This window comes from Bufo bufo, chromosome 9 (assembly GCF_905171765.1).
Source record: "Bufo bufo chromosome 9, aBufBuf1.1, whole genome shotgun sequence".
NCBI lineage: Eukaryota > Metazoa > Chordata > Amphibia > Anura > Bufonidae > Bufo > Bufo bufo.
In genome coordinates, this window is record NC_053397.1 from 62,499,513 (window position 1) to 62,550,233 (window position 50,721).

Below are 50,721 nucleotides of genomic sequence, written 5' to 3' on the forward strand. Positions count from 1 at the left end.
TGAGGGGTCAGGGACAGGCCGAGGTCAGGGCAGACAGAGTATGTTCTTTACAATCTCCTAAGTCAGGCAGGCAGTGGAGTGTCAATACAGAGGTCAGGCACAGGTCATATCAGGCAGAGTCAGAAACCAGTAAAGATCCTGGTACACAGACAGACAAGGAGATTGCAGGAACTAGCAAACTAAGAACCTGATTACTCAGGCAACCTTCCACTGATGAAGGTGCACTAAGTATACCAAGGTGGCCAGCCATAGGCTGGAGGGGCAGCAAACATGCGCCCTAAGGGCAGGATAAGGGGCTTGGCTGGCAAACAGTCTGGAGTCAGTAGAGGGACAGAGGTACCCTGGTGGCTGGACCCGCCAGGAGAGTACAGAGATCAGGAGGTGGGACTTGGAGCGCTGGAGCTGGTGATGTCGGCAGCACATTAGCCTATGTAATTAGGGGATATTCTACCAACAATATGTAAAGACAGCAGGAGAACAGCATTCACAATAACAATCGCTTGTCCCTCTTTCCTTTGTGTTGGGCTGTATTAAATGCCCTTTTAAACAAGTGCTAATTGACTTGTATATTATAGAGCAGTGTTTGAGATCTATCTGCAAGAAATATAATCAGTAATGACCGTTCATAGGAACTTTCCTTCAGCTGATCAGTGGCCTGTCTAAACATCACACCAATCAGCCAACTAATAAGCAAACCCTCGCTTGTTGACTGAACGGGTCTTTTATGCAGTCACGAATATCATCATTGGTTGGCAGCGCTTCCCCTTTGTTGGCAGCGCTTCCCTTTGTGTAAACAGGAAGTGCTGCCAACAATACGCACTATATGGGGAATGATCATACTAATGATTGTTTGCCCCAAAAGAGTTTGCATCACCTCATGTAATAGCTCCTTAAACGAGTGCTAATCATGTTTATTTGTGCCATGTAAAATCAGATCGGTCTAATTGGTCAGAAATCTGTGCTTGTAAACCCTGCTTTAGGAGGTTTCTGAGAATTTAAAGAGATCCTGGAAGAAGAGGAGGGGGACTAAAACGTTTGGGAAATGAAGAAAATGCAACTTTGCACCAATACGATAATTTAATGTTTAATGCATCCACACATAATACTAATTCATGCAAAACTTTAATATACAAATCTGGAGTTTTCTGTTTCATACTCTCACTTCTGGATTACTTTTCCTCCTTTGACAGCTGACAATGCAGACAGTAATACTTATAATGATACAGATGGCAATAACAGCTGCGCACACTATCAGTGCAATATGTGTTACGTTCAGTCCATCAGAGCTGTCATTAGAGGGGGTATCAACAGGTTTTGTCAATACTGTAGTCAGTTTGGTTGTAGTGGATTCAGTTGTGGTCAGTTTGGTTGTAGTGGATTCAGTAGTGGTCAGTTTGGTTGTAGTGGATTCAGTAGTGGTCAGTTTGGTTGTAGGAGCTGGCGTTGGGGGGATGAGGAGAGCGGCCTGGGCTATGTTTGATACATCTGATCGTTGAGTGACTTTATCAACAGCAACTAAAGCAAAGAAAAGGACCGTGCCATTTTTTATAACAACATTTTGTGGCACAAAAGAGAATGCTTCTCTGGATCCGGCGGGTAAAGGTGTAAGAGCGGCAATGTTGACCGGTGCTGATTCAGTAAAGTTGGTTCTGAGGTCACTGGGGTTTGTGCTCATTCTTAGGTCATAACTTGAAGCTGCAGAAGTGAAACATATATTAAATGATTGGTCTATATCCATCTGTCTATCCTCTCTCTACACCAAACACATATATATCATACATGTTCTACTACAAAATGAATAAACATATTACTCACCGATCCCCTGGTCCAGATCATCACCAGTGGCAGTCCAAGATAACACAATCGTATCATTATCAATCTTTGCCTCTAAATCAGATATTGTATCAGGTTTATAGAGATCTTGCTGAGGAGGAGGACCACCTGAGGGCACATTAGATACCACAAAAGATCCTCCTGAAGCTGTTCTGCTGAATTCTCCAACATTAAGGTCTTCATCTGCAATTTCAGGGCGTGGAGGGTTCATGACCGCAGTGCCTACGAAGAGATTTCCAGTAAGTATTGTATTATTTTAAATAATAAGGAAGTAAAAGGATCATTGAATTGTTTGGATGAAGACATGTATGTGGATTGTCCCATTTACATTGTTGAGCTAATGACATGTGGACTGAGACAACCATAAGTTAGCTACAACGTAGGGAAAGAGCGCTATGTCCTTATGGCTCCAATCAATTTCTCTTGCCAAAATGTGGCCAACAAAAATCAATGGAACCCTAGTTGTAACAGTTGGTGATAATCTCATTGACTCAATGTAATCAATAAAAACTTTGGCAAGTATTTATATTACACATCACTTGCTCTCTATAACTGGAGGCACATCTTCTTAGTGGTTGCTTGGTGTTGACTGAAAATACTTAAATTGCTGAAAAATTATTCTCTGAGTTGATTTCTATGTTAATAAATTGCCTTCCATAAGTTGACTCACTTCAGCAAATGGCATTTATCATGTACAGAAAGTTAATACAAGGCACTTACTAATGTATTGTGATTGTCCATATTGCTTCCTTTGCTGGCAGGATTCATTTTTCCATCACATTGTACACTGCTTGTTTCCATGGTTACGACCATCCTTCAATCCATAGAAAAAAGTGCTCACATAGGCTTGTGCTCTTTCCTGTAGTGTGCAAGCACAGCCACTGCTGATGGAATGCAGGGTGGTCGTAACCATGGAAACGAGCATTGTACAAAGTGATGGAAAAAGGAATCCAGCCAGCAAAGCAAGCAATATGGACAATCACAACACATTAGTGAATGGCTTATATTAACTTTCTCTACATAATAAATGCTGTTTGCTGACACAGTGATACAACCCCTTTAAATCTCTTCTTACCATTTATTATATATCCTGGAACATAGAGAGCGCGGTTTTTGGGGAGGACCAATCGACTCTTGCCCTTAGCATTGTTTTCCACTCGCACCTTTAAACCATATCTTCCATTTGCTGAGAATTGTGTAAAGTATTTTGAATATATTCCATCATTCTTCATAATATCAGGACCTAAAAAACAGCATTTTATACAGATATTTATTTACATCTGTTTGCATCTTCGTTCTAATGACATATTTGTGTTCCCACTATTACTAATGTAAAAAAGTCTATTTCCATTGAGCTCCCCCTAGTGGTGGCTGTGTAAAAATACAACTTTTCAAACGGCGAAAAAAGAGCACGTTTCGTGCTGACTCTCCCTCCCCTCGGCCCCATATCAGTCGCGTAGTCTGCCATTTTTTGCTGGTACGCCAATAAGTATCCAGTGTGTAAAAAAACAATCACATACTGTACCCCATTTACATGATAGCAGAATGTGCAGTAATACAAATGGAAGAATTATCACCTTTGAAAGAATTTATTTCTAGGAACACTTAAAGGGGTTATCCGATACCTAAAATATCCCCCCCAGACCCCTTGGATGGATTATACTTACCTGCTCCCCGGCACCCGCGTCGCTCCGGATTCCTGCACGGCTGCTGCTGCTGCATCTCCCCATCGCTCGGATCAAAACCAACCAATAACTCTCTTTTTCTTGAGAAAATGGCAAATGATTGGTAGAATTTGGCCGATCCCAGATCATGCCATACATATACAAGTAGGTTCGGCTCACCAAAGCCAAAATTTCCCAACATGGCGGATCACAGATTCACCAGACATAACTCGGCCATAAACCATCATTTGCACACATTTTTTAAATTATGGCCAGCAACATGGCTCTCCCGCTGGGGTTGCTGTGTCCCTCCACGCAGTCTGCAGCCTGCTTGCTGGCAATACCTCTGCTCCTCTTCTGGAAGACTTTGCATGCACTCCTCCAGGTCTTAAAGGGCTAGCTGGCTACTAGGGATGAGCGTATCGACTTCGGATGAAACATCCAAAGTCGATTTGAATAAAACTTTGTTTGAATATTGTACCGAGCGTATCTTGGAACTGAACCCGAGTTTGGTAAATGTTTTTTTACAGTAGAAATTAATTTCTTAAGTTATTCTCGCAAGACTTCGCAAAGTAATAACTTTGGCTCATCTGAGCCAATAGATTCTAATACTGTATGGAGCGTTTGCTCTGTACAGTATTCAAACAAAGTTTTATGCGAATCGACTTCGGATGTTTCATGCGAAGTCGATTCACTCATCCCTACTGGCTACCTTATGGTAGTTTAAGCAATCCCCTGTCAGGTGTGTGAGCAATAGGTTATCTAGGGCACTAGTATCTTGCTGTTTCTTTTTATCTGGCCGTATCCTGACTTTCTGTCCTTTTCCTGGATCCTCCTCTGCCTGACCTGACCTCCGTATTGACTCTTTTTTGCACGCCCTGACCTTGGACCAGTTAACAAACTGCACATCCTGACCTCGCCTGTCCCTGACTCATTGGTTCCCTGTACCAGTGTCTCTCACCCCTGTGGGTAAGCTGTCAATCACAGAGAGTCTACTCCAAGAGGTAGCAGCCTGCTGTTTCCCTTACAGTGAAGTCTAGATCCCTATACAGGGGTTAAATGGTGAATACTAGGGACTGCCAGGTTAACGCCCTTAGGAGTAGCCCAAAGCTAAATCTGTTGTTTGATACAGTGGTTCCACACCCTCTGCCATAACATTGGTCCACTGTAGTACCAGTGAATTCTCCAGGAGGCACCGGTTTTGAAACATGAATGAAGCCCTAATACACAGGCAACAAAGTTCCAGCAGAAGACAATTTAATTTAGAGCTGACTGTTAAGGTCTATTTATTTTGATTTCAAAAGTATCCCAATAGACCTTATGAATAATATGTCGAAGGTATGCAATATTAATAATATGGGTTAAAAGTGCACAGACACATGTTAGTTGTATAGATAAAGTTGGACCCTCAGAATTGTTTCCTTTGGTAGCCCCAGGAAACTTAAGAGAGTGCTTGGAAGATCTAGGTACTCCCATAATATAGAGCTTGTATGGTCATGGTCTAAAAGATGTACCTAGGACCCAGTAAAATTAATTACTGCATAGTGTGAGAAGGTACAAGGAATCATCGTGGATGATAGGTATGTGTCACCGAGGTTCCTGGCCTCGGTGGAGTAAGAGCCAGTTTTCATGTGTCAGCAGCAGTTGCTGTTTGACACCTTGCTATCTAGTATGGCTGTAAATAGCTGATCCGGGACGGCTCTTACTGGGAGTAGTCAAAGCGCTGGGTGGGTGACTACTCCCCACGTTCCAGGCCAGGTTTTGAGAGGCCTATAAAAAACAGCCAGCAGTATCAGGTGGTGGTGATGATCTCTCTCTGACATTGGACCTCTGGCAATCTCTGTGGGATCTGAGCCTTGTGCCAGGCTGGAGGCCTGAATCCGGGAGGACTGCTCTGTCCTGTGCTATGCCGACCGGGTGTGGATTAACACCCAGGATAAATGGTGACTGTTTTTGCTTTTGGAACTGTCTGGGTGTGAACGAACACCAATAATGCAATTCAACATGTTATACTGTGTACTTGCAACAAGCGTGAATAAACACTGAAGTTTTTGAGTTATAAACTGGTCTTTGCCTCTATACTGCGTCCGCTAACCTGCCTATCAGAGCGAACCCCCACAATAGCTATATGAAAATTTGACCTGCTGTCACAGCAGGGGGCAGAAGCAAGATGGTATAAGATGTTTGATTATGGGTATCCCTGCAAAAACTTTGAGAAAGTGGGTTCCGGAGGAAAGAGGACACTGGCTGAGCCGTCTCTGTACCTAGAAGTCGTTTCAGCCAAGCAATGTAAAACTGGGTAGTTTGTTAAAGGGGTAGGTTGTTAAAGAGGATACTGGTGAAGCTGCACTTGTGCAGTGTTCTCTCCATTCACAGCTATTGGAATTCTGAAAACAGCCGAGCGCACTAGCTCGACTATTTTCAGAGCTCCCGTAACACTGAATGGAGAGTGCGCCGAGCATGACAATGTGCTCTGCTTTACCTTGTTCTGGAGATACTAGTGGTTCCCAGAGTTGTGACTTGCACCTATATGACATTGATGGCTTATCCTAATGATATGCCATTAATGTCTGAGATGGGCCAACCCCTTTAAATAGTCTACCAAGTTTTTTTATGGATATAGGCTAGTTGAAAATGTTTGTGGCTCTCAATATACAGGTAGCTGACCATGTCTTCTATGTACAATTACTTATAATCTTATTATGTAAAAACATTTACACAGTTAAGGACAATAGATGTGTCCAACAGACCAGCCTCAGTATTAATGCAGTAATTATAACAGATAACAAAGAGGGGGCCATGATAACAACACCTGGTAAACACATATACTAACCTGCTCCGTTGTCCAGAAGTTCTAGTGTCACTATTGCTCCACTGACAGGTTCAATCATTGCAGTAACCTTTGCTCCAGTGACAGGCATCAGTCCTTGACTTACTGAGGCGTAAATAACCATAGGGTTGGGATACTGGTTTGTGTCTTGGTTCATATGAGCATTTACAACAATGGGAGAAACTTTTGCATCTGAAGCTTTAGAATTCACAACTAAACCTAATGTTTCAACTGAACTACGGGAATTGCAGAGACTGTAATTCCAGGGTCCTCTCTGAAACAGAAGGAAAACCCTTGTCAACAACAAAATATGGAAGATTGCCACAAAACCAACAATTCACATCAATCGTCATCCAAGTAATATATGAACAACCCAAGCTGTCAGTTGTTGGCACTGTAGAGGACATGTGCAACATTTTCCCATCAAGACATTTGATGTTTAAATGGTCATAACCTTTCAAACTTTGCAATAATCAATACAAGGTGAATATAAAAAAAACTTTGTCAAAATCTTAGCAGAGAAAAGTGCCTCTTTCTCCCTCCCCTAAACAAACATTCTCTGCTAAATCCACTTTGGAAGACAAGGCAGCTATCAGCTCACCAAAGGATCAGATTGCAGTCCATAGAGGACAATGGAGAGGGGAGGCGAGGTGGAGTGAGCTGCTAAAAGGAGAAAGAGACATTTTCTTTGATAAGGCATATTACAACTTTTCTTACATGCACCTGTACTATTGATTTGTTGAAAGGCTGGTGAACATTTAAACACATTAACTATCCACCTATATTAGGTGTATTTCTGGCGCAGATTGCAACGCAAAGGTTATTTGTGCCACTATCTGCGACTTTTCCCTGCTCACGCCAGGTCTAAAAAAGTGGGCGTGGAGTGGGGAAGAGGACGAGCCAGGAGGCTCGTCTCATTCCTTATTTTCTATGTCTGTTTAAGCCATAAAAAATAGTTTAAATGTAAGCCAGCAAAGAAGTTGTCTTACATTTAGACTGGTGCAGGATACGCAGAAGTTATGTAGAGGCCGGTGCCAGCTATAGGAGTTATTAGGACTGGCGTCTAAAACGCCCAGTATTTTAGACCTGGTGTGAGTGGGGAAAAGTTGAAGATTAAGGCGCAAAAGACCTTTGCACCGCAATCTGCACCATAAATACGCCTAATATAGCCGTGTTTCTGTTTAATAAATGACCCCCTTAGTCTTAAAGTACTTAATGTATGCATGTTTTTATTATTTAAAATGCAGATATTTATGGCTAAACATAATTTTTGTTTTATTAAAAATGTTTAACCATTTGTCTTCAGCATGCATGTGTTCTAGTACATTGCAGGCTGCTCAGTCCAATAAAGTGTAAAATCTATAAGCTCTCGAGCGCCTCAGTCTGTAGCCCTTATCTCTTCTCCCCTGAACCACTCATCTGAGCTCAAACCTTTATAACTAAATAAAATAAACTTAAAAAGGATGTCTGGGTTATTTAAAAAAAAGTGCCCAAAACCACAAAATGTGATAAAATAAAAAAGGTATAATCACCAGGTACTCTTCTTCTTCGATTTCTAGAGCTGCACCTCTGGTCTCCAAAGCCCGGTGGGGAGGACAGGAGATACAGTGTTGGAAACAGCAATGAAATACCTGGAAAGTATACTTTCTTTTTTTACTTTATTATATATAGTAGTCACATGATGCATGGTGGGAACATCACTGCCGATTCCAACTGCAGGTCCCCAGGCCACCCTGGGGAGTACTGAAAAGCCCCCAGAGGTAAAAACAAAACAAAAACTTTTAAGACAATTGTAGTTGAAATAAAACGTTTAAGTAACAAATGGGAAAGTGTTACCTCTGCTGTTCCTGGGATGGCAAGCCTTGATGATTTAGAAGTGGAGTCACTGACAAACTGTGCCGCCGTATAAATAATCCCTTTTGGATCTTCCAAGTTAATATTCGATACTGCAGTTTGCCAAGTTACCAGAAAGAAAGTATCATTCCCCACCGTGCTGTCAATGAAAACGGTGCCATTCAGACATTTAGCAGGTTGAAGACTTGAGGCAGTGCTTTCCAGCTGTCAAAATAAGAAAATCTCATGTAAAAATGTTTTTTTTTTGTTAAAAAGCTAAATTAATCAGTAGCAGTCATTAATCGTTATCAATTGTAACGTCTATATGATAGACTCCATATAATCTATATAATACAGCAAAAGGGAACATCTACCTGTATAGACTGTTTGGTAATATCTCCATCACTAGCTGAAATTGAACTAAAGGCATCGATTAAACCTGGTGTATCCAATTTATCTGTAGACAAAATCGTTTTTCCACCTGGAAGAAATAAAAATTATAATTTTATAATTTTGAAATATTTCTGTGTGGGCACATTGAAGGAGACTTACTATTCAAAATGTGGCAGAATTCTTGAGAACTAGCTAAAATTTGTATTTACTTTTTATATAATTTTTGCAACTGGTCCTTTCAAAGGGGCTGGTTTATTAAAGAGGGGTGTGGTTTATCAATGAAGGGGTGTGGCTAGATATGCCATCATGCAAAAAAAAAAGCTCCAAAATTGGACATATTTTTTTTTGGTAAACTAAAGTAACAAATAGATAGTGTAAAGATGGACTAGGCAGTATTGAGATGTGCCAGATGTATCCTCCAGCATCTGCTGCTTATAAACTAAGCACAATTTAAGACTAAGTTTGCACTGTCTTACTTTTAGACAGTACCTACCCCAATATTCAGTTAAAGCTAGTAACTTTATAAACTCACTATTCATAAATTAAAGGTGTTTTCCAGGACTTTAAGATTGATGACTTATCCTTATACAATAGAACATCAAGATCTAAAGAGTCTGGCTCCTGGAACCCCCAACAATCAGCTTGAATGGGAGCAGTGCTGCAGTAACCAAGCACAGCCACAATGCAGTTAGGGCTCATGTACACGAGCGTGTGTGCCCCGTGCCCATATTTCGGCCATGGTGATGTACCATGTGATGGACCATGTGATGAGTGCAGTGACGTCATCAAAGGTCCTTTAGCCAGGTACTGAAGAAAGTAGAAAGAAGAGGAGATCCGCTACGCGACCAAGTGGATGGGGTGAGTTAAATTTGTTTATTATTTATAACCCCTCAATGGACATTTTACTTAGCATTCTGTATTAAGAATGCTATTATTTTCCCTTATAACCATGTTATAAGGGAAAATAATAAAATCTACAGAACACCTAACCCAAACCCGAACTCTGTGAAGAAGTCTGGATTCGGGTCTGGGTACCAAACATGCTGATTTTTCTCACGCATTAAAACGCTTTGCACTCGCACGGAAAAATCGTGCATTTTCCCGCAACACACCCGCATCTTGTCTGGCCCTCACACGCGATTCCCGTGTGAAAGAGGCCTTAGTCTTGAAGTGCTACTCCAGTTTTTTTTTTATGCCACACCCTGTTTTGCAACTTTTTGAAGTCAGAATTCTGGAGTACAAGATTTGATACGTTCATTGATTTATTTTTCTATGTTTAAGATAGGATAATGATTCACCAAATTATTGAGAGGCATTCATCTCTTAATAGATTTGGGGTATTTTAATCCAACAGAATTTTGCGGACCAAGGGACGTATTTGTCCCATGTTTTTAATTGCCTGTATCATCTGATTAAGAACTTAAAATACTTTTTTTTTTTTGTTTGAGTCAAAATATAAGTTCTTATCAACAATTGGATCTAGCTTTTTGCCAGTTATTTCATGAAATGGCTTAGTTACAGCAACTGAAGTGTACGGACTTCAGTTGCTGTAACAAAAAAAAATTTGCTTCTTTTGGCTCTCCATTAAAAGTAACCTAAATAGTCACATTTGTCCCGTGTCATAACTCCTCCCCCAAAAATGACATAAGTGTGGAAATGCTTTTATTTATTGTTCAAATACATTCTTAAATGGAAAAAAATATAATAATTTTTATATTGATGATGGTAATCTTATGGTCCTCAAAGGGTTAAGACTGGTGTATAAAATGCCATTCTAAATAAATCTGCCCCGTAAGGTTTTGTGCATGCTCTAGAGCCATTTGCTGGAGGCTGTAAAAAGACAAACGCCATCTCTGTGGCCTAGTACCTGTAGATGCTCCATGTGATGCTTTATTGGGCCTCTTGCACACAAAAGTTTTTGTTTTTTTCAGTTTTTTGCATTCCATTAATTTCAATGGATCCGCAAAAAAAACGGAAGGTATGCCATCCGTTTCCGTATTTCCATTTTTCCGTTCCGTTCAGGGCTCGTTCACACGACCGTATGTCTTTTTCAGTGTTTTGCGGGCCGTTTTTCACGGATCCATTGTTCCGTTTTTTGTTTCCGTTGTGTTTCTGTTTCTGTTTCTGTTCTGTTTTTACGGATGGCATATACAGTATACAGTAATTACATAAAAAAAATTGGGCTGGGCATAAAATTTTCAATAGATGGTTCCGCAAAAACGGAACGGATACGGAATGCATTTCCGTATCTGTTCCTTTTTTTGCGGACTCATTGACTTTAATGGAGCCACGGAACGTGATTTGCGGACAATAATAGGACATGTTCTATGTTTCAACGGAACGGAAAAACAGAAATACGGAAACGGAATGCATACGGAGTACATTCCTTTTTTTGCGGAACCATTGAAATTAATGGTTCCGTATACGGACAGTATACTGAACGCAAAAAATGACCCATATACGGAATGCAAAAAAACGTTTGTGTGAACAAGCCCTCAAGGATAGAACATGTCCTATTATTGTCCGCATAACGGACAAGGATAGTACTGTTCTATCAGGGGCCAGCTGTTCCGTTCCGCAAAAAACGGAATGCACACGGACGTCATCCGTATTTTTTGCAGATCATTTTTTTGTGGACCGCAAAATACTGAAAAAGCCATACGGTTGTGTTTAAGAGGCCTTAGGCCTTCTGCAATTTGTGGAACGGAACGGGCGCCAGCAATATAAATGCCTATACTTGTCCGCAAAGCGCGGACAAGAATAGGACATGTTATATTTTTTTAGCGGGGCCGCGGAACGGAGCCACGGATGCGCAAAGCACACGGAGTGCTGTCGGCATCTTTTGCGGCCCCATTGAAATGAATGGGTCCGCATCCGAGCCACCAAAACGTCGGCTCGCATGCGGACCCAAACAACGGTCGTGTGCAGGAGGCCTTATGCTGTATTACAGAGATGGTGTGTGACAGCCACCCAAAAGTTGATTTTTTTCAACGGTGGTGTCGCCCAAGATCCAGTTCAAATGGACAGTTAAGTTTAAGAAAGGCCTCATGCACACGACCGTTGTTGTGTTCCGTGTCCATTGTTCCGTTTTCCGTGATTTTCTGCGGACCCATTGACTTTCAATGGGTCTGTGGAAAACTCAGATAATGCACCGTTTGTCATCCGCGTCCGTGATCCGTGTTTCCAGTCCGTCAAAAAAATATGACCTGTCCTATTTTTTTCACGGACAACGGTTCGCGGACCCATTCAAGTCAATGGGTCAGTGAAAAAACACGGAGGCACACAAGATTGTCGTCCGCGTCCGTTTTTTTCCTATCATTTGCATGGCAAACTTGACTTAGATTTTTTTTCACTTTCCTTCATGTCTGGTGATCCTCCAAAAATATAGGAAGACACACGGAAACAAAAACGGAAACGGATCACGGAACAACGGAACCCCGTTTTGCGGACCGCAAAAAAATACTGTTGTGTGCATGAGGCCAAAGATGAGTTTATTTCAATGCTGACAATTCATTTCTGTGTGAAAAGCAACCTTCCCTAAGACAACTGTTTAAAAGGAGCTTACGGTTGTTCCTCAACCCACAAGGTTAGTGCAATTTTTTTTTTTTTCTATTCAATTTACTCTTTTTTTTTATTCTTTAACCAGTGAAGCATTGTGTCTACTTTTTTATTTTTATTTTTTCAAGTACTATTTGTACAGCTTCTGTAAAATGGTGTCCGGTGGAGCATTTTGTTCTGACAGATTTATACAAAATCTTCAAGAAAAAAAGACATCCATAACTCTTTATGAAGCTGGAGGCATACAGAGTTGCAGAGTATCTATGGGTGCTGCATATTGGACATATTAGAGGGCTGTTTAGGTGTGCATGAGGCCTAACTTCCACATTTGTGCTCACCTGTAGCTTTTGCAATCTCTTTTAGTTTTGGTTCTTCAGCCCCTCCGAGAAATATGACATGAATTATGGCACCGCTCGCTAAAAGTTGTGGGACGCAAGCGTTGGTATCATAATTGTCTTCGCCATCTGATAGTAATATGACTTCAGTTCCATCAGATGAACCAGACAGTCCTTTATTTACCTGTGCGGTAACATGGGATATAAAGATTATTTTCTGTTTGTGTAAAGATAATGTTCTGTGAGCCAAATCTATGAAAGTGGAGCACAGCACTTTCTTAAATTAAGCACAGGCAAATGATCACATTCTGACTTATTTCCCCTGCCACAGCTATGGCAGGTCAAGACTAGAGTGGACAGAAGCTGAGAGAATTTTTTGAGACAATCCCTATGATATATAAGGCCAAAAACAAATGTGCTCCATAGGAACACCCACAGAATAACTTTGTCCTGTCGCTGACTATAGATAAAAGTACAAGTAAAACAACAGAAACGTCACAATTTAAACCAAAATTAAGACAAAATCATTTTGATGAATCAGGGCCATAGAAAACAATTTTTTTTCATCTTCATTTTACACTTTCAATTTCAGATTCCTTTAGGCCTCTTGGGCACGAACATTTTATTTTTTTAGTTCCGTTTGCAGTCCATGCGCGGAACGATTCACTTCAATGGGTCCGCAAAAACAACGGAAGGTTCTTCGTATGCGTTCCGTTCAAAGATAGAACATGTCCTATTATTGCCCGCAAATTACGTTCCGTGGCTCCATTCAAGTCAATGGGTCCGCAAAAAAAACAGCATGCATCCGGAATGCATCCGTATGTCTTCCGGATCTGTTCCGTTTTTGCGGAACCATCTATTGAAAATTTTATGCCCAGCCCAATTTTTTTATGTACTTACTGTTTAAACATTATTGTATGCTTCAGTTTCCGTTTGCGATCCTCAAAGAATGGATCACAAACGGAAACCAAACGGAAAAACGGAATGGCAAAATGGAAAGGAAGCGGAAACACTACTGAAACAAAAAAACTGAAAAACTGATCCGTTTAAAACGGACCGCAAAATAGAGAAAAAGCCATATGGTCGTGTGCAAGAGGCCTTAAGCTGATGTTCGGAATTATGGAATCCTACACTTTCTGTAATTAAAAAAAACTATTCTTTTACATGCTCCTGTTTGAGTGATACCTAATGTATTCCCATATAAAGCTTCAGAATTTTCTTAGAACAGGTTTTTAAAGTGTGTACCATTTCTTTAATCATCCTGCTTCCTTTCAGGTAAAGCCCCTTTGTCTGGAGGCATGTTAAATTAGGGCACCTAGTAGATATCCATTAAGTTAATTTTGTCAAAGATGTATTGTACATTACCTGAATGCCTGCCACAAGCCCAGAACATATGTTTGTTCCTCCATTCGCTAACCTTGGAAGGAGTTGTTTTAGCTGTTGACGCTGTGCATCACTTTTTATTTGGATTAATGTGGATTTAACCGTGGAAGAAGTTGAAAATGTCACCATTCCAACATAAGCACCCATCTCAATAACCTGAATGATAAAAGCTTCTGCAGCCTGGTACAAACGATCAATACGATTATACTGAAAACAAAGAAAAGCACAAAGACACCTAAATTATATTTTTCATTAGAATTTTACAATCCATACAGGGTTCTGTATTCTGGGTAAAGGGAACCTGTCATCAACTTTATGCTGATCTCACTGAGGGCAGCATAAATTAGTGACAGAAATGCTGATCTCAGCGGTGTGTCAGTCATGAGCTAAAAGTAAGTGGTTGCTGAGAACCAGCGTCATAATCATTGCAGCCCAGGCCTTGAAAAGAGTCAAATCTACCTGAGAAGAGTCCTGGTTATACATAATCTCCTGCTCTCTCGCCCATCTGCTGATGATTGGCAGTTCTCTCCTAGAGAGAAAGGGAGAAAACTAGGTAGAAGACTGTCATCAGCAGGTGGCAGGAATTCATGAATAACCAGAACTCTTCTCAGGTGGCCGGGACTCTTTTCCAGGCCCAGTCTGCAAGGATTGTGATGTTGGTTCTCGGCAACCACTTATTTTTAACTTATAAATGAGAGACCCCTGAAATCAACTCACCGGTCTCTACTTTATTCTGCCGTTAGTATGGGCAGCACAAAGTTGATGACAGGTTCCCTTTAAGTTAGTTGTTAGTTTAACATGATCAAGACAAATTTTCAGCCTCTGGATGTAAACAATAATGTCCTCATCACTGACAGAAAGCAGAGATTTGGGCATATCAGTCAGCAGCAAACATTTACATTCTTCAATGTGCACCAACATCTTCCAACATGGCACAACATGGCCATAAATAATAATGGTCAGATACTATCTCTATCAAGAGATGCCAACAGGAGTAAAGCTAAATGCACACGATCAGGATTGTGTGCAGATTTTCTGCACTGATTTGTGTGATTTTCCGCACTGTAGGCCATGCACATTGTATTCTATCATTTCAAATTCTCATGTACATGATGCTGATTTTCTCTGTGTGGATTTTGACCTGCAGTGCAGATTTTAAAATCCATTACATGTCAATTTATTTTATTTTTCCTGACCGGGTTTTTCTCTATTCACTTCAATGGGGAGAGGAAAATCCACACCAAATCCACACCAATTGATGTGGATTGTCCACACAGATTCCCCTGCGAACAGATGCAGATTTCAGTGCGGATTCTCCGCACATAAATCCTGAATGTCTGCATTTAGCCTAAAAAGGGGTAAGAAAATTTGATGACCAATGCAGCCCCTTTGTTCTATAGATTAATGAAGTTCTCAGCACCAAGAGACCTAGCTTTATTCTGACACGTCTCAATGAATACTGTAGCATCTCTTGATAGATGGTTGGTTTTGCTCTTAGTTATTAAGGAAACCTTCAAGTCTTCAACAAATGGTCTTGACTCAAGGCTAGAGTAGATAAAGCCTAAAAGTTTATGTAGAAGTAAGGGTACAATAAAAAAAATGTAAGAATTTAAAGGAATATGGCCATGGAGACCCCTACTATACCAGCAGATCAGTGGGATCCTATTTCACACGGGTTCTTAAAGGAATTTTTTGGGCAGCTGCCATTAGGCAGTCTCTTCATGTTGTACATTGTATAATTACAAGACATTAGGCGCTCTAGAGGTCACTTACGGCAGCCATGCTTCCAGAGACGTCCAGCACTAAAGTCACCACTCGATCTGTAAACTGCAGGAGTGTGATTGTGGGGACAGGAATACTGAGGCCAGGATTTGTATTTGTGGACTTCATATCATCGGAGCTCATGATCACATCCCATGTGCTACGGGAATTGCACATTTTATTTTGCATGTTTGGAGCTTCGGTGTTGTGGTTACTTCCATCACAGAACTTAGTGATCTAAAAGAGAAATCACAGCGCTCAGATCTTCCAAAAGAAAATGTATTATGCATTGTATGACAGAACGTCAACCTTTACTTATACTTACACTAGGAAGAGCCTGCATGTACATTAATGATTCTGGGACAGACTGAAACTGTTCAGGCACAAAAAGACAACCTACTTCAAAGAGTCCGGTTTTGGGGTCGGGGGCACATGGAGTAACCTTACAGGATGTTCCTTGACATTTCAGAATTTTGTTTTCACCTGAAATGGCAGCAGAGCACCTGGAAAATACAATGTTAGACTTAGTATTCATATTTATTATGCCTGATAACCATTGGGATAGTTGGTTGCATTACCAGCCTTACATTATATGATACCCTGTGTAATATAAGCGCCATGCATTATGATGCTTTAATAACAGCGCTATATAGTGCTGCCACTCCCATAAAGCAAAAGTACTAAGTAGCAGTTATACACATTTCACCATACAGTGCTCAAACCCTAATATTACAAGACCTGATAAAGAGTCAGAGGTTGACTTATAGGATGGCCATCTAACAGGTGGCACTAGAGACCGGGGGACCAGGTTTTGTGGCCCTGGATGAGAGCTTATTTTCCCACTACTAACACACAGTGACACAGTGAGAAGGTGATGCACCATCCATGGTTATTTGCTACTTGAAATGTAAAGTATTAAGTATTATTTGTCGACAGAATCATACTAACAGACTCAACTGTATACTTTTATTTCATTATGTTGGGTTAGGTGGATACAGTCATACTCCCAGCAATTCCGCCATTGTTTTTTGCACTCTTTATTCTGCTGTTTACCATTCTTGTGGTAACAAAATACCAAATAAATATGATTTGTTTTATGTTTTAGTATTTTTACAAATAAATTCACGTTTTATAGAAAAGAGATATTTCAGTGTGGTCCCAGATCAGATTTTGATCGCTGAAGCCATATCAGATCTTATTTTTGACCGCATGGGTTGTAATTTTTATTGTTACCATTTTGGGATATAGTACATATAATTTATAGATTCATTTTTATAAAATGTTTTTGAGGGGGGATGCAAAAGCTTTAGGGGAAATTTTCTTTATGGATATTTTTTAAAGAGGTTTTTTTTTAAAGTGGTTTTCTCACACAAAAAAAAAAACACTTACCCTCTTTCCTTTGTCTGATTGATTAGGGGTCCAGTCATGTTCCCATGTGAGTAGTAATGAACATGCGTGACCACACCTCCATTACCTTCTATGGATAATACTAGGCTATATTTCTGACAGTCCCATAAAAGTAAATAGAACAGGAGTCGAGGCTCACCTGGTCATGGTCTGAGATGGAGGCACGGATAATCGCCAGGAACTCAGCGATAATGAAATGTAGGAAAAAATAGAAAATCCAGCTTCCAAACGACCAATTGAATGCTTTAATGCAAAAACGTGCTAAAATCCGGACATGTACACCTAAAGCATTCAATTGGTCGTTTGGAAGCTGGATTTTCTCTTTTTTCCTACATAAAAGTAAATAGGTCAGTGGTCACACATGCACACTATCACCCCATTCAAATGGACAAATATTCATGGCAGACCTGGGGGCTTTTGTTAGGCCCCATGGGTATATTATTGCACTGCATGTGGAAGCACTGTGTCAACCAGCTGGTTTTACATTGGGATAAACCAAAGGGTGTTATCCTGGCAGTGCCCTGACATTCCCCCTTAAACCCCTGTGCAGGGATCTGGACTTTGCTGCAGGAGAGCCACCAGGTCGCTACCTCTTGGAAAAGTCCCAGTACTGTTGTCAGAGACACTGGTGCAAAGTCTTGAAGGATCAGGAAAAACAGGCCAAGGTCAGGGCAGGCAGAGTTCATGTGAATATGTGAAACAGGTCTGAGGTGAGGTCCGACAGCAGAGGATCACCTCGGGAACCTGTGGTCAGACAGTGGAGGATCAGGATGCAGAAAACAGGCAAAGGTTGGAACACAGGAAAACAATGAGAACAAACACCTTAGCAGGAACTAGCAAGCAAGGAATAAGATTGCTCAGGCAAAGACTGAGAGAAACAGCACAACATATATAGCAGAAGCTAATTAGCAAATTGGAAACAACCTAGCAGCAGCACACAGAGCTATGGGAGATAGTAACCCATGTAGTACTGCACAGGAGATGACGTTCAATAAAGAGACACAAGATGAGTGGAGCAGCACCATCCCAAAATAGCAGGGCAGTGGTAAGCTGCCAATGTAACAGGGTGCCAATAGACTAACAGAGAGTAAGCTTTGAACATGGGTGTCCTACTGACAGTAGCATCTAAGGGGCTTAATGGTTGGGGGTTTCTCTGAACCCTGCCATAGCAGCAGGAGTCTGGTTGTCAAACACTACTGGCCTCCTAACGCACAGTCAGTGTGTTTACCATCTAAAGAAAATACTGTACACTCCACTCACGATGTACATGTATGTCAGTTTGCGTTAAGGTGTTACTACAATTACACTCCTAAATACACGTAGATTGTTAGTCAATAGATGTGTCACAAATTGTTCTGTATTCAACAATGCTCTCCATTTTATGAAACTAAAGTTTTCCCATTTAGTCTAGAACTTGCTGTTAGGACAAATTTCAGAAAATAACTTAGCTAGGAATAGAAAGTACAGTACAATTGAGGTGTTGTCATTGTGGTCCATGAACATACAGAACCAGGGGACATATCAATCATATAAAGCTGTAAAGTGTTGCTTGTAGACCTTCTCTACAGATCCCACGACGCGGTGGTACTCATACTTACTGGATCTCCACCTGCTGGGTTCCAGCTCCATCGCTGCCCTGACAGCTTTGAAGGTCCTGGGTTTCCGCACATCACAATTGGGTTTGACTCTGGGTCACATGATTGCTTCAGTCAATGACTGGCCGCAGTGGTTATACGTCACCCATGTGTCATGTCACTGGGTCAGGTGATACATACATCACACAGGACCACTGCGGCCAGTCATTGGCTGCAGCAGTCAAGTGACCTGGCGTCAACCAAGATATGCCATTGGGAGACTTAGGACCTGCAGAGCAGGAAATAGAGCCAGAATCCAGAAGCTGTGATCAGGTAAGCATGATTGTACTACAGTGTCTATAAAAGAGGTGTGGTAAGGTAATAACCTTCCGAGTTTATCCAACAAGAACATGCTATAAAACCTTATGAGTGAATACTACCGGGTGGTAAAATATAACTTTTTAATAGGGGCCATAAAAATAATGGGTACTAGTCCTATTACTACTAGGCTGCTAAAGCTTCATTTCGAAAGCAGGGAGGAATGATAAGGTTTTCCCCTATCAGCCCTTATTTATTTCCGTTAAATGATAGGTCATCGACCGGGTAAAAGACAGCCTGGTCCATCAACATTAGCCCTCAACTAAATTCCATTGAAGTTCAAGTCCTTGTGTTTCCTCACAAAGGCACGTATTACACCAACAGATTATCTGACCAATATCTGTCCAATCAGACAAATAGTAGGTGTATTTAACAAAAGTTCTGTGAATGTAATTGGCCACCTGACCAATGATTGGTCAGAAAATCTGTCAGATAGATAATCTATTGGTGTAATACTGGCCAAAGCCTTAGCAGTGCTGGACATACCGGGGAAACTATAGCGACATTGTAAGAATGATGCCATCTAGTTGTAAGGACAGGAGGCATGGCTGCAAGCTTAAAAGGGTTGTGTCACGAATCATATTCAACATTTTTCAAACCAGCACCTGGATATGAATACTTTTGAAATAGCTTGTAATTAAAAATTTAGTATAGCCAGCGAGCTATCTAATAAAATGTATCTGTATAGAGCCACCTGCTGTTTGCTCTTTTTTTTAGTTCATGTCCTTCTCACTGAGCTGGTTGTACATAGAAACATAGAAACATAGATGTTTCTATGATTCTCATTTTTTTAAAGAATGTATTAATCAGATGAATAAATATATACTTTATTGACTTATAGGGAAGCAACAACTTACTTAAAGCGGTTGTCTTACTTCAACAAATGGCATTTATCATGTAGAGAAAGTTAATACAAGGCACTTACTAATGTATTGTGATTGTCCATATTGCCTCCTTTGCTGGCTTGAGTAATATTTTACACTACTGTATTTGTTCTTGTTACACTGCTTGTTTTCAGAGGTTATGACCACCCTGAAATTTCCGCGGGCCCCTCCCCCAGGGCCCTTTAAGAGGAAAAAAGGTACTTGTTTTTGTGATGCCGGTTGCGGTGAAGCAACAAGGGCTCAGGGCCCCTTTTATTGATACTGTGGATGGTATCCAGGTGTAGGAATGCCAGAGTAGTGTAGGGTGGCCTTAATGTTGGTTCACGTGTCACGGTGCTCCTACCTGGATACGCTGGACCCTAGGCGTTGGCTCCGAAGCAATGAAAAGGGGGGTTGTATGATGAAGGCGATGGAGAAATAAATTGATTCCAGACCTTGTGATGAAGTTTATAATAGCTTTACTTTCATTGAACATTTCTCCAAACAGTCTCAGGCTTTGTCTTGGTTCCCAGCAGGCGGTAGCTTGTAAACTCTGGCAGGAAAACAAACTCAAATAGAGTCTCTGCTTCTGCAGGATGCTGCAACTTCTCTCTTATAGTCTGACTCTGGGTTAGTCCAGGGAATTATACTTCCTGGCTTCAGAAGCTCCAAGCTTCTGTCTCCATGTCCAGCAAAGCTGAAGGTATTCTAGCTGGCCTGTGCAAGGCACGTCCAGCCGGGACATGGCCCTGCTACCTTCCCCTAGCAGGGGGTAAGCTAAACTGCTTCTAACTGGTCTCACTCTCCACCCTTCCTGCAAGAAATCGGACTCACACACTTCTCCACAGAGGGGGGTAAGAATGGAATGGAAAGCTCCATTCTACCTAACTGTAGCTCTGTCATTTATGCTGCCACCTACTGGTGATCCAGGCATATTACACGTTAACTTAAACAGTTGCAAAATAGGAAATGCACATTATATAGGACTTGGAAATAAATACACAGGATGACACTAGGTTAACCACAGGAGATAGTAGTGAGGTGCAGAAGTGGTAATGCCACTCTGGGGCGTTACACAATCCAGCAGCGGTGGCCACTTTTGCATGCTATAGGAAAAAGCAAAAGCCTCTTGTGACCGGAGCTGCCACTTCATACCTGTATATACCTGTATATTTGGCTGTAAGCACTGGATACGAGCAGTTTAAAAATTAATCCAGCCAGCAAAGGAGGCAATATCGACAATCACAATGCATTAGTAAGTGCTTGGTAATTACTTCCTCTACATCATAAATGCCATTTGGAGAAGTGGAACAGTAACCTGCACAGCTAATTCCTGTGTTGCAAGACTGGGTTTGTGTCTACCACACCTGTCTCTTCCACCCTGGGGTTTGTCTTTAAAAGTTTAGTGTGTTATGTGTAGCTGGCGTTTGGCACTCTATGCAATATATTAATTTAAATGGCTCACCTTGTAGCCTCCACAGCACTATTCCCTGTAATATAGAAAGGATTATCCGAGCTGTACTCATCAAAAACACCCCAACGGAGGTGAGCCCATTCATGGACAAACACTCTGCCTAAAAGTAGAAAAAATTATAAATTTTACATTTTTGTTGCAGAAAGAAAATTATAAAAAAAAATATAAATAAAGATTTATTTTTAGCTTTTTGAAACAAGGTGTTTAATGTTTAACACTAGACATTTAAATAATCTAAATCAGAAGACTCCTTAAAAAAATACTTAAAGGGAACTGTCAGGTCCTACTTATGCTGCCTTCTAGTAGAGAGCAGCTGTCAACAGTGGTTCTTGATCTCAAAGCCACATTTTACCTCAGTCACAATAGCTGCATATAATGATCATTGGGTGTGGAACCACTGTATCAAGAAACCGGTTTGACTTTGGGCTGCACCTGGCAGTCCCTGGTATTCACCCTTAAGCTCCCATACAGGGATCTGGACATAACTGCAGGAAAGCCACCAGGCTGCTACTTCCTCGAGTTGTCCCAGTGTGGTTGACAGCTGACCCACAGGAGTCAGAGAGCACCGAGGGATCAGAAAAAACTCATAGTCAGTAACAGGCCGAGGTCATGGCAGGCAGAGTTCATGCGAATATGTGAAACAGGTCCAAGGTCAGGGCAGGCAGTAAAGGATCAATACAGCAATCAGTTCAGGTCAGGCAGTAGAGGTCAGAGTAAGGAATCAGGCAAAGGTCAGTACATGGGCAGACAAATGGAACAGAAGACTTATGCAGGGACTAGAAGACCTATTGCTCAGGAACCCTCCCCTAGGGTAAGGTGCCTTAAGTACCCAGAGGTGGCCAGTCATAGGCTGGGGAAAATTAGGGTGCTCATGCACTAGTCCCTAAAGAGTTGAAGACTGTGTACATGTGCACCCTACAGACAGAGGAGATCTGGCTGAGAAGTTCAGGCCTCGGTTTGCAGCGGAAGATGAGACATTGGCCTCTGGCAGATGGGCCCACTGGAAATGGGCAGAGGAGGGAAAGTGGGTTCGTCTATTGCAGTAGCAGTGCGAGAGTCATGGCGCCTGTGCCCAAACAGGGTTGTGGGGCAGCAGTTTGCACAGGCCACAGATATAACACTGCATAAATTCATAAGTGAGCATTAAATAGAATAATCAGTCTAGAAAGATTATCAAAATTAAAATAATTGCTGTGGTAAAACACCAGCTGAGGGGTAACCTAATAACTATGTAAAAATATATTAATACAGATACATGTCATTATCTATTTATATCCAGGAATGTAGCTATAACAAGGGGATACCCTCAACGTCTAGAGGAAAGAAGGTTTCCACACCAACACAGAAGGGGGTTCTTTACTGTAAGAGCAGTGAGACTGTGAGACTATGGAGCTCTCTGCCAGAGGAGGTTGTCAAGTCTAATCTGATAAAAGAATTCATTACGGGCCTAGATGTAATTCTTTCAGATTTGCGGTACAGCCTTCTGGTAGGCTGTTTCAGCATAGAATTCTCTGAATTGCATGCATATTTGCCGGGTAGCGGCAAGACCTCCACCGAACCCCTTTCTAGTTAATGGTGCTGACAGACATTCCAGTAACATTTGGCAATGCTGGATCTGGAGAACTCCTGCAGGCTCTTCTCTGCCGGAACAGCACGCCAGAATGCTGTGCCACAAATTTGCAACTAGCCTAATAAAATTAGGGCTACTAGACTTCTAGAGAAGGATCAGTTATCCAGGGATTTATTCTGACCTGAATACCAGATGAGGGTCGGGAAGGGGCATTGCCTTCATCTAGGTCAACATTGCACCAATATAGGGTTAATGGATGGACTTATGTCATTTTTCAGTCTCACTAGCTTACAGGGGTTTCAGCTATGTTACCTAAGCCGGGCCATTGTGATCAGCAAATTAATGGGCTATAGAGAGAAGGTTTCATGATTGTTTTTACCAGATGCTTTTTATTTGTGAGGGTGTGATTTAATGATTTCAACAAACCGATCAGACAAACAAAAAAGAAATACAATTAGGCGTATCACCGTAAGTATTCATTCAGTTGCACACCAGGCCAACATTGACATTGCTAGCATCACAATTTCACATTCAATAACTTTAAAAATGGGAAGAATAAAATGCATCTATCAAGAAAATTAAAGAAAAACCCCTCCATTTACCTCGGGGTCCATACGTTGAGATAAGCCAGTCATCAGTCATGAATTCAGGTGTAAGGTGAATGAATTTGCCTGGTTCTCCACACTTTCCATACTGTTGGGTATAAGGGTCATCTGCATGCTGCACGGTAGGCTCAGCGATGATAATATCTGCCTAACATTACAAACACACAAATACATTATCATTATGGAGACAATGGGGCTCATTTATTAACTGATATATTTTCAGCATATATGGGTCGCAGATTTTTTCACAAGCCATTTTGCGAAAAAATCTGCAACTTTTCCCCACTTTGCCGACAGGTCTAAAAAAAGGGGGGGGGGGGGGTGGCGTGGGCGAGCAAGGGGACAGGCCCGTCTCATTCACCTTTTTGTACTCCAGTTTTTGGCATGCAAAATGACTTAAATCTACGCCAGCAAGGGAGCTGATGTAGATTTTAGATTGTTGCATGTCCTGCTGGAGAAAGCGACAAAGTTATGTAGAGGCCTGTGCCTTCTCCCTCCAGCACCACAGACGCTATTAAGACCAGCGTGCAAATCGTTAGTCTTAAGAAAAGGTAACTTTACAATCAGGAGTGGATCATAAAAGGGAAGAAAGTAGAAAGGACAGATACAAGTTTTCCTCATTTATTAACCCCTTCAGCACCCTGCAAATTGACTATTTTTATTTTTATTCACTGTACAGGATAAATACATTTATATTTTAATAGTGCGGGTCTTATGGAAGGTGGTGATGTCTATGATGTTTATTTATTTTTATTGTTTATTTGTTTTTATTCTAATTACTGGGAAAGGGTGTGATATGATTATATATATAACTTTATTTCTACCTTTTTTAAATTACACTAGGTGGCTATAACAAGCTTCTCAAATACATTGCAATGGATTACCATTGCAATGCATTGCAGATTTGTTATGTTCTTATGGAGCCCTGCCATCTGCTATGAAAGCATTGGTTTCTTCAGAGAGACCCAGGCTTTTATAAAGAAGCAAGAACTTCCCCAATCTTTGCACGGGGAAGCTGTGGAAGCCCCAGGGAAAGCCGCATCAGATGCCATGGTACAAACTGATCAAGGCATCTGAAGGGTTAAATATCTGCTATCTGTGTTATTGCCAATCACAGACATTAACTCTGGGTGTCTTCTGTTTAAAGCAGGCAACATTTTTAGAGGCCAGACTTCCACTGTACATGCACAGCGGAGGTCAAAAACAGATTAATTCACTTCTTTAAACTAAGGTATCTCTGCGGTGTCACAGCCACTCAAATCCCTGGGGGCTCTTCAAAGGCATGTACTATAGGCTAATTAGTGCTTTCCTCTCAGCCAACTGGTAAAGAAGGATAAGGCTGGCTTCACACGGGCGTTGCGGGAAAATCGCACCGCATCCGCACCGCATCCGCACATTTTCACGCAACCCCATTCACTTCTCTGGGGCCTGCGTTGCGTGAAAAACGCAGAATATAGAGCATGCTGCCATTTTCACGCAACGCACAAGTGATGCGTGAAAATTATCGCTCATGTGAACAGCCCCATAGAAATGAATGGGTCAGGATTCAGTGCGGGTGCAATACGTTCACCTACCGCATTGCACCCGCGCGGAAATCTCGCCCGTGTGAACGCAGCCTAACACGGTTTGTATGCCAACAGGTTGGGCATGAAAAGTGTCTGTATACTAGCCGCATTATGCCTTGTTCAGCTGAGAGAAGTGCACTTGCAAACTGAACGAAAACGGATTGCACCAAAATGCATTCCGTTTCGTTTGGTTGCGTCCCCATCGCGGACAGAATAACACTGCAAGCAGCGTTTTTCTGTCCACGATGTGGTGCGGATCTGTTTTCTCTGACACAATAAAAAACAGATCCGTCCCCCATTGACTTTCAATGGTGTTCATGACGGATCCGCCATGGCTATATAAGACATAATACAACCGGATCTGTTCCTAACGGATGCATGCGGTTGTATTATTGTAACGGAAGCGTTTTTTTTTTATAGATCCATGACGGATCTGCAAAAAACACTAGTGTGAAAGTAGCCTAACTCTATTCACCTGCCACTCTGGTGGCCTTCTCCAGTCCTGCAGCTATGATATCATTCATGTGACCATTCCCTGGTCTCAGTGGTGATGCTTACATGTACAGCACGTGATTGCTGAGGCCAGTGATTGGCTGCCGTGGTCACATGAATTATGTACTTGATGGGGACCAATGGAGAGGCAAGGATTTTTTTATTTATTAACTATTCACTACTTATTAACCAACCAAATCCTTTAAAACACAACAAATCATAGATCTGTTTTATCATGCCTTCACTTCACAATTCTGGCTTCAAAAAGTTGCAGCATGGGGCTTTAGTGACCTTTTGGCTTCACTTGCACAGAAATTGTGCAACTTTTTGCGTCTTAACCATTCGCTCCAATTTTAGGTTAAAAAAATGGGTGTGGTTGGCTATGTTAACGGGTTTCACTCCTGATTTATCACCTTTTAAAAAGCGACAGTCTCACTCCACTAGGAGGATTGGGTAGGAAAACTGGAGTAGCTTTTCTAGACAAAAGTTTTAGGTTTAAGGATAAGACGAATTTATCAAACATGCAATATTTAATAAATGTGGCATAAAGTACACCAACACAGACTCAAGCAAAATTGACTTAAAAAATTCCCTTCATTATAAATTCCCTCTATGTCTCTTCCACAGAATTACATTTAATTAATGAAACAAATCTAAAAAATATGAAATCAGTTGTTCCTTTTAAGTCATCTTGTATTTCACTGTACCTTATCATAGGTTTCTGTTTTGATTTTATCATAGTTATTTTTAGACCAGGACTTGGGAATCAAAATCTTCACACCACGTATATAGAACTTTTTGTCTGTGGCATCAAATAGAAATTCTGTAGCTTCTTTCACCATTTCCTTTAGGGAAAAAAAAAAGAAAAAAGATTGTAATTATTTGGTAGTTACCAATACCAAGTATACTAGCTTACCAGTATTTGATTACTAAACTGTTATTACAGTGTTTAAATGGGGTTCGCAAAGCTTCCCCCGACCCCCACAATGCCTTCCGGATCCCTCCACGGCCGTTTCCCCGTTGTGCAGATCACAGCATCCAGCGACAGGTGGTACAGGCAATAGCAGGCTGCGCTGCTTGGGTCACGGGTGACGTCACACATCATGCAAGGGGGCAGGTCACCTTGGTGACCTGCTTTTGGCTGCACCATCCATCGCCATATGTTCTGTGCTATAGGGAGATGCAGCGACGGCCATGGAGGGATTCGGAAGGACACAGGTGTCAGGGACCAGGTAAGTATTCTTTGTATGAGGGGCCTGGTCACAGTCTTTTTGACCTGCGTACCCAATTTGAAGGCATTTGAGCTAACATTTCCTAACATTTATTGCTGGCCCCAAATGTGTAATGAACTGTTAAAATGTAGTCTTTGTGCTAGGGACTATGTAGTGATAGAAAAAACTAAAGATCTTCTGTCTAAAAAATGGGTATTAAGCTGGCTGACATTAGCGATGTGCTAATGTCAGCTTAACATAACTATATTAGTGCCATCTCACTGCCTGCCGCCATTATTGAGAAAAACAAATATTTTTATAATATGCTAATTAGCCTCTAGGAGGGGGGGGGGGGGCGTTGAACCTGCTCCTAGAGGCTCCGTTTGCCCAACCTCTTTTCAGGCCCTTCTTCTCTTGATTGACAGGGCCAGGCAGCGCTGCTCTCCTCCCGCCGGCCGTGTCTGCAGTGTAAATCTCGCGGTATTCGGCGCAGGCGCAGTGAGGAAGCCAGCAGCCGCCGAGCGTCCTTCCCTCACTGCGCCTTGTGATTTGGGAAATTCCTCAATATTGAGGACTATTTATCAGTCATTGCAATCCTTTGTAAAATAGTCACAAAGACATCCTACATTTCTCTCCTGTCCTGTTCTCCAGACTGACCTTTTATCAAGATAAAAAGAAGGATCTGGTCAGAAAAGGTTTTCAGCCTCAAAATAAATAGTTTCTAATAACTGATCTCAATCTTAAATCTTGGATACAAAGATTGTTGGACAATAAAGCACTCTACATAAAAAAAATCTGATCTTTAGTGTGGAGAACCCCTTACTCTAAAATGTCACCCATTAATGGTGTCAATACATCTTTATTGGCTGTTGGCTGAATGTTCCTTTAACCAACATCTGGCACATCATCTCTAACAAGTGTTCGTAGGAATGCTGGTTAGTAGAGAAGAGCGAATCGAAGTGGACGAAGTGGAATTCTATCCGAATTTCAGGAAAAATTTGATTTGCACCGAAGCCGAATTTCCTCACGCTTCATGGTAACGAATCGCATTTTTTCCTAAAATGGCTGCTGCATGTGGTAGGGCATGGAGAAAGGAACAATGGGAAGGCGGGGTCACCCATAATGCCATGCATGCAGCCAATCAGAGGCCAGCCGGCCCTGTGATGTCACAGCCCTATAAATAACCTCAGCCATCTTGGATTCTGCCATTTTCCAGTATACTTAGTGCAGGGAGAGACGTCAGCAGGCGCTAGGGACAGTGCTAGGAAAAACGTCATTGTGCTAAAAATACGATTTACAGGTTCAGGGAAAGATTATTCAAGCTGTAGGGAAAGGATAGGGAGGAATCATTCCACAGCATTTATGTTGAACAGGGTTCTGTAGGGGAGGTTACAGCCTGGATATTAGGAACAATCCTATTACAGCTCTGTAATTCCAGCAAACCGTTCTTGTTATTGGGGTGCAAGTGCTGTTTGATACAGCCATTAACAGGGTTTATTACAAGGAAATATTTCTACGTCTTATTTGCCCTTGTGTGGTGCAGTTATATGTTCTTAAGCATTTTTGGGCTTGTATTAGTGGGGAAAAAAGAGCTTATTAGCCGTTGTGTGGTGAAGTGCTAAAATTACAGCCCTTTTTGGCGTGTATTAGTGGCAAAAAAATATATATTATTTGCCGTTCAGCGGTGCAGTTATATGTTCTAAAGCCGTTTTTTGTGTGTATTAGTGGGGGGGGGGGGAGGGCTTATTAGCCGTTGTGTGGTGAAGTGAGGAAATTACAGACTTTTTTGGGGTGTTTTAATTTCCTTTTTATTTTATTTATTTGATCTAACAATATGTTAGACAGAGAAGTGCCAGGCCCTGCACAGAGGAATGGCAGAGGCCTAAATGTTTCTGGTGCAGGCAAAGGTCGTAGCAAAGTAAGGGGCTGTGGCAGCATGGGTCACTTCGAGGCCTGAGCTAGTGGTCGTGTCTTGACCAGCAACCCAGCGGTTCTTAAATGGTTGACTCGATTTTGTGACATCAGACACCCCCAGCCAAGAATCAGTGGGTTAGTCAGACACAACCCTTAGTTGGCATGGCCTGGGAGCAGGCCCTGTGCCTTCACCTGTCCTCAACCTGCCTCTGTCCTTTTCTGTTCTCTCAGCCAGAGAAGTATTGTATGCTGTGGGCTCAGCTCCACTATACAGTGAGGACAAGCTACTAGAAGACAGTCAGCAGCTACTGGCAAGCCAAGATGTGGAGGAGACATCCGCTGCTTCCTCCACTAGGCGGGCAAGTAGTGATGAGGACAGTGGCATGGGAGCTGGTATTGCCACATTGGGGCCCCATGTGGCTTCTACACACTTTCAAAATAATCCTTTAGCGGGGCGAATAGATGCTGGATGACCAGGACGGTCCATGACCTTCCCAGGAGATTCTGTCAGGAGCAGCGGTTCATTTCTGAGACGTCCGTACAGTGCGGGGGGAATCTGAAGACCCTCTCCATCTCCGTGCAACACAGGATGTCTTCCTTCCCATCCGCCGCAAGTAAATTCAGATCAAACCGAATGTTTTCAAAAAATTCGGCGAACCGGCTGAATCTAAATTTTGAAAACTTCACTCCTCTCTACTGGTTAGCAATAATCTGCTAATGTAAAGGTGCTGCTGATTACCCGATGAACGAACAAAACACTTGTTTAGCTGATAATTCGATCTTTCATGTGGTCACCTAAATCATAGTTTGTTGGCAGCAGATCCCGCTGTCTTCCTTCCCGACAAGCGCCTGCTCAGTTGAGCAGTGTAAAGGGCCTTAAGGCATTGCCAGTCACCTCTGGTGGGGTCTTATCCAAGCCAGAGCAAAAAATTGGATGTTGAAATTCAACATATCTTATCCTGAATTAATCTGTCAGTAAAGATTCAGGAGGCCCCCATACACATAAGTATGTGTCCGTGGGCTTTAATGTGAGGGAACGTATGTAGTGGTAGCCAAGTGTATGGGTCACTCAGTACAACTATATTGAAGATACAGTATTCATTCTCTTTAAATATTTTTGTATCTTTCATAGACTGAGTCGTAGGTAGCGGGTCATATGTATACTGCACCACTCTGGAGTATACATATGCCTCACTCCCTTTGAGTGTCCTCCACCATCACAGAGTATAAATGTGCCCCACTAACTATGAGTATCCTTCCCATTAAAAAGGATACTCATAGGGAGTGGGGACGTGTTCCATTGAATAGTGTTTGGGCCTCTATCAATATTTATCACCTATGTTTATCCATGTGAACTGCACTGACAAATCAAAGACAAGCAATCATTGAGTTGGGATGCTCACTTGAGGCTTAAATGCACTACTGAGAAAAAGGCTAGCTTGCAAAAACAATATGACTGAACTGTTTTTGTTTTTACACCATGGCCTCCATTGTCCTTCTAATCCAAAGAGATATAAATGAGCAGCTTGTTAAGATTAATAAATATCATGTTTACCATACACTAAAATCTAAAATAATTCCAATTCTTACCTTAATATTCTCAATGATCAGCAGATCTTCCGTGACATTAGGATTGATGGCAATAACTATATCTTCATATCCCCCATTGTTGAGCTTTACTATGGAACACTCACTTTTGGCAAAGAAGTAAAAAACTAAAACTAATGCAAAAATATTTCTTGGTGCCATTGTCAACGATTACGAGAACTGTGTAAAATGTGGTATGAATACTGTATGCAATGTTTATATACTCTTATAACTTATCAATAATTGTGCATGGACTTTGCTTATGACACAGTAGTCTGAAATTGGTTATCTTTACGACCTAGTGATTTGAGATGATTCATAATTTGACAGGGAAAAGCTCAGTACGTTATGTCTTCCTGTTGGCACCATAAACGTGCATTCCATATAATAATATTACGACATCTGAAGCAGGTCCTGGTCAATAGGAAGAGTCAGAAACCACTCAAACATTAGGATAAATTTTAGGATAATTAATGTTAGATTACTTTTGCAAAAGTATATATAATATAGTCACTAATATTATAGTGAATGGGGTCGGGCGGACTTCAGGCAGCGCATGGCTGTACGCGGTAGTTAAGGATCCGGCATGCTGTTTCCATGCCGGAACCGCCTTCTGGAATGGGTAACGCCAGTGTTAAACAGGCCTAAGCCTTCACTAACGTCAAAATGAAAATATGGGAAATGTCTGGAGCAAGATATACCCTTCTGGGACATAGGGAACCAATGCTATCCAGCTATGTGAGTAAATGTAGGAGAGGATTGCGCTGCAGGAAAGAAATCTTTTTTGTGGATAAAAGTTCCCTTTTGAAAGTCTTCAACCAATGGGATCACAAACCAACCTCACAATCCTTCACTGGTATGGAAACCTGTGGTATAAAGAAAAACGCACTATGGTGTAGCGAGTTCAGGCACCTGACGCACCATGTGAATAGGATATACTCACAAGATTCCAGATAGGTAAGTGCACGTAGAGATCTAAAAGGTGTCTCCTATAGGGCTCTGCTGAAAGGAGAAAACTATAGTGTAGTATGTAAAGCCATTTTGGGCACCATTCAACCCCAAGGGTTAAATATTGAGTGCGACGTTAATGCTTGCTTATTTTAATGTTTATTTTCCACCAGCTTATTAGGTTCTGTCTCTTTGCTGCATTTTTATTTGTTCAATTTTAGTCTGTTTGTGTATGTCTGTTCCATGCCCTGTTTTTTGGATGCCTATGACATGGGATGGGGGAGGTTTTCCTGCTAATTTAAACCCAGCGGTATCTTATTACCTATCAATGCCCCAGACGAAGCATCACGGCGAAACCCGGGTCGGGCTATACAGATATATTTTATATGGTTTTTAGCTGTAATTTTTGTTTTTATTAAATATATTTTTATCTGACCCTTTGGTGCGTATTACATCTGCGATTCCTCCAGTGAGATCTTTTTGAAAGCTGTGATTCGATGCCATCCAGGTGTAGAGGTATTCAATCTGTCGATTGATATTTGGGATTTCCTATACCGACGCCCCTGGACCTCCGCTTGTTCGATCTGCCCAGCTGTCTGTGAAGATTTTGTCAGGATCCTTTCATGCACTTTTCCAGTGAAGTTCTGTGAGTACAATCTGTTTGCAGGCGTGCACCGTGTCTTTACATACTACACTATAGTTTTCTCCTTTCAGCAGAGCCCTATAGGAGACACCTTTTAGATCTCTACGTGCACTTACCTATCTGGAATCTTGTGAGTATATCCTATTCACATGGTGCGTCAGGTGCCTGAACTCGCTACACCATAGTGCGTTTTTCTTTATACCACAGGTTTCCATACCAGTGAAGGATTGTGAGGTTGGTTTGTGATCCCATTGGTTGAAGACTTTCAAAAGGGAACTTTTATCCACAAAAAAGATTTCTTTCCTGCAGCGCAATCCTCTCCTACATTTACTCACATAGCGGACTTTTCCCACATTGTCTTTTGGATTTGCAGCGCTAGAGAGGACAAGTATTTTCAATAGAGACTTTATCCTTTTATTTCTAAATGCTATCCAGCTACCTACAACCTATCAATTTCTGATGAGTCATTATTGATAATTAAATTTTGTTCTTTTTAAGTCTCAAGACAATAAAATTACACTACAGCACTAACATTACTCATAGAAAAAATTTGAAAGGAGATATTACACTAACAAATGTATATACTTTCTTAGGCGTGTGACGGATAAGGTCCGGATGCGTTCAGTAAAACTCGCACCATTTTGTATGCAAGTTCAGTCAGTTTTGTCTGCGATTGGATCAGTTGTTCAGTATTTTTCCGTGCGGGTGCAATGCGCTTTGATGCGTTTTTCACTTGCGTGTTAAAAAACCAAAGGTTTACAAACAACATCTCTTAGGAACCATCAGTGAAAAATGCAATGAATCCGGACTTGCTTCTGGATGCAATGCGTTTTTCACTGAAGTCCCATTCACTTCTATGGGGCCAGGGCTGCCTGAAAAAACACAGAATATAGAACATGCTGCGTTTTTCATGCAGCGCAAAACTGATGTGTGAAAAAAAACGCTCATGTACACAGACACATTGAAATGAATGGGTCAGGATTCAGTGCGGGTGCTATGCTTTCACCTCATGCATTGCACCCGCGTGGAAAACTCTCTCGTGTGAAAGGGGTCTTAGGCTGGTTTCACACGGGCGTTGCGGGAAAATGTGCGGGTGCGTTGCGGGAACACCCGTGATTTTTCCGCGCGAGTGCAAAAAATTGTAATGCATTTTGCACGCGCGTGAGAAAAATCGCGCATGTTTGGTACCCAAACCCGAACTTCTTCACAGAAGTTCGGGCTTGGGATCGGTGTTCTGTAGATTGTATTATTTTCCCTTATAACATGGTTATAAGGGAAAATAATAGCATTCTGAATACAGAATGCATAGTACAATAGCGCTGGAGGGGTTAAAATAAATAAATAAATAAATAATTTAACTCACCTTAATCCACTTGACTGCGGAGCCCGGCTTCTCCTTCTGTCTCCTTTCTTCAGGACCTGGGTAAAGGACCTGTGGTGACGTCACTGCGGTCATCACATGATCCATCACATGATTCATCACCATGGTAAAAGATCATGTGATGACCGGAGTGACGTCACCACAGGTCCTTTACCCAGGTCCTAAAGAAAGGAGACAGAAGGAGAAGCCGGGCTCCACGGTCAAGTGGATTAAGGTGAGTTAAATTATTTTTTCTTTTTTTTTAACCCCTCCAGCGCTATTTTACTATGCATTCTGTATTCAGAATGCTATTATTTTCCCTTATAACAATGTTATAAGGGGAAATAATAATGATCGGGTCTCCATCCCGATCGTCTCCTAGCAACCGTGCGCGAAAATCGCACCGCATCCGCACTTGCTTGCGGATGCTTGCGATTTTCACGCAACCCCATTCACTTCTATGGGGCCTGCGTTGCGTGAAAAACACAGAATATAGATAGGGATGAGCGAACCCGAACTGTATAGTTCGGGTTCGTACCGAATTTTGGGGTGTCCGTGACACGGACCCGAACCCGAACATTTTCGTAAAAGTCCGGGTTCGGGTTCGGTGTTCGGCGCTTTCTTGGCGCTTTTTGAAAGGCTGCAAAGCAGCCAATCAACAAGCGTCATACTACTTGGCCCAAGAGGCCATCACAGCCATGCCTACTATTGGCATGGCTGTGATTGGCCAGTGCACCATGTGACCCAGCCTCTATTTAAGCTGGAGTCACGTAGCGCCGCACGTCACTCTGCTATGATCAGTATAGGGAGAGGTTGCAGCTGCGACGTTAGGGCGAGATTAGGCAGATTAACTCCTCCAAAAGACTTCATTCTGTGATCGATCTGCAGCTGTGGATCATTGAAGTGCTATTATTGACTTGCTCACTTTTTTGAGGCTGCCCAGAGCGTTTTTAGATCACTTTTTTTCTGGGGTGATCGGCGGCCATTTTGTGACTTGTGGTGCGCCAGCACGAGCTATCACCAAGTGTATTTAACCATCGATAGTGTGGTTATTTTGTGCTATATCCTACATCAGCTGCAGGCTGAGCCTGTGTCACCGAAGTGCATTTAACCATCAACAGTCTGGTTATTTTTTGGCCATATACTACATCAGCTGCAGGCTGAGCCTGTGTCACCCAAGTGCATTTAACCATCAACAGTCTGATTATTTTTTGGCCATATACTACATCAGCTGCAGGCTGAGCCTGTGTCACCCAAGTGTATTTAACCATCGATAGCGTGGTTATTTTGTGCTATATCCTACATCAGCTGCAGGCTGAGCCTGTGTCACCCAAGTGCATTTAACCATCAACAGTCTGATTATTTTTTGGCCATATACTACATCTGGTGCAGGCTGAGCCTGTGTCACCCAAGTGCATTTAACCATCAACAGTCTGATTATTTTTTGGCCATATACTACATCTGGTGCAGGCTGAGCCTGTGTCACCCAAGTGCATTTAACCATCAACAGTCTGATTATTTTTTGGCCATATACTACATCTGGTGCAGGCTGAGCCTGTGTCACCCAAGTGCATTTAACCATCAACAGTCTGATTATTTTTTGGCCATATACTACATCTGGTGCAGGCTGAGCCTGTGTCACCCAAGTGCATTTAACCATCAACAGTCTGATTATTTTTTGGCCATATACTACATCTGGTGCAGGCTGAGCCTGTGTCACCCAAGTGCATTTAACCATCAACAGTGTGGTTATTTTTTGGCCATATATTACATCAGGGGCAAGTTGAGCCTGTCACCCAGCGCCTAAAAAATAGACCTGACATTTCTATTCAACCAAATCTGCACAGTTTTAGCTGGTCAATTTTTTTTTTTTTTTTTTTTTTAATTCTTTATTTAATTAAAGACAAAAGTCCAAAATACACATTAGTAAAGTCTTACAATACAATCCTTGTATCAGATATATAGGATAACAACGATGTCTCATCATACATCAATTCCCATATTAATATCTTAAGGCATTCGTGGTGTAATGAAAGGAACCTCGTCGGAACGAGGATCCTTTTCGACTGGCCCAAGACCATATCAGGCGAAGAAAAGAAAAAGCAAATGAGAACATAATCCTGGCATTAAAACAACATTACCAGAATGAGTAAAGTGCATAAATGGACACCAACTAAGAAGAGCCGTTTTTTAGATAATAACAACAGTAGTAGGATGAGAAACACACAGACAATAGACACTAAGGGGGGGAGGGGGGGGGGAAGGGTACTGAGTATAGGGTGAAATAGAGGTATAAAGTAGAATCCGCAGTTTAGACCAATAGGTCCTGATATTCCTGAGACTCCTGAAAAGAAAACCAGGGGGCCCATGAATCAAGAAATGCTTTATGCCTAGCTCTCAGTTGGGAGGTAAGTTCCTCTATTCTCCGGATCTCCTCCACCTTTTGGATCCAGAAACTGATAGTCGGAGGCACCGAGAGCTTCCACCTCGCGGGGATACATGACCTAGCCGCTATCACCAGGGAGCACAGACAAGACTTCCGGAGAACACTCATTGGCAGATCCGAGAAAAATAATAGAAAGAAACCAGGGGTGTGTGGAATCGTAAATCGGAAAATTGAAGATAAGGTCTTATGTACCAGCTGCCAAAAAGGACGAATTTTTGGGCAATCCCAGAAAATGTGTAACATGGAGCCCATATCGGAGTCACAGCGCCAGCAATTAGGAGACGCATATGGGAACATTTTCTGCAATCTAGTTGGAACATAGTACCACCTGGACATTATCTTGTAGCCCGCCTCTTGGAATCTACTCGCTATGGAAGACCTGTACAGTAGAACGAAGAGTTTTAACCAGTGGTCGGGAGGGATGTTAACTCCTAGGTCTTGTGACCATTTAGCCACAAACGGAGGAAGGTAGTCCTGACGAGGGACTATCAGGGACTGATAACATTCAGAAAGGGAATGTCTATAGGCTCCTACCCCAATACAGGTTTTTTCAAACGATGTGAGAGCCCTGTCATATCCCGTGGAGGTCGGAATAGATGAAAGAAAGTGCGTCAATTGCCTAGCTCTCCAGAAGCCCAAGGAGCAAGGATCTGTTATACTTAGAATCTCGTCATAAGTGCGCCATCTACCTGAGGTTCTGAAGAAGGGAGCTCGGGACCTACCATTAGTTCTCCACTGCATGAACGGCCCGCCCTTGCATCCCGCTGGGAAAGTGGGATTCCCCAAGATGGGAAATAAAGGTGAGGGAGAAGGGGAGATCAGAGGATTATCTCTGACTCTATGGAACTGTGAGATAGTGGGTCCAATTGTGGGATGATTAGCTAGGGCTGAAGGTAGTTTAAAAGCCACCCAGGGCAGAGACTCTAATGGGTAGTTCGAGCATAATTGTTCAATTGATACCCATTGCTTGAGCTGCGAATGCCTACACCAATCCACTATCCTCTGGAGCAGGGAAGCCGAGTGGTATTTACGTAAGTCAGGTACTCCTAGCCCCCCTTTGTCCCTCGGTATGTGTAAGAGAGATCTGGCAAGTCTCGGGCTACCCTTTGCCCAAATAAACCTGAATATGTCTCCATGCATCTTGTTAAAAAAGCTAGCGGGTAGTTTGATGGGGAGGGTCTGAAAGAGGTACAACACTCGTGGGAGAATATTCATTTTGAAAATGGCGCATCTTCCAAACCATGTGTGCAGTCCTTTCGACCACTTCTTGAGATCTTCCCTAATCCGTTCCCGGAGAGGAATAAAGTTTTTGTGGTATACCTCTTTCAGGTTTGTGGGGATATATGTACCTAAGTATTTCACTGCCCCAGAAGCCCACTTGAAAGGGAAGGAGGCCACTAGGTCTGCCACGAGTATAGCAGGAAGGGAGACATTTAAGGCCTCTGATTTCTGAAAATTAATCTTCAGATTCGAGAGACCATGAAATGTATGGAATTCCGCCATCAAATTAGGGAAGGAAGTCTTGGGATTAGTCAAGGTAAACAACAGGTCGTCCGCATATGCCGCTATCTTAAATTCTTTACCCTCCACCGAGAGTCCCGATATATTCGGGTTCTGTCGGATTGTCCTCAGGAGCGGCTCAAGGGTAAGAACAAAAATCAACGGGGAGAGGGGACAACCCTGGCGGGTCCCATTCCGTATCGCAAAGGACGGGGAAAAAACACCATTCACCTTTGCGAACGCAGAGGGAGATTCATATAAGGCTCTTATCCATGATGCCAGAGGACCGGCGATACCAAGATATCGTAGCACCGTGAACAACCAAGGCCAGCCCACTCTGTCGAAGGCCTTCTCCGCATCTGTGGATAAGAGACAGAGTGGGGTACCACGGATCCCGGCATGATGAATCAGGTTGAGAACCTTAGTGGTATTATCCCTCGCCTCACGTGACGGAATGAAAGCCACCTGATCATTGTGTATAAGATCCGAAAGCAGCGGAACCATTCGTGTGGCCAAAATTTTTGCGAACAACTTAAGGTCCACATTTAATAATGAAATGGGACGATAGTTGCCACAAAGTGTGGGATCCTTCCCTTCCTTATGTATCACTGTAATATGAGCATGTGACATATCAGCAGGGAGAGAACATCCTGTGCTAAGTGTATTGAGAGCCTTAGCTAGCGGGGTCTGGAGCAGTGGTGAGAATCTCTTATAATATGACGCCGGGAGACCATCCGGACCCGGGGCCTTATTGGGTTGCATATTTTTCAACGCCTCTGCTATTTCATCTGCCGAGATCGGTCTATCTAAGTCCCTAAGGGAGTCTGCAGGTAGTCTCGGCATGCCTGAATCCAGCAGATACTGGTTCATCTTTGAATGTAAAATCTCACACGTGTCATTAGGTTGAGGGAGGTTGTATAAGGATTGATAATACTGAGCAAAAGTTTCTGCAATCGCGACTGGGTCATTAACCACCTCCGGACCGCCTAACGCAGATTCGCGTTCCGGAGGTGGCAGCCCTGCGCAGAGTCACGCATATATGCGTCATCTCGCGCGAGCCGAGACTTCCTGTGAACGCGCGCACACAGGCGCGCGCGCTCACAGGAACGGAAGGTAAGAGAGTTGATCTCCAGCCTGCCAGCGGCGATCGTTCGCTGGCAGGCTGGAGATGTGTTTTTTTTTAACCCTAACAGGTATATTAGACGCTGTTTTGATAACAGCGTCTAATATACCTGCTACCTGGTCCTCTGGTGGTCCCCTTTGTTTGGATCGACCACCAGAGGACACAGGTAGCTCAGTAAAGTCCCACCAAGCACCACTACACTACACTACACCCCCCCCGTCACTTATTAACCCCTTATTAGCCCCTGATCACCCCTGATCACCCCATATAGACTCCCTGATCACCCCCCTGTCATTGATTACCCCCCTGTCATTGATCAACCCCCTGTAAAGCTCCATTCAGACGTCCGCATGATTTTTACGGATCCACTGATAGATGGATCGGATCCGCAAAACGCATCCGGACGTCTGAATAAAGCCTTACAGGGGCGTGATCAATGACTGTGGTTATCACCCCATATAGACTCCCTGATCACCCCCCTGTCATTGATTACACCCCTGTCATTGATTACCCCCCTGTAAAGCTCCATTCAGACGTCCGCATGATTTTTACGGATCCACTGATAGATGGATCGGATCCGCAAAACGCATCCGGACGTCTGAATGAAGCCTTACAGGGGCATGATCAATGACTGTGGTGATCACCCCATATAGACTCCCTGATCACCCCCCTGTAAAGCTCCATTCAGATGTCCGCATGATTTTTACGGATGCACTGATAGATGGATCCGATCCGCAAAACGCATCCGGACGTCTGAATGAAGCCTTACAGGGGCATGATCAATGACTGTGGTGATCACCCCATATAGACTCCCTGATCACCCCCCTGTAAAGCTCCATTCAGATGTCCGCATGATTTTTACGGATGCACTGATAGATGGATCCGATCCGCAAAACGCATCCGGACGTCTGAATGAAGCCTTACAGGGGCATGATCAATGACTGTGGTGATCACCCCCCTGTCATTGATTACCCCCCTGTAAAGCTCCATTCAGATGTCCGCATGATTTTTACGGATGCACTGATAGATGGATCGGATCCGCAAAACGCATACGGACGTCTGAATGAAGCCTTACAGGGGCGTGATCGATGACTGTGGTTATCACCCCATATAGACTCCCTGATCACCCCCCTGTCATTGATTACACCCCTGTCATTGATCAACCCCCTGTAAAGCTCCATTCAGATGTCCGCATGATTTTTACGGATGCACTGATAGATGGATCGGATCCGCAAAACGCATCCGGACGTCTGAATGAAGCCTTACAGGGGCGTGATCAATGACTGTGGTGATCACCCCATATAGACTCCCTGATCACCCCCCTGTCATTGATTACCCCCCTGTCATTGATTACCCCCCTGTAAAGCTCCATTCAGACGTCCGCATGATTTTTACGGATCCACTGATAGATGGATCGGATCCGCAAAACGCATCCGGACGTCTGAATGAAGCCTTACAGGGGCATGATCAATGACTGTGGTGATCACCCCATATAGACTCCCTGATCACCCCCCTGTCATTGATCAACCCCCTGTAAAGCTCCATTCAGATGTCCGCATGATTTTTACGGATGCACTGATAGATGGATCGGATCCGCAAAACGCATACGGACGTCTGAATGAAGCCTTACAGGGGCGTGATCGATGACTGTGGTTATCACCCCATATAGACTCCCTGATCACCCCCCTGTCATTGATTACACCCCTGTCATTGATCAACCCCCTGTAAAGCTCCATTCAGATGTCCGCATGATTTTTACGGATGCACTGATAGATGGATCGGATCCGCAAAACGCATCCGGACGTCTGAATGAAGCCTTACAGGGGCGTGATCAATGACTGTGGTGATCACCCCATATAGACTCCCTGATCACCCCCCTGTCATTGATTACCCCCCTGTCATTGATTACCCCCCTGTAAAGCTCCATTCAGACGTCCGCATGATTTTTACGGATCCACTGATAGATGGATCGGATCCGCAAAACGCATCCGGACGTCTGAATGAAGCCTTACAGGGGCATGATCAATGACTGTGGTGATCACCCCATATAGACTCTCTGATCACCCCCCTGTCATTGATCAACCCCCTGTAAAGCTCCATTCAGATGTCCGCATGATTTTTACGGATGCACTGATAGATGGATCGGATCCGCAAAACGCATACGGACGTCTGAATGAAGCCTTACACGGGCGTGATCAATGACTGTGGTTATCACCCCATATAGACTCCCTGATCACCCCCCTGTCATTGATCAACCCCCTGTCATTGATCAACCCCCCTGTCATTGATCACCCCCCTGTCATTGATCACCCCTCTGTAAGGCTCCATTCAGACATTTTTTTGGCCCAAGTTAGCGGAATTTTTTTTTTTTTTTCTTACAAAGTCTCATATTCCACTAACTTGTGTCAAAAAATAAAATCTCACATGAACTCACCATACCCCTCACGGAATCCAAATGCGTAAAATTTTTTAGACATTTATATTCCAGACTTCTTCTCACGCTTTAGGGCCCCTAGAATGCCAGGGCAGTATAAATACCCCACATGTGACCCCATTTCGGAAAGAAGACACCCCCAGGTATTCCGTGAGGGGCATATTGAGTCCATGAAAGATTGAAATTTTTGTCCCAAGTTAGCGGAACGGGAGACTTTGTGAGAAAAAAATTAAAAATATAAATTTCCGCTAACTTGTGCCCAAAAATATTTTTTTCTATGAACTCGCCATGCCCCTCATTGAATACCTTGGGGTGTCTTCTTTCCAAAATGGGGTCACATGTGGGGTATTTATACTGCCCTGGCATTCTAGGGGCCCCAAAGCGTGAGAAGAAGTCTGGTATCCAAATGTCTAAAAATGCCCTCCTAAAAGGAATTTGGGCACCTTTGCGCATCTAGGCTGCAAAAAAGTGTCACACATCTGGTATCACCGTACTCAGGAGAAGTTGGGGAATGTGTTTTGGGGTGTCATTTTACATATACCCATGCTGGGTGAGAGAAATATCTTGGTCAAATGCCAACTTTGTATAAAAAAATGGGAAAAGTTGTCTTTTGCCAAGATATTTCTCTCACCCAGCAAGGGTATATGTAAAATGACACCCCAAAACACATTCCCCAACTTCTCCTGAATACGGCGATACCACATGTGTGACACTTTTTTGCAGCCTAGGTGGGCAAAGGGGCCCATATTCCAAAGAGCACCTTTAGGATTTCACAGGTCATTTACCTACTTACCACACATTAGGGCCCCTGGAAAATGCCAGGGCAGTATAACTACCCCACAAGTGACCCCATTTTGGAAAGAAGACACCCCAAGGTATTCCGTGAGGGGCATGGCGAGTTCCTAGAATTTTTTATTTTTTGTCACAAGTTAGTGGAAAATGCTGTTTTTTTTTTTTTTTTTTTCATACAAAGTCTCATATTCCACTAACTTGTGACAAAAAATAAAAACTTCTATGAACTCACTATGCCCATCACGAAATACCTTGGGGTCTCTTCTTTCCAAAATGGGGTCACTTGTGGGGTAGTTATACTGCCCTGGCATTCTAGGGGCCCAAATGTGTGGTAAGGAGTTTGAAATCAAATTCTGTAAAAAATACCTGTGAAATCCGAAAGGTGCTCTTTGGAATATGGGCCCCTTTGCCCACCTAGCCTGCAAAAAAGTGTCACACATCTGGTATCTCCGTACTCAGGAGAAGGTGGGGAATGTGTTTTGGGGTGTCATTTTACATATACCCCTGCTGGGTGAGAGAAATATCTTGGCAAAAGACAACTTTTCCCATTTTTTTTATACAAAGTTGGCATTTGACCAAGATATTTATCTCACCCAGCATGGGTATATGTAAAATGACACCCCAAAACACATTCCTCAACTTCTCCTGAATACAGAGATACCAGATGTGTGACACTTTTTTGCAGCCTAGGTGGGCAAAGGGGCCCATATTCCAAAGAGTACCTTTCGGATTTCACAGGTCATTTTTTACAGAATTTGATTTCAAACTCCTTACCACACATTTGGGCCCCTAGAATGCCAGGGCAGTATAACTACCCCACAAGTGACCCCATTTTGGAAAGAAGAGACCCCAAGGTATTCGCTGATGGGCATAGTGAGTTCATGGAAGTTTTTATTTTTTGTCACAAGTTAGTGGAATATGAGACTTTGTATGAAAAAAAAAAAAAATCTTCATTTTCCACTAACTTGTGACAAAAAATAAAAAATTCTAGGAACTTGCCATGTCCCTCACGAAATACCTTGGGGTGTCTTCTTTCCAAAATGGGGTCACTTGTGGGGTAGTTATACTGCCCTGGCATTCTAGGGGCCCAAATGTGTGGTAAGGAGTTTGAAATCAAATTCTGTAAAAAATGACCTGTGAAATCCGAAAGGTACTCTTTGGAATATGGGCCCCTTTGCCCACCTAGGCTGCAAAAAAGTGTCACACATCTGGTATTGCCGTACTCAGGAGAAGGTGGGGAATGTGTTTTGGGGTGTCTTTTTACATATACCCATGCTGGGTGAGAGAAATATCTTGGCAAAAGACAACTTTTCCCATTTTTTTATACAAAGTTGGCATTTGACCAAGATATTTATCTCACCCAGCATGGGTATATGTAAAAAGACACCCCAAAACACATTCCTCAACTTCTTCTGAATACAGAGATACCAGATGTGTGACACTTTTTTGCAGCCTAGGTGGGCAAAGGGGCCCATATTCCAAAGAGCACCTTTCGGATTTCACTCGTCATTTTTTACAGAATTTGATTTCAAACTCCTTACCACACATTTGGGCCCCTAGAATGCCAGGGCAGTATAACTACCCCACAAGTGACCCCATTTTGGAAAGAAGAGACCCCAAGGTATTTCGTGATGGGCATAGTGAGTTCATAGAAGTTTTTATTTTTTGTCACAAGTTAGTGGAATATGAGACTTTGTAAGAAAAAAAAAAAAAAAAAAAATAATCATCATTTTCCGCTAACTTGTGACAAAAAATAAAAAGTTCTATGAACTCACTATGCCCATCAGCGAATACCTTAGGGTGTGTACTTTCCGAAATGGGGTCATTTGTGGGGTGTTTGTACTGTCTGGCCATTGTAGAACCTCAGGAAACATGACAGGTGCTCAGAAAGTCAGAGCTGCTTCAAAAAGCGGAAATTCACATTTTTGTACCATAGTTTGTAAACGCTATAACTTTTACCCAAACCATTTTTTTTTTACCCAAACATTTTTTTTTTATCAAAGACATGTAGAACTATAAATTTAGAGCAAAATTTCTATATGGATCTCGTTTTTTTTGCAAAATTTTACAACTGAAAGTGAAAAATGTCATTTTTTTGCAAAAAAATCGTTAAATTTCGATTAATAACAAAAAAAGTAAAAATGTCAGCAGCAATGAAATACCACCAAATGAAAGCTCTATTAGTGAGAAGAAAAGGAGGTAAAATTCATTTGGGTGGTAAGTTGCATGACCGAGCAATAAACGGTGAAAGTAGTGTAGGTCAGAAGTGTAAAAAGTGGCCTGGTCTTTCAGGGTGTTTAAGCACTGGGGGCTGAGGTGGTTAAGCGGTGGCCCTCGGGTAGCTGCAATACGGGGAACATAATTCCTGGCTCTTTGCTCCCTAAGTAATCTGGCTAGGAGTTTGCTACTTTTATTTCCAAACTCAAAGAAATGTCGGCGACCTTTAGCTAGAATGGTTTTTGTGCGTACATCTAACTTTTCCTTAAGCTTACTTCTAGCCAATAGAAGGGAGGTGTGTGCAGCTACTGCATGAGACTTTTTATGGGCCTGTTCCAGGGTAACTATTTCCGCCAAAATTTGTGAAATTTCCTCCGCCCTCTCTTTCTTACGTCTAGCTCCATGCTTGATGAATTCACCTCGGATTACACATTTGTGAGCCGCCCAGATAGATATGGGTGACACGTCATCCGTTTGGTTAGTTTCAAAATAATGGGAGATCTCCGTATGCACTTCCTGCGCCACCACCACATCCTGCAATAGGGATTCATTCAATCTTCACTGCCAAGATTTCGGAGCAGGGAGGGGGGAATTCAATGAAACATGGAGCATCGCGTGATCTGAGAAGGTCAGCGGATCTATGGCCGACGAGGCCAGGAGGGAAACCGCCGAATGCCTCAATAAAAAGTAGTCTAATCTGGAGTAAGTATCCCTCACTGCAGAGTAGAACGTGAAGTCTTTGACCTCAGGGTTAAGGACCCGCCATGCATCTACTAATTGATGAGAATGTAGTAGCTTTTTAAAGTCCCGGAGATATGAATGCGAAAGGTGAGAAGATCCCCTAGAGACATCCACAACTGGATCTAGTGCCACATTTAGATCCCCCCCGACCAACAGGGTACCCTCTACAAAATCTTCCAGGCGAGTCAGTATCCCAGCTAGGGCCTTAAGTTGTTTAGTGTTAGGTAGGTACAAATTAGCCAGAGTGAAAAGTTGCCCTGCCAACCGTCCCTTGAGGAAAAGAAAACGCCCGTTATCATCAGTACGAGCATCTAAAAATTCCCAAGGAACAGATCTGGCAATGAGTATGCTCACTCCTCTGGATTTTGACCCTGAGAAGCAACTATGGTATGTATCAGGATACCTAGGGGATTTGAGCATTGGCATAGCATCCCCGCGAAAATGGGTCTCCTGAATAAAAGCTACCTGAACCTTCTTGCTCCACAGGAGCCGGAGAATGGAGGACCGCTTCTCAGGAGTATTCAGTCCGTTGGCATTGATAGACGCAAACTGGACCTTGGACATGATTGTAAGCTGCAAAGATAAAAGGAGAATGTAAATAAAAATAACTCAGAATGGAGGAAACAAGAGGTAGGGGAGGGTGGGGGGAAGACAAGACAAGACAATGAACACAATACAATAAGTCCCTAACTGGCTAATCCAGTGAGGGAACACAAAGCCTGCAGAGAGAAAACTCCGCAGAAAATTGTGGGACAAACTCCCACTATGTGATTCTTGGAGGCCTCGATATGAGTCAACCAAGATTTGCCGGATCTAGTTGGGGAGAGGAAGAGCACTCAGTAAAGGAATAAACAAATGTCTCCCAATCCCTGAGCCGAGATCCAATGATTCCAGATGGCACACGATAAATCACCTGGTTGGTAGATGAAACAGTAACAGTAACAGTAAGCCCACTCAACCAAAGTGGGATAACGATACTTGGGGTATATCCCACTAGAACCCTGATAAAGCCAAATACTGGCTAAGCTAGAAGAGGCCGACACGCCACAACGAAGGCTCATCAATCTGGCTCAGCGCGGGTTATACGATCTCGTCTCCCCCTTGGTACATCCTGAGGGAGAAACCGATTCTCATTCCCCCTCTGGAGACTAGGTGAGTCCAGGACAAAAGAGGCAGGAATCGGAACGTCCCACCAGTTTGGCAATGAAACTATCGGGACATCCAAGAAGCGGGACAAGTCCTCAGCTTGATCCGGTGAGAGAAGAGCAAAGGTGGTCCCATTCCTTCGGACAATCAAATGGAAGGGGTGTCCCCAACGATATGTGGCTCCAGCTTCAGTGATGGTTTGGAGGATCGGCTTCAGCACCCGTCTCATCATCAAAGTTCTCCTAGAGACATCGGGAAGAATATGTACTTGAGAATCTACAAAAGGCACAGTGCCTCGCCTCCACGCTCTCTGGATCAGCTCTTCCTTTTCTCTGAAGAAGTGTACACGACACAACACATCTCGTGGATTAGCAGCACTGACACGTCGAGGACCTGTAACTCTGTGGACCCTATCCAATTCTATCTCGGAATCCTCCGGTCTGTCAAGCAGAGTATTGAAGATATAAGTCACCGCTTTGCGCAATTCTGAGGACTGGATGTCTTCAGGGATCCCCCGCAGCTTAATATTGTTGCGGCGCCCCCTGTTCTCCTGATCATCAAGCTGGAGCAGCATATGTCTGGTCATAGCTTTTTGAGCGGCCACATTTGCCTCCACCTGAGTTAAACTTGATTCCAGAGAGGTAGAGAGACTCTCCTGGGAGGTCAGCTTAGTAGAAATGACGCTGATGTCAGCTTTGACTGATGCAATTGCCTTATCTTGTTTAGATTCAAGTTTCGACAACATCGTCTCTAAGTCCATTTTGGTGGGCAGAGTGCTGAGTAGCGACCAAATATCACGCAGCTTAGGCCTTTTAGCGCGTTTGTCGGACGAGGAGGAGGTTGAAGACGCCGAGTCAGAGGCCTCCGACATTGAGTGTGGTCGGAAAATAACAGGGGTATCTGTTAGGTCCTGCTGTGACTCCACAGGATCTCCCACCACGGAACTGACCCCAGCTGGGGCGGCAGGCGGCGTGTTCTGCGCCGAGGCTGTAGGGGGGGACCCCAAAACGATAGACTGCCATGTCTGCAGTTGCGGTTTTGTTCCCTCAGGTGCCCGCATCCCAAAAGGATTAAGCCCTGGAGTCTCAGAGCCCTGAGATGGCGTTGCAGGAGCTTGAGGTAGGCAGAGCTCCTGACAGGGGGAGTCGGGCGGCAGTCTCACCTCCGATCTAGTAGGTGCAGGCATCTTCTTAGGAGACAGAGAGGCCGCTTGCAGTGGGGGCCAGGAGCTGGAGTTGAGGGCAAATGCCGGCTTTGCTGGTGTCAGCTGCGTCCCCCCTGCGCTCCGGTCTGCCGTAATTATGGATTCGGAGGGTAAAATAGCTTGGGCTGGGGATAGATGCTGGCTTTGCTGTGCGGGCACGTCCGGCCCTGACAATTCCGCAGGCGCCATCTTGGGAGCGCCGCTCGGCGTCTCTGTCGGCTGCTGCTGGGTGAAATACCTGGCGATCTTTGGTTCAGCCGGCATGAAGCGGGTCCCCCGGCGTCCAGAGCGTCTCACCATACCCTCTGGAGAAGAGAGGGGTCACAGGGAGCCTAGAACTCGGTAAAAGAAGGGCCCAGGGACCGGGAGCTCTGTAAGTTAGCTGCTCACGCTTCCATGCTCCCTGGTCAAGTTATTTGTAGTGACCGTAAAAGCAGACTTTTTGTTCTGGGTTGAAAAAGCATTCCCAAATTTGCCATTCTGAAAATAACTAGTTTGTGGTATTTGAGGCCTACTTGAAATCTATCCCAAAAAGAAAATCTTACATTGAAGGTATTGATAGTGTCATTCAGAAAAACCTAAGACACACGCTAGCGTGCTGATAGAAGTGTCATTCTGTGATTAAACCTATAACTGTCACACAGCGCAAAAAAAAACAGGTCGCACATCTCTATTCAACCAAATCTGCACACTTTTAGCTGGTCAAGTTATTTGTAGTGACCGTAAAAGCAGACTTTTTGTTCTGGGTTGAAAAAGCATTCCCAAATTTGCTATTCTGAAAATAACTAGTTTGTGGTATTTGAGGCCTACTTGAAATCTATCCCAAAAAGAAAATCTTACATTGAAGGTATTGATAGTGTCATTCAGAAAAACCTAAGACACACGCTAGCGTGCTGATAGAAGTGTCATTCTGTGATTAAACCTATAACTGTCACACAGCGCAAAAAAAAAACAGGTCTCACATCTCTATTCAACCAAATCTGCACACTTTTAGCTGGTCAAGTTATTTGTAGTGACCGTAAAAGCAGACTTTTTGTTCTGGGTTGAAAAAGCATTCCCAAATTTGCCATTCTGAAAATAACTAGTTTGTGGTATTTGAGGCCTACTTGAAATCTATCCCAAAAAGAAAATCTTACATTGAAGGTATTGATAGTGTCATTCAGAAAAACCTAAGACACACGCTAGCGTGCTGATAGAAGTGTCATTCTGTGATTAAACCTATAACTGTCACACAGCGCAAAAAAAAACAGGTCTCACATCTCTATTCAACCAAATCTGCACACTTTTAGCTGGTCAAGTTATTTGTAGTGACCGTAAAAGCAGACTTTTTGTTCTGGGTTGAAAAAGCATTCCCAAATTTGCCATTCTCAATATTGTGGTGAACGGGAACAATGAGGAAAACATCTAATAAGGGACGCGGACGCGGACGTGGACATGGTCGTGGTGGTGTTAGTGGACCCTCTGGTGCTGGGAGAGGACGTGGCCGTTCTGCCACAGCCACACGTCCTAGTGAACCAACTACCTCAGGTCCCAGTAGCCAGCAGAATTTACAGCGATATTTGGTGGGGCCCAATGCCGTTCTAAGGATGGTAAGGCCTGAGCAGGTACAGGCATTAGTCAATTGGGTGGCCGACAGTGGATCCAGCACGTTCACATTATCTCCCACCCAGTCTTCTGCAGAAAGCGCACAGATGGCGCATGAAAACCAAGCCCATCGGTCTGTCACATCACCCCCATGCATATCAGGGAAACTGTCTGAGCCTCAAGTTATGCAGCAGTCTCTTATGCTGTTTGAAGACTCTGCTGCCAGGGTTTCCCAAGGGCATCCACCTAGCCCTTCCCCAGGGGTGGAAGAGATAGAATGCACTAACGCACAACCACTTATTTTTCCTGATGATGAGGACATGGGAATACCACCTCAGCACGTCTCTGATGATGACGAAACACAGGTGCCAACTGCTGCGTCTTTCTGCAGTGTGCAGACTGAACAGGAGGTCAGGGATCAAGACTGGGTGGAAGACGATGCAGGGGACGATGAGGTCCTAGACCCCACATGGAATGAAGGTCGTGCCACTGACTTTCACAGTTCGGAGGAAGAGGCAGTGGTGAGACCGAGCCAACAGCGTAGCAAAAGAGGGAGCAGTGGGCAAAATCAGAACACCCGCCGCCAAGAGACTCCGCCTGCTACTGACCGCCGCCATCTGGGACCGAGCACCCCAAAGGCAGCTTCAAGGAGTTCCCTGGCATGGCACTTCTTCAAACAATGTGCTGACGACAAGACCCGAGTGGTTTGCACGCTGTGCCATCAGAGCCTGAAGCGAGGCATTAACGTTCTGAACCTTAGCACAACCTGCATGACCAGGCACCTGCATGCAAAGCATGAACTGCAGTGGAGTAAACACCTTAAAAACAAGGAAGTCACTCAGGCTCCCCCTGCTACCTCTTCTGCTGCTGCCGCCTCGGCCTCTTCTGCTGCTGCCGCCGCCTCGGCCTCTTCTGCTGCTGCTGCCGCCGCCTCGGCCTCTTCCTCCGCCTCTGGAGGAACGTTGGCACCTGCCGCCCAGCAAACATGGGATGTACCACCAACACCACCACCTGCGTCACCAAGCATCTCAACCATGTCACACGGCAGCGTTCAGCTCTCCATCTCACAAACATTTGAGAGAAAGCGTAAATTCTCACCTAGCCACCCTCGATCCCTGGCCCTGAATGCCAGCATTTCTAAACTACTGGCCTATGAAATGCTGTCATTTAGGCTGGTGGACACACACAGCTTCAAACAGCTCATGTCACTTGCTGTCCCACAGTATGTTGTTCCCAGCTGCCACTACTTCTCCAAGAGAGCCGTGCCTTCCCTGCACAAACAAGTGTCCGATAAAATCAAGTGTGCACAGCGCAACGCCATCTGTGGCAAGGTCCACCTAACCACAGATACGTGGACCAGTAAGCACGGCCAGGGACGCTATATCTCCCTAACTGCACACTGGGTAAATGTAGTGGCGGCTGGGCCCCAGGCGGAGAGCTGTTTGGCGCACGTCCTTCCGCCGCCAAGGATCGCAGGGCAACATTCTTTGCCTCCTGTCTCCTCCTCCTCCTACTCAGCTTCCTCCTCCTCTTCTTCCACCTGCTCATCCAGTCAGCCACACACCTTCACCACCAACTTCAGCACAGCACGGGGTAAACGTCAGCAGGCCATTCTGAAACTCATATGTTTGGGGGACAGGCCCCACAACGCACAGGAGTTGTGGCGGGGTATAGAACAACAGACCGACGAGTGGTTGCTGCCGGTGAGCCTCAAGCCCGGCCTGGTGGTGTGCGATAATGGGCAAAATCTCGTTGCAGCTCTGGGACTAGCCGGTTTGACGCACATCCCTTGCCTGGCGCATGTGCTGAATTTGGTGGTGCAGAAGTTCATTCGCAACTACCCCGACATGTCAGAGCTGCTGCATAAAGTGCGGGCCGTCTGTTCGCGCTTCCGGCGTTCACACCCTGCCGCTGCTCGCCTGTCTGCGCTACAGCGTAACTTCGGCCTTCCCGCTCACCGCCTCATATGCGACGTGCCCACCAGGTGGAACTCCACCTTGCATATGCTGGACAGACTGTGCGAGCAGCAGCAGGCCATAGTGGAGTTTCAGCTGCAGCACGCACGGGTCAGTCGCACTGCGGATCAGACCCACTTCACCACCAATGACTGGGCCTCCATGCGAGACCTGTGTGCCCTGTTGCGCTGTTTCGAGTACTCCACCAACATGGCCCGTGGCGATGACGCCGTTATCAGCGTTACAATACCACTTCTATGTCTCCTTGAGAAAACACTTAGGGCGATGATGGAAGAGGAGGTGGCCCAGGAGGAAGAGGAGGAAGAGGGGTCATTTTTAGCACTTTCAGGCCAGTCTCTTCGAAGTGACTCAGAGGGAGGTTTTTTGCAACACCAGAG

General features: G+C 43.6%; 1 protein-coding gene across 1 annotated transcript; it reads right to left on the minus strand.

Annotated features, from left to right (window-relative positions):
* Nucleotides 1–1,150: 1,150 nt before the first annotated feature.
* On the minus strand, nt 1,151–30,392 carry LOC120978988 (calcium-activated chloride channel regulator 1-like). The gene is made up of 14 exons (XM_040407473.1): nt 30,234–30,392; nt 26,226–26,363; nt 23,459–23,609; nt 21,278–21,386; nt 15,916–16,093; nt 15,603–15,827; nt 13,812–14,036; nt 12,450–12,630; nt 8,535–8,641; nt 8,164–8,385; nt 6,331–6,601; nt 2,909–3,076; nt 1,816–2,055; nt 1,151–1,695 (listed from the first exon to the last, which is right to left on the minus strand). The coding sequence occupies exons 1-14, from the start codon at nt 30,390–30,392 to the stop codon at nt 1,151–1,153; spliced, it is 2,919 nt and encodes a 972-aa protein (XP_040263407.1).
* Nucleotides 30,393–50,721: the final 20,329 nt, after the last annotated feature.

Excerpts from the sequence above, each read along its gene's own strand:
- LOC120978988 (XM_040407473.1), bottom strand. The coding sequence starts at position 30,392 with ATGGCACCAAGAAATATTTTTGCATTAGTTTTAGTTTTTTACTTCTTT. Across the intron at positions 26,364-30,233 it reads TGATCATTGAGAATATTAAG|GAAATGGTGAAAGAAGCTAC; the intron begins GTAAGAATTGGA and ends TTTTCCCTAAAG. Across the intron at positions 23,610-26,225 it reads AAACAGAAACCTATGATAAG|GCAGATATTATCATCGCTGA; the intron begins GTACAGTGAAAT and ends TTGTAATGTTAG.